Source organism: Myzus persicae, unplaced genomic scaffold (assembly GCF_001856785.1).
Source record: "Myzus persicae strain clone G006 unplaced genomic scaffold, MPER_G0061.0, whole genome shotgun sequence".
Classification (NCBI taxonomy): domain Eukaryota; kingdom Metazoa; phylum Arthropoda; class Insecta; order Hemiptera; family Aphididae; genus Myzus; species Myzus persicae.
Window position 1 is genome coordinate 1,170 of NW_019104220.1, and position 72,089 is coordinate 73,258.

At 29.8% G+C, this 72,089-nt stretch overlaps 2 protein-coding genes across 2 annotated transcripts; one reads left to right on the top strand and one right to left on the bottom strand.

Annotated features, from left to right (window-relative positions):
- Positions 1 to 4,793: 4,793 nt before the first annotated feature.
- LOC111040155 lies at positions 4,794 to 41,552 on the top strand. The gene is made up of 4 exons (XM_022323911.1): positions 4,794 to 5,953; positions 30,766 to 30,976; positions 32,898 to 33,062; positions 40,323 to 41,552. The coding sequence occupies exons 1-4, from the start codon at positions 4,820 to 4,822 to the stop codon at positions 41,519 to 41,521; spliced, it is 2,709 nt and encodes a 902-aa protein (XP_022179603.1). The 5' UTR covers positions 4,794 to 4,819; the 3' UTR covers positions 41,522 to 41,552.
- A 14,487-nt stretch (positions 41,553 to 56,039) lies between these two features.
- LOC111040156 lies at positions 56,040 to 59,487 on the bottom strand. The gene is made up of 4 exons (XM_022323912.1): positions 59,320 to 59,487; positions 56,888 to 57,046; positions 56,395 to 56,565; positions 56,040 to 56,320 (listed from the first exon to the last, which is right to left on the bottom strand). The coding sequence occupies exons 1-4, from the start codon at positions 59,407 to 59,409 to the stop codon at positions 56,144 to 56,146; spliced, it is 597 nt and encodes a 198-aa protein (XP_022179604.1). The 5' UTR covers positions 59,410 to 59,487; the 3' UTR covers positions 56,040 to 56,143.
- Between the last annotated feature and the right edge of the window lie 12,602 nt (positions 59,488 to 72,089).

Below are 72,089 nucleotides of genomic sequence, written 5' to 3' on the forward strand. Positions count from 1 at the left end.
AAAAATGCTTACTGTTACGGTTGTTATGTCAGTGCAGAACTCGCTTCGTATAATATGTTTTCTAATGAATTTCTTTAAACGCGTGCTTTATGCGTAATCCGCGTTGGAAAAAAAAAATAAACCATCGTGCTCACGGTTTAACGCGGCATTATAATACACACAGCGACGTGTGTAACAAATGTATGTGAAGGTATACTCGCATTTCTATCCCGAGAGCAAACACTTGCCAGGTACCGACTAATATATATGATTATACCACCCGTCGTACATGAATATATTTTCGTGGAGAACTGGTGAAAAGCGAACAGAGAGAAAGAGAGAGAAAATTACGTCGTCGACCCTCTGGTTTTTTTTATAATAAGCGCGAAAATACACGTACTTGGTGCACGTGGCACGTCTCGTCTCGAAGAGAAATTTATAGAGATGCCGGTTTTCATAAAAATAAAATAATATAATATGTAATTGTATATAATATACAGGGTGATTTTCATTACCTATTTGAGACAGCAGATTATTTCAGCCAATGTTTCGTCTTAATAGCGTGTTTATATGTAATTTACTTACACCTTAATATAATCATATTGTTTTTTTATTATCTATGATTTTTTAAATTTTATTTTATTTTTAATTGGCAACATCTATTTTTATTTCATAAACTTAGCTACTAAATATTTGAAAATGTGAGTGTATAAAATAGTATGTTGAACACTTTAAAAGTTTAACCTAGGAAATAGTTTTAGATCGAGGTCTAGGTAGTTTTTTTTACAAAAATAGGGAAATTAATTTTAAAATCCTCGAATATTAACTACCTATATGTATATAGGTAGTACTCTGCACTTGTAGACGTTAAATTTATAAACAATAAGCTATGTGCTGGTTCAATAATATTTAATATTCATGAAAAATGAAATGTATAGAAACATTTTTGATTTAAAATACAAAGTTAAAAATAGAGATTACAATAAAAATAAAATGAAAACAACATACAGCGGTAAAAGTAAAACATTTGAAGTTTTTTTTTTTTTGACAATTAAACACAAATGTAGTGTTGAAATAAATGTCACAGATTTCTTAAAATTAAATTTAAAAAAGTTCGAAAAAATAAGAGTTTACTGAGAACGACCGTCTTATATTATTAAACGAATCATCGTGTAAAATACAATGAATTAACGTAACCGCTGCAACCGTGGGTTTCGTTTAATTGATCGTGTTAAAGTTCTTTTGGCAGTGTTTGTAAAACAAAAACGAATGGTAATCGTTTGAGGTGTGTTTTATAATATTTTGTCGTCAACACCCATATTGCTGTTGCCATAAGTCCCCACGTGTACACAAGTCATATTTGAATATATTGCCTTTTTATAATACATATTATATTATATTATAGTCATAGTGAGCCTAACCCGACGGGCAACGTGTCTGTTTAGGAATTTTGAGGTCTACCTCTCCTTATAAACACCTACAATTTGTTCAACACAATATTGCTATAAACTTATAACATTATGAATATTAAAATTGCTTCCCGTACTTAATTAATTCGTATGTGTTTATTACTAAAATATCATATTATAATAGTACATGCAATAATAGTTGTTTAAATACAATTTGTGTTGACTATTTAATAATTATTGACAAAATATTAAATTTAACATTCATTACTTGTGTTCGTCATCCTTCTATAAATAAATAAATAAATAATAATAGGTATGTAATATTGTTTTTCATCATTCTTTACCCAGCAGTGAAATAAGTATACATACTATTGTATTTCTAATAAATACCTATTTGAAGTGAATCGGTAAATAATATTCAATCGAGAATAAAGATAAATTGTTATGTATTTCTGGTGTTCAAGGATTAAGTTGATATTAACTTACTTTCAAAGATTTTTAGAACGGAAAATGACATTTCACTTCCTACTATGATTTTATGCAGAGCGTCGGTCTCGTAAAAATGTCATAGAAATGATTTTTATTGTAGGTATAGGTATTGTTATGGTTTAATACTTAATGTGTGTTTATAGACTATAATGTTTCTAAAGCCCTCAGAATTTTGTTGGTTAGACGCTAGACTTTAATAAGAGTAATACGGAGTGTTTAATTATCATAGGCAGCTGGATTGAATATTATAATTGACATGCGTTTTCTAATAAATCATAATTTGCGTCTATAAAAAAAAGGTAGGTAGTAGTTACAAGTCTACATCGTACGTATCTTATATTATTAATATATATTTACCAGAAACGAAAAAGAGTTCACCACTCAGCACTCGCATAATATAGGCCCTCCTCATTTCGGATGCCATACCGTAACTAGAGGCATAGTATTACCATGGGAAATATGCCACTGACGACGGATATTTGTCGATCGATGATGTCGCCGTATAGTATTTTATACCTATACACTCGAGAAACCGTTCACGCGAACTCAACAATATTATATACACAAACACAATCGCTCGAGTAGTAAATAGTTCGTTTTCGTGGTAAACATCGTTGCAAGACCGCTGCCGTGACGTTTGCATTTCGAACACCTGCTGCAGCATGTCTACAACACTCGTTATTCAATATTATGCATATTTTGCGGAACGATATCGCAAGTCGTACAACCGTCGTCGTCGTGTCATTCATTATTCAGTTTGATCGTACAATGTTCTAGGTCTGAGTGTCCGAGGTTGTCTGAATGCCTGACGAATCCACGTGGCCACGAGTTTATGATCTATATTTGAGTTTGATTTTATTTATGGAAAATGTATATATGTAACTCCATGATATTAATATTATAATAACTGTAATATAGGGCCCAGCCCGTTAACAAATAAATAAATAAATAAATAAATAAATAAATATAAACTATATATTTTTCGACGAGTCCTATAAAGCTAGCTTGAGAGGGAGATGTAGATAAACAGCGTGTATATAGTTATAAGGTTAATTAGATTCTTAAACATATGATATGATATTACTGAAACTTTTCTTAACTAGATTATAAAAAAAGATACAGAAAGAAACGGAAAATACTAATTTAATATAAACGAATAATTAAGATTAATTAAGTTAAACTACTAAATTATAGCCATCTACATTTTATTTTTTTATTTTTTGATTCAAATAAAATATATTATACACTATACAGTATGAACCTATATATTATTTATCTGCACAGCATGACTGCATTGTAGGTACCAATAATTTTTATTTTTTAATACCCATTTTATGGCAAATTTTTTTCTGAGAACGGGTTTGCTAGTAATACAAAATCATAATAAGCTATGGCATAGAGAAACATCCATACTTAGTTTAGTTAAGCAAATTCACATTATTTAATTTTGTTAATGTTGTAACGGTACTTTATAAAAATATAATACGCTTCATACTGGGCAAACATATTGGAACACAGTTTCAAAAAAGGCAAAATATATAGTAAAAATTATACTAGTTGCCAATATTCATTTAATTTTATTTAATATGTGAAATGACGATCGCGTATAGCCGTTATATACATCAGTATATTGCTAGTCTGTTATTGTGTTTATGCATTTATTGCCGATTTATAATTATTTAAAGTTAAGACAGTAATAATTATTGATGTTATGTATTATTAGTTTTTACTATAATTTACAATTTATTTCTGCCTGAAATCCACACGAACAGAATAATACGTTGCACAATAATATTTCAAACTGTCTATTGTATGGGGTTTTCGTAAAATGTCAATTTGGTCGAAAACGACGTAGTCGTTTTACAAATTCTAAAACGTGTTTACATAAATCAAAGGCACTTTCGTTTTATGAATACATTTCGGATTTTGACCTTGCGTCAGTGCAATAAATTTAAAACAGAAAATAAACTTCTATGTAATACAAGCAACGCAATTTATTTCGATTATACAGTGCGGCACTGCGAGTGTAAAATATTATATTTGAATGTTCACAGGCTCCTCACAGCCCATTTTCATTTTTCACAGCAGTAATCACACTAAGTTTAGATGGGAATGTCCCACTAAACATATTTATTTTACCGTATACACAGTCTTCGGCCGTAAATTTATGAAAAAAAAATATTTACCGTATTGTTTATCTAGGTACACTAAAATTTCGTTTTTATTGTTTTCTTTTTGTTTTAAATTTGATACTAAATTATAAATTACCTATGGAAGACAAGTTATTTAATTTACTCTTTTAAGTAGAAAATCAAAACGTCTGCTGAGTTAGGAATGAACTGTTGCTTAACCACAGTAACGAAACCAAAATTTTTTCAAGGGGGGGGGGTCTATACTTGTCAGAAGTTAGAACATACACATTTTAATTAAAGAAAAAATTCTAGTACCCGTACAATCTATATAATATATTCAATACTTTTTTCATGAAAATATAAGACAATGTTTGTAATATTTTACAATTCATTAAAGATAAAACACATATATTTCTATTTTCTTAAGATGTTATTCTATAATGTCAAAATGAATATTTAAGCTTTGATTCTGATGTAGAGTTTCTTAAATAATTTTTTACCCTTTTCAGAGTGGAAAAATACCTCTCAGTTTAAACTGAGGTAACAGGATGCGTAACTTATAGTTGTAATAATTTTAAAAAACTGCACATAGAAATAAATCGGGAGAAGCTTATCTTATATAGCCTGTTATAGAAATGGCCCAAGGGGGGTCTGGTCCCTGCGATCCCCCTTCCCCAGTTGTGCAACTGTTTAACCAAGTTTTCAATTTAAGTCTTGAAGAGTGAAATGATGAACAAAACTGCTGTGAACATGATAATATGATTACATTTTATAATAATAAGATATTATTTGAAATTTTCAGAAAAATGAATGATGCATTCAGAAGCTTTGGTGTGGTTGACGACGGGAATCGGCGGTCCCCTGTCTGTGGTATGGCTGTGCTGGGCAATACTGGTGCTGTGGTTCGGCCGGGGCCAGTGGAGGCCGTCGGACCCGCTTCTTATAGCGCTGCTGGCTGAGGCCATCGCCAAACAGGCGGCCGGTACTGCAGGCTCGGCACTGTCGCTGTTCCGGCCGGACGAGCCGGCGCTGTGCAGTGCGGTGCAGTGGCTGTGGACGGCCGCGCACACGATGCAGGCCGGCACGCTAGCGTCACTGGCCTTGATGGCCGGGCTGAGGCGCAAAAAGCGGACTGTGGCTGCTGGTGGCCGGCCGCTGTTGCTCTACCATCTGGCCAGCCTGTCGGTGGTGAGTGCGTGCGTGGGCGCCGCGGCACTGATCGCCCAGACGGACCCGTGTTCTCCACCGTCCGACCGCCGGTACGCAGTGTTCTCGCTGGTGCTACACGCGTCCCTGGCCGCTGTGGCCGCAGCGTCCGCCGCTTTCGGTTGCGCCGGCCACCGGAAGGGTCCCAATCCACTGCTGGTCAACTCGTCGTCCGACCTGTCGTCGTGCATGTCTGAGATATCCACCGTGTCCAGCTGCAGCAGGGGAGGTATACGACACAGCGTCAGCGACTGCAGCGACCGTACGACGGTGACGTGCACCACATCGGCCACCGGCACCGGCGGCTACCACCGAACCGACTGCGCACTGGTCAACGACCTGCTCCGCTTGCCGTCGGCCGGTAACGCCCCGCCGGTCACGTTCCTCAATGGCGCGCCCAGGGCGTTGATGCACCACCAGAACGGCGCTGTTGCCGAGGACGACACGCTCCGCAGGATGGACGAGACCAAGCGACTCATCGACTCTGGCACGTTGCTGACGAGCAGCGATCGGGACAGCTACGCCGCGTCCACTATCAGACCGTACCGGTATGGTGGCGGCGGTGGCCTGGGTTCCCGGTATCAATTGCCGTCTACAGCTGCGTCCGTGTCCGTCACGTCCACCAACAGCCGTGCCCCGTGCCTGGCCAAACGCGTGTCACTGGTCCAGGACGTCCGCATTGGTTACGTGGTGGCCATTCTGCTCATGTGCTACTTTGTTGACCATTTGCCCGTACTGGTAAGCAAAAATAAAAAAAATTAATAAAATTAAATCGATTTAATGTTATAATATATTAAGTTATATAACATAATATTATATTACAATATGTACACATTGCTGTGCTAGTCATGTACATAATACTTGGTATGCATTCGCGCGATTTCGATAATTATTTTTTTAGAAATTATATATATATATTATAAATTATAATGCTTTTAACAAGTTCATTAAAACATTTTTTCTCATTACTGATACAAAAGCAAACTCACAAACATAATTAATGTTTCTTATATTTTTGCATAATTTAGTTATTTTCACATATTCTCTATTGCTTAATAATTTAATATCTTAAGATATTTAATACAAAATCAAAAATTATCAAAAGTTTTATTTATTTTTGATCTTGCAGTAATATAGTTGCTGCTAAAAACAAAGCATTGCTGTTTTTTTTTGGTAAATAATTATCATTCAAAGTAAAAATATTATTTTGTTATTCGTTCAACAGTGTTAAATTTCAAAATGACTCAAACGCTGAATTATTTCATTGTAATTATAATATAAATACAAATAATAGTTCACCTACATATTACTAGATCTGTATAGAGATAAACGTCCAGTATTCAGGACACACCGCTGAAACCACACACTACCCAATTAATTTGTTGCCGGCCAAAATAATTATCTACTTAAGCTGCAGATCTAGTATACGTGATCTATTTAGAACGGATCTATAGATTATTATACATATTATGAAGACATAATGAAAAATAGAAATTACAACAATTCTTAACAATCCAAATATTTATATATTATGCCACGTGAGTGGATTTCTAAGTCTGTTGTTAAAATAATATTACAATGCATATATTATTTACAACAAGTATAGAATATACATTATATTATAAGCAAATAAAATATATTGTCAACAAGTGCTGGAGATATAAATTAAATTTTCATAATTCCTACAAGGTGCTTTTGAATAATAAATGGTTAACCTCTCGTTACTACCCGCCTTCGTGGTAGACACTTAATCCTCGTGCAGTGACTTTCTTTCAGATGGAGGTGGTATGAAAACTTATTTCGTCATATAAAATATTTGGGAATTGAGTTCAATTTTTTTTATAATTCTCGCATGAAAAACTAACACGGGATAGTGTATGGATTTTTCAATTTTATTTTACCAGAAAACAGTAGTTGTATCACTCATAAATCAATAAAAAACTAAAAATAGTCAACAATTTAAAATACCTATAAATAAAACAAAAAGAGTGAATATGTTGGAAATGTTTTCATCTCTACTAAATGCTATAGTAATATGAATATTCAGAAAAAAAAGCCAAAACTCTATGTATATAAATTTATGAGTTGCAACAAAGTAAGAGAAGCAATTTTGTCGAAAACAGGTGTTCCTTAATAGCTCCCATTTTTTTAATCCCCTTCCAATCATTTAGAAAAGTTCTGAGAATTTTAACATTGATCCCCCAAAGTGCCAACCATATCCAAAGTTTAAGTTAACCTTAAAATTGATTGAAGGATTTTTAATGCTCCAAAAGGTATACAATATATTGTAGATGTTTTTGTTGATATTTAAGTTGGACTTTGGTTGGTCCATTCTCAATATCCCATTTTGAGAACGGCTCAATAAGTATACTCAAAAACACAAGTCCTCGGTACATAAAAAACGTTTACCTAATGCACCGTCTGTACTTCTACCTTCCCAGATATTATGACGACAACATATACCTTTATAATAATATTGTAATAGCCTGAACAGGAAGTTTATAAAATTAACAAAAAAAAATAACGTTTATAATATTCTCGTCACGTACTCCACGTGCACGTTTTTCGCGATCGATATGTATAGGTTAGCAACTTTCTTTCTATTTTTCTGATATAGGAATTGCGTGTCGTATTCTCATTTCGTCGTTAGTATAATATAATATGATAAACGCGTGAAAAAAATATAATTTCTAAACGTACACTATACAGTGGTATCTTCTACTATACAGCTCAAGGTACTTGTCACGTTGGGGCCTATTATTATAGCAGTATTGTAATTGGTATCATTTCAACCATTTGTGTTTTCTAAACGAAAGACATATTATAAAGAGTGTTGTGTAGACGTAAAGTGGACATTTCTGAAATAGTTTTTCTTTTTATAAAGGTAGAATTTTTAAAAAAAAATGCACATATTATAATATATAGTGGTACCTTGAGTTAAATCACGTTTACTAATCCCGTAAAAATTTAATTTTTATATATTTTTTTCATGGTGTAACTGGTTTAGGCCATTGGTTCACCCACGTTTTCGGTTTATTTTCCAAGTCATCAATAAAATATAGGAACACATTTTAAATCAATAAAAAATAACACATTTTTACGTGCTCCAATTGATCGTAAACCGCAGTCACCGTATTGCTCGTTCCAATGTGGTTCGCCACAAACGTTTAAAATCAATAAGAGAAAACCGGGTTTGTAGGATCACGTGAAACGCGGTTCTCCACTCCCAATGTACCTAACTTGTAATAGTTCTCCTATTCATTCTATTTACCACCAATGTCACGTACGGCTTAGATTTAAATTCGACTGCAAGCACGTTTATACTTTTTTTCGGATACACAAAATATTGATACCGATTGAATGCTCCGGTCACTTTCGCAATACTTTTTTTTAAAGTATTGGTATATATGATGACTTGTGACCATTATAGTTGAATAATACCTTCAATAAGTATTTTTTTTTTATCAATAACATTTATAACCTTCGTTTTCGTATAGATGAACTACAATATTAATAGACAAATAGATCTTACTTTAATTTTTAACATCTTTATATTATATCTGTAAGATAGAGTCTCATATTTTCGTCGTTCAGACATTATAATAATATCGGAAAGCAAATAGAGAAACCAGCCAGTTAGTAATTTTAGAACTGCGCAATTGAAGTTGATTTTATGTGTGGGGTGCTCTACTGGTTTCCGAGTTAAAATAATCAGTTGTCAGAATGCTATTAGTCTTTCATGACGTCAACCACGTACATATAGCTATATTATACTACATTTATATCATGAAGTTTCTTTCATAACTTGTATTAGAAAAAAACAAATTCGTCATAATATTTCATTTAGCGTGGTACATGCGCTGTAAAAGACTTGTATAAATTATATCGGTTCCCTTTTTAATCGATATACATGTATAGCCAAACTGTTTGTTTGTGTGGACTATGCCAAATGCCAATATACGTATATAAATAAATTAATATACATTTAATAACCTGCTGTGGCGCCATATTATGTATACATTGTTGTGACAGAAGCTAATACAGAACCTAAAACAGTGTTAACCGCCCACTGTCCTATACGTCAGCCTGACACACGAGGAGGACTGCTTAAAAAATATTAAACATATTATAAAATATATAAATCAATAAAATGTGAATCCGCTAAGCTGTGTTGTATGGGAAATGGTTACCAATATATTATTTTTAAACACGCACTAGCTCTACAGTAGTTGACTGCGGTGTGTTTATAGGTGTAGACAGGACGGAAGTATATAGTGTAGCAAGATTATGTGTTTGGCGCCACGGAATTAAGTATTTGAGGATTACCAGGTAATTTATATTCCATGCCAAAAAATGGAAAATATTTTCTATACAATACCTGCAAACCAAACATAACGACATTGGAAGCCGTAAGATACCTTATGGCTTATTTTATATAACTGTGTAATCGTGTAATGAACATTATTTATGTAACACGGAGAATTAAATTGCATTTTTCACGGGCCGCGCGAACAGACCTAATTTTTCCAGTTATCCTATCCGGTCTAGTGGTACTAAAGGTAGTATATAATCGCTAATACGGTTTATGATATTCGTGTGAAATAGAATATTATCTACATTATTTAACCGAATTTTCATTTCATACACACATAATAAATATCTAGTGGCGACAACTTTAAAAAGTAAAAGTAGCCGACGACATACATCCGATTGTGTTTGTAATTTGCATTATGTTATATAAACAGATCGAATAAATATCATTTTCAAGAAAATAGTGAGATAGTGAGTATATTATTATAATACGAATAATTTATAATCAGTGACTACAGTCACACACATATGTGTACAATGTTAACTAAATCCTATTAAATATTTATACTTTTATGATTGCTCGCAGATACTGGACAAACGTTAAACTTTCATCTTGGTTATTTATTTATTTTTTTAATTTCAAATGACTGCTTTTCAAGCAGGTACATACCTATCTAGTGTGGTATTTTTTTTTTATTCAGTCGCCTATAGTATGCAAATGATACGAGAATTTGATAGTTTAGTCTTTGTCGAAATTCCGGCGGACACAATACCTGCATACAAGTCCACTGGTCGCCACTCCGAGCCGATTTCACCGCCCACGTGTCTTCGTACACAATAATATAGGTACAATATTATGTTTTTCACCCACGCGTTGGACGTCACAATATTTGAAATATTGGAAGTAAAAAAGCTATCATTGTTCACTATCATCATCGGGGTTTGCGTCAGTATAATGGGCGTTCCATTATAAAAATAAATCCGTTTTTTTATCTCGTTAAGTCCCGCCAGAACCTATAGGTATTATGTGAGATCTCTTCAGGAATTTTGTACCGTGGTAATTGCAGGCTACTGACAGAATATATGCGATAGGTCCCACACCTAAATTGTTATCAAGAAGCGAGTCGTTGGCCACGGAAATACTCAAATCATAAATATATTTTGTTTCAAATTACAAGTTGTTTGATATGAATATTTCGTATAATATGTTGAATAATTAATAAAATAATAATTCCAGGTACTATTCAGTGTTAGAATATTTTAATAATTTTGGAAAAGTCTATTCTATAGATAGTGTTCCAATTTGAGCAATGTACAGTAATTAGCAATTACGTTTTTCTATGATGAAGTTCTTAAGTCCTGAACAAATGCGATACATTTTTATTTATTATAATTTATTCTTAAATTATTATAGAATAACTACCAGTCATCTAATAGAATCATATCTGATTCTGCTTTGTACTAAGTAGATCGACAGGTAGAGTAGGAAATTAAAATTCCATTATTGTCAGCACTCAGCGTAAGTGTACATTTTAGCCATTAACGATTGATAACCTAACACAGACACGAACATAATAATACAATAAAGAATTGGATATAGAATTGTACCCTGGGATTTCTGTCTTCAATATGCTTAACTATAATATTAGTATATGGTTTCTACTTCCGATTATGTTTTTCACCTCTAAAATAATGTATTATAAGGCCCATATTTAAATTTATCTTCCGAATATTTCTAAATACACTCTTAGTATATACCTACTATTATTCATTAATCATTATGCATAGTATTCACTATTCAGACAAACACATAAACTGCAAATGATTGAAAAAAAATAACCTTAAATTAAAACATTTTGATATGTATATTTGTTTAGGGGTCCCGTTAGGTTAGCGACTAACATATTCCATAAAATTTTTCTTTTAAATAATTGGTAGATAATACACTAGTATTATCTTTGTTTATGTATCTTTCTTGAGAATAAACTGTAGCCTGTGGAAATAAACGAATATTGCAGTCGAATGGTTTTTGGCAAATAATGTGATATTAGCACAGACATATATCCGCAGATTTTAACGTAATAATGGATTACGACTGCCCGGCATAAACCATACTATATAAGTGAATCGTATACAAATATTTATATACATATATATTATATATGTTACATTTTCTATTAGGCAATTATATATTATTATATGGTCGAGTCGGAGGAAACGCGCATACATTAAACTACCATTGCGTTTTACCCTGGCACGTAATATTTCACTTTCCGAAATGATAATAATGCAATTAGTAATTACACACTCGAAATCACATCGTACTGTATAGTGTCATCATCGTAATAATAACATATAATATAATAATGTACAGGGTAATACTTCTCTCGGTGAATCGGGCAGTATCTGATCAGGGGCATTTTATTTTTTTATTTTAGTTATAGGTACATATATTATACATTTATGCGTATTATAATATTATATTTCTACGCGTTTTTCACAATTTCATTAAAATATGTTTTCCCCTGAAAGTGAAAAAAAAAATATTAACAATAATAAAATCGCGTCGAGTAGGATTTATATTGCCGGGTTAACGATAAACTATCGACCCGGTACATTATATATAAAATATATGTTTAAATATATATATATGTAACGAGCGGGCTCTTTTGACCGAAACGATCACCCGCGGTGTTACGTACGTATATATTATTATTATTATTTATTATATTATTATGGTGCCCGCGTAAAGTTTTCAACCGTCGCGGTTGCGCAACGCAAATATTTTCCTCGTCGGAAAACGGGAAACTTCCTCGGCTGCGTCCGCCGCACAGACACAATAACAACATTATATTGCTGTACACTTATGTGCGATATCGCCCACCCGTACACACAAAAACGAGCGGTGTCTAATCACCGGATCCCGAGAACTCGCAACGGATCGCGAATTTTCGACGGCATTGTTCTCCGAGATTATTATATTGTTCGGACGGATTTTTTCTTTTTTTTCTTATATATCCTCTCCACGTCATCCGACCGAAATTTCTTTCCACCCCTCCCTTCGCCGCCAACGTATATACACACCTATATATATATTTATATATTTATTTATTATCGGCAATCCGTAACGCGATCCGAGAGCAGAGGTCGCGTGGACGAGATTTTCGCACAATCGAAATGCACCCAAATTACGTAATTGTTGTACGATAAAATATTTATATACATATAACGCAATGACTCCGCGGTGTATTCAATCTGTGTTCGTGGATACGTGACGGCGGTGGATTATCTTATTATTATATTTGACCGGATATCCTATTTTGCAGCAGGTGTTTATTACGTCGAAGGCACTGGTAGCATAATAATATGCAATATAATTATTATCGATCCCGTGGCGGCGACGTTTGAGTGTAATTGTTCGTCCTCATTTTTCGGACGCGTTTATGGTAATAACATGTATAGGACACGTCTCTAAAACGGCTGTGTCTATATATATATATATAGTACATCGTGTTTGTTTTTTTTGTACATTTTCTTTGTCAACGTTTCGGCGGTGTAACTTGTTTCGGAAATGAGTTCAACCGATGGAATACATACATACATAATATATATTAGTATACGCGTTTGCCATAAATATAATAATAATATAAGCGTCTTGGGGCGAACGTCTGCACACCCGCCACAGCGTTCTCTTCAACCGGAATCGCAGTAAACGTTTTACACGTGTCGAAACCGGATGGTCGCATAAAATGCAGAATATCCAAGTGCGCGAGCTCCTTATTCATTATACATATCATATTGTTGTAACATAATGTACAATGGAAAATTGAGAACGTTTCGAGTGAGTCGTATAGTATATAATAATATATTATTTATATAAGTTATGTATTTATAATACGTAAACTTCGACAGTTCTACCGTATTGCGCAATTCGTTTAAACGCACACGCACGTACTCTACTCATCTTTACATAATAAATTATATTATTTAAAAGAAAGTCCCTTGTGGACTGTGCTTGTTCGGGACAATCTTCGAAACTATACTTGCTCAATTCACATGATGTTTCTTATATTATTAATAATTTTAAAACAAGAAAATAACTGGTTGCACACATGGTTATAGTTGCATCGATTCATAATATATTTTGTTGATTACTATAATTGTCATTATGTTGCACGTCATATATATAAATCTGTATCAATAAAATGGTAAGCAGTTACGGGTTTCCCTCGAAATTATAGAAGAAATTGAGTTTTTTATGTTTCGGTTTCCGACAAGGCGTTTGTCTATATTTTTTAAGTAAAGGTGTTTATCTACTTCTTCCCCAGTTCCACGTCACTATTTTTTCAAATAGTATAGCCAATTTCTACGCAGGTATTAATTTAGTTTTGATATCAGACTGAATATTAGTAATCAGTATATTTATACATATATATTAGTAATCAGTATATTAATACATATATATTAGTAATCAGTATATTAATACATATATATATTAGTAATCACTAATCAGTATATTTATATATATTAGTATATTTTAATTTATCAGTTGAATAATTTAAGTTATTTCCGATCGGCGACTGGAGCACAGCAAAGTAATTATATGATATAAAACAAAACACAGTTTGGAGCGAAAACGACGTTGGATTGTGTGGATTTACAAGTGCAAGAATACATTTCAAATTTCGAAAGATGCGATGTGCCCTGCATCTCAACTATATGCGTTAATATATTCGACTACAAAACAGCACCTTAATGTTTTTCAGGGGGGATTTCTTTGTTCGAGCTTCAGGGGAGAAAACGTCGATTGCAAAGTTTTGATCCGATAAGTGCGATGACGTTCATATTATACTATATTGTTTTAAATGAAATAATGCATATAGGTACGAGTGGTACGACGTTGTTTTAGATTTATAATAATGACCGATCGTAAACACACACCGAGCGGGGTCAACGAATGATCCGTCTACCGCTAACTGTGTTTAATTTTACGATCACCGTCGTCGTCACGAATAATAATATGCAAATCGGCTATTGTGGCTTATTTTTCGAAATTCTTGCGAGTTAACAACAGTTGCTGGTACAATAGCAAAATAGCAGCAGAAGTTTTTTTTTCCATCATAATAATAACAATATTGACTGCAGGGTTACATTATTATGTAGAGTAGTAATAAAGTGAGTATTGGTACCTATATATATATATACTAGCTACGTCGTCGGCACGGCGATAACGTATGAATTTCGGAATGTCGATTCGTGGTTTTAGCGGTTGTGCCAAGGACGCCCTTGGGGAGAGTCCTCCGCGCCAGCGGAAACAGCTGCCGCCGCGCACTGACCCCGATTTACAACGGTCGCCGCCGTAACTTACCGTAAGTGTCCCAGTTTATCTCGCGGCCGGTTTATATATTATGTTAGGTATAGTATTATTTTGTTTCGTCCGTCCGTCGGTCAGTCTGCGTTTCGTTTCGCGTTTACCTATATATCATCGCTATATTATAATATTGTTTTTTCGTATCTCCTCCTCCTCCCCCCTCCTTCCGCGGTCGACGAGCCTATAAAAAAAGAATTCTCTTCAATTCCATCCATACTCACGTATATATACGACGGATATTGTTATGCACGCACATACTAAGTGCATAACTGTATACCACCATCTGCAACGGCAAAACTGTTGTCGGTGCATAAATACATATATATATATATATAAATATTATAACCCTCATCGTTTGTTATCGTAAATACTGAGCGAGTTACGTTACATATTATTATTATAATGACGTTTAACGCGTATAGCTACGATAATATCGTAAATATACGCGAGTATCGGTATAATGTTATAATAATATTGTCCGCCGATCGGCCTTTTACGGTTTGTTCGTTTGCCCGAAAATCGACCATTTCCGTTTCTCGTACATAACGTATCGTCCAGTTTTCGGTCCGACAATGACCCCCGAGCACGCGACATCATAACGTAGCGAGGAGTGAGTCTTATATACTATATAGGTGTATAAACGCGGTCTTCTCATACCGGAACTGCGGTTTTCCGCCACGACCTTGGTCTTCCGCGATGTTATAATATATCTATAGGTACTTATTATATTCCCAAGTACGCGAAATATATTCTAATTTACCTACAAACAGTGTTCAGTATTTTTTTTTTAAATAATAATTTTGAATATTTATTCGAAAGTATATTTTATAATTTAACTTTGTACAAGTAACTCTACGTTCAGGTATCATAATATATTATAATCGGGGCACTGAATTAAATGCACTCAAAAACCATAAAAATGAATTTAAAATCTCGAGACATACACTGCAAATTGAAAAATGTAAACATACATCAAGGTTTATTGCAGAGAAAAAGTATTTTTTAATTTATATTTTAATTAGCTTACAAAAATTTAAAATTATTTATCAAATGTAAGTTTAAAAAGATTCAATTGACAAAAATTATTAAAAGCATCAAAAAAGTAATGAAAATACATAAATATTCTTCATAATTAAGTATGTAATACATAGATACGCCGTTTTATATATGCCTATAGACAATATATATATTATGTCTTTGTATAGGTAGGTACCTAATTCAGTTTTCTAGCCTATCCGGATAATCAGACGATTTTGTCCTGAAATGATTAATATTGTTTTGTTAATGAAAATCTATTAATTTTCAAGGTCTACAACGATGTCTTAAATGGACAAACTAATCAATGTTCGGGTGCTTTTTCTTTCTACCAGTCTTGTAACTATTTGTTTTTCTTTTTGTTTTCATTCATGTTAATGTTGGCGTTCAAGTAACATAAATAATATATATTGTACAAGATATATGGTGCATGAAATGAAAAAGTAATTTTTTTCTAATGCGTATAGTTGGTAGAGTGGAAGATTTCATTCTCTACAAACATTTCAAATAGGTCGAATAACGTAGTATTAGGTACACAATATTTTATTGTATTTTTTCACATTTATTAACTACAACATTGTAGCACTCTCTTGCATTCAATAAGCACGGCATTAAAATCATATATAATATATAATATATAGTATAAATAAATCTAATACAAATATGAAATAATAAATGTATAATATCATAATTTAATATAATAAGTAGGTATATTTAAAAAAAAAGAAAAACCTCCAAAATTATATACAGAACGTAATAACATCGTGATTTCTAATAATTTATTATCATAATGTTATTTATTCAATAAATATGTTATACATAATAATATATATTAAATATAATTATCATCTGGAACACTCAATCTTTCGTTTGTAACCTGTAGAACTTGATTGAGTATCATTCGTGATAATTCTTCACGATTTTCAGAACCTAATATATATATATAATTATACAGCTTAACAGTTATTACGTAATTATGAAACTAAAGAGAACAATTTTAAAATTTTGGAAATTGGAACTTATTATATATAATATGTATTATGTATATTTCATATAAAAACAATATTTTATATTACACAAGCAATTAGTATTCGTTTGTTAATACATATATCTATTTAGTTATGTATAAATATTTTTATTTAATTTAAAAAATATAAGGTATTTAACTTCTATGTAAATGTGTAAAAAAAATGTAGACATTTTCAATATGTTAGTAATATGCTGTACGCCTGTACATCTATAAATGCATTGAGCAGTGTCATGCTTACTACAATACTACTTAATAGTTAACACTTTATGATAGATCTACCGCAAACTATAAAATCTTAAAATTATATGTTCTAATATTCTATGAAAATATGTTAATTTTTCTGAATTTAGAATAAACATACCTCCAATTATTTAATTTTAGGTTATAATCTAAATTTACCATTAGTTTATAACTATATTATTGTAATTAATAAACTACTTCATGATTACATTTAAGAATTTATACTTAATTCAGTTAGTTTGAACGATTTCAACTGAAATACAACTAAACATAAAATTGATAAAAAAACCTATTTGAAAAATATTTTAATAATTAAAGATTGTAGAAACGTTAACGTATTGCATTGTCAAATCATTGAATGGAATGGTATTGTTGTATTGTTAAATACATAATGATTATAGGTACTTAATGATACATCGAAAGTGTACACGTCATTAATTGTAATAGTTTATTTTATTATTATAGAAGATAGAACAATATGTATTAAATAATTATTGATTAAAAAATACATTAGATAATATTTATGTTTATTAGTTATGTGAGTTATGTAAACGTGCGCTATAATATAATTATTAATGTATTATAATAGGCATTAAACATGGGTGTGATAAAAAATTGTATAAAAAACAAATTCATATTTCCTTACTATACTATTCTGTTTATTTCAATGCAATAAAATAATTTGAATTTATAAAATATAATACTCGTTATAATAGTATTAAATATGTTCATTTAACATATTTTACAATATTATTAAATTTAGTCATCAAAGGGTTTTTGGTACATCAGTATAAAATGAATAAATATATAGAATGAATTAATACAATTGTCAATGTTAACATTTCAACGAATTGAGTAATATCAAAATGTATCATTTAACTATGTTGATCAACATTCGAGTGGTTTAGTTTTCGGTTGCGTAAAATTTAAGCATACCTAATAACATTTATATTTCATACTAAGTTATTATAATTAATATTATAATTAGTAGGTACGCTTATTAACTCACTTAACTATTGCACAGCTAGATTCATTATACACGTTTAAAGCTTATAAAAATAAGTAGAAAATAAAAATATATGCCTACTCTCAACGAGTGTCAAAGTAAAATAGAAACTCAATTTACAGTGTTAAGTGGATCGCTTGATGACATTGCATTATGCATAGATGTCTGACAGATGGTTTCTTTTTTTGTTTTTAAATGTATTTAATTGGGTGACACTAAAGCAAAAAACATAAGACTTACAATTAGATTACGAAATCCGCATCGCAACAAAATATTTCTTCGTTATATAGTCATCCGTATATAGAAATAATAATTTGATATTATTGTGACTTGCTATAGTTATTTTATGAGAAGTTTTTTGACTGCAATACAAAATTATTCACACACAGTGTTCAATATTCTATATTTCTACACGACACAGTATAACCTATCCATTGTGTAATGATTTACGACTATATATATTATATTTTAATAAATGATGATATATTGTATGTATATATATATAATATATATTATGAATATGTATCAAAACCCATATTCAGCTTAACTATTATAATTTATACTTTGTACTAAATTATTGTAACTTCAGACAAATTGTATACTATTCTTATTAACATGTATTTTTCTGCCTTTCTGGTATTATTAAAATATAGGTGTTGTATGTGTATAACATATAGATACTAATAAAAACAAATTAAAAATACAAATACAAATAGAACCTACCTACAGGCATGCCATTCGAGAATATATAGGAAATGTAATATTATAAGAGCTCCAAAATTATATCAACATTTTGGAAGATATTTTCTGAATTTACTGCATCATAGTTTTTATTGGTTTACCTAGGTGTTATTTAAAAAAAAAAAGGGTATTTATTAAGTGATTATCAGTTTAGTAACATAATAAACTAATCATATTTTTAACAGTGGCTATTATTATTGCATTAATGCCCCTTGTATACAGTTTTTTCTTTTTATTATTATCATCGTATGGACATACTTTAGTATTGTGTAAAGTTTACAAAGTGTTCAAACAATATAGTTGTTAACTAAGGTTATTATACAATATAAATACGAAATATTTGTTATATTATATACATTGCACAAAGTACTAATAATAATGGTCATAAAATATGATAGTTTAATTTATGATACTGGTTGATGTAAAATAGCAAATCTACATTTATATATTCGTACAAAATAGGTAAAAATCATAATTAAAAAAAATTGATGAATTTGTTTTCAAATAACTAGATATCTAAATAGTAGAATAACTTGCTCTAAAGTTATCGAATATATTCTCTTTGTACAACAGCATCTTTATTATTACATTTTTTTTTTGAGCAAATGTACCTACTTTTATTTTAAACGTTTTATAACAACCCGCATCTAGAGAACACTACTAAATAAATATTTTTTTCCGCTATTATTTTTGTTAATCGTTTTACATAAAATATGCACAGCATGACATAATGTAGGTACCTATATGTTTCTTTTTATTTTCGTGGAATCGCGATCATCATTATTTTATATCTTTATCTTCTTAAATTGTCATCTTATTTATGTCTTGAGAAAGTTGTATGATTAAAATATAAAACTATATATTATCTTTATAATGATGCGATGAAATTTGGAGAAAAAACATACATAATATAAATGTTATCATTTTTACCAAGTTGACAGACTTGCTTTTGTTATTTAAAGAACAAGTTGTAGTTTTAATTTTAATAACTGGTTGTTATTTTATTTTTTTTATTTTTATACTTTTTTTGTAGTGGTGAAAATGCAAAATTTCACTGAACTGGAAAAGCTAATGAATATAATAATTTGTTTCTTTAAAATGATTTTGTCTTAATTGACATATAACAAATACTTTATAATTTCATTTATATTACTGCATTTAGTGTTAAATTCTTCAAGTCACATAACTTTTAATTTTCGATAAAATGTTTAGATATAATTAATAACATTTTAATGTTGTAATATAAACTTTTAAAAATATTCAGATTTAAAAATAAATTGTTTGAAATTGAAAATATCAGTACTATAGTTTTCTGATTATTAGGAATAAATCTTTAAATCAAGCTATTAATTGTTATACAGTGTCATATTTAATACGAAATATTTAGACTGAATTAAAAATAATGTTATTTTAAACATTGATATTGTAGTCAGGAATCGTATTAAACTCCAGATAAATTCGTTATATTATATTGAACAATTCATTTTTTATTATATTCCTCGTAATCGTGAATGAAAAAAATATTTTAATTATTCAAGAATAGCCATTTTTATATATTTATAAAATTATGTATACTTATATAGTTATATCTAATACTTAAGCATGCATCAACTTGATACTATATCACTCATGCGTGTAATAATAATTTTTCTTATATAAGTAGTAAATATACTAATAATAATTATATTAACACAGCATCCTATCCTATTGTTGCATTTAATCCGTGCACTGAATTTATAATCGAACAACGATAATTAGTCTTAAGAAACATAATGTTTACAAGTCCATTTACGGATAATGCATTTTTACATTATGACCTCCGTTTTGTCACCTTATTGGCATATATATTCTGTAATACACTTATATCACGTCTATGCTTACCGTATTAATCGAAGTGAACATGTTTCAGTCCATTCACGATCCGACATTCCTATACGTCTACGGCACCTAATTGTTGTTACAATAGAAATAGTCTTTTTGCGTCCGAATGTTAACAAGCGACTGTGTGCCATATGAAACGGCATGTAGTTAAATTGTAAAATTGTATGTTCAAAATATATAATTCATATTATACCTATTTATACACCATACATCACTAATGTAATACGCCAGAAACTAGGACGAGAAATTGCTTTTGTATGCTATTGTAGTACCCGCGTTTTTATAAGCAGTGTGTGTGAAATCTTCATGGTATACCGGTAATAATAATTTTTTTTTTTGTTTACTGTAAATAGTTAAATGATAAGAATTTTAAAATCTTTATTTTAAATATCAATCATCAATACATATATAAGGCGTGTGAGTTATAATTAATCATTATTTATTTTCGATATTGGCGAAGAAAAAAAATGTGGTAAACTAACAAAATATTTTGCAGCTCAATTAACTTTAAAATTTGTATTATAATTACTATAATATCCTGCTGAATACTGTCATATACTATAGTTATCATGTACACGTATAAACGTATTTTGTCCAACGGTTAAATTATAAATTTAAACTGGTAGGGTAGTGCAATCTACATATTTTCTCCGTCTTCCAAAATTATTAAATTCTCATGGGGCACTCATCAGGAATATGCGGTATGATATGAAGGTTTAAAAATTAAAAGTAATTACACTTTTTAAATTTCAGCCAAGCTCTGAAACCCAATTTATATCTTATTAAAGCTATGCTTATAGTATATATTATATACGCATGTATATATATATATCCATTTTATGCAGTAAATATGTCATTGCATTTTCTGCGCGTACCTATATTGTGCTAATCACATTTTATCGCACGTTAGTTCTGACAAAGTTAAATGCACCGTGATCAAGTTTCCCGAGCATCTAACTAGTGATCATTGTTGCCTCAGGGGTCAAAATAAATCGACATAATATACATCATTATAAACTCGCCGTGTTTCCCAATTGAACAGTGCCTACTATGTATAATATTACAATTATATGGGTTGGTAACCACTAACCGATTGCATCATGGTCCACATGAATGGGAAATTTGTGAATAAAATGGATTACACTACGAGAGTAATTTCCATTTCAGAGTAGGTTCGTGTACTTATGGACTTTTACAAATTCTCCAGACAGGTCATGGTTGCATAAAATCACAGGACTTCTGTTGTATGCGGCTTACACGGGGAAAGGAAATTGTAGCACTCACAGAGTGACATTACTTCAGAGACAATTTAGTTATATTATTATCTATAGTAATAATTTTTATTGGTAATTAGTGAAATATTTTTTCAATGTGTTACAAATTCATGAATTTCTCTTCTGGATAATTATATCATACACTTTATTGTACACATAACTCTAGAAATTGTTTTTGGTTGATCGTTTAATGATCTTCTGAAAATTACACCTCGTCGACCAAATAATACTATCATTTCGTGCTTACGTTTTGTTTCACTCTGTTACAAATAGTATTTTTTATCTGATAAAATATAACATGGTGATTGTGTTTTAAACAAATTCTAATATAAATTTTACCTTTAGCTGGATTTAGAAAGGAACAAAGGCGGCTGAAGGCGAGTAATGAATAAAATATAAGTTATACGCCAAATTGAAAGAACATTATTGTATTATTGATCAAAATATAGTATTATATTCAATTGAATTCTAAAAAAACCTTAACTTAGTTATTTCTTTAATTTTCTACTGAATAATAAACGAATTTATTTTATGTCTATTATTTGATATAATTTCAAGTTATATTTTCATATTTAGCAATAATTCTCTACAGAAATAACAAAATTAAATATGTACAGCTGGTGTGAACAAAACAGTATAAGTTATTATTTGTGCATAATATGGTGTTTGTGAGAAATATTGATAAATGTGTGAATAATGTATACGTATAACTACATATTTTATTCAGTTATTGAGGCCAGTTACATAAGTTACATTTAATCACGTATAGCTCAAGGCGTCTAATTTTATCGACAATGGATCTTGATCTTGAAAAATAGGCCACACGTTATTGCAATTGTTGTGAGTACAGATATCAATTCAAATTTCACGAATCATATTGAAGATTTAAATGTCCAATATATACTACAGTGATCATAATTAATAATTATGAACTTTTATTTGTAGATTTGTTGTTTTTCGAAAACAACACGAAATTATACTTGTATCAATAGTCTAATTATTTGTATGTAGCGTGTTACTACTACCTGGTTTGGTTATGTCACAAAACTTAAAACTAATTAGATTATCAAACAGAAAACGATATTCAATAATAGATTTAAACTATCACAAAACTTTTGTGAAATTCTATATCCCGATTAATGTTATTAAAGACTTACATGTGCCAAGATTATTTTTTAAGTGGAAAGTGTTTTTACGACAACTTATTTAAGTTTGCTAAATAATCAGTACCTACCTACCTAATCATAATATTTTAGTATGCATATTGATAAATTAATAAAATAAAATAAATGATTACTTAATGTGTATGATGCATCCAAATGTGCTTTGATTGCTTCAGTTCTTTTTAAAGCATAAAATAAGTTTAAGTATTATGTTCAAATCTATATAGATTTATGTAAATTAATATTATTTTATAATTTATATTTATGAAATCATATTTTCAGATCCTTATATCATATATATTATACAGTTACTGATCAATCATAGAAGTTAAAAATATAAAATAATTTTGAATAAAATATAAAATGTAGGTACGTACGTGGAAAAAAATATATTTATACCACTTCGCCTAGATATATTAATATTTAATTAATACTGAAGTGTAGTTAATTATCATTCATAATATTAAGTTTTCAGTTAAAAATTAATCTATTATTTAAAATAAGTGTTAATGATTGTAAAATTACTCTAAAGTGTAAGGCATTAAATGGATAGTTCTTATGAACTAATTTTAGATGAGAAATATCTTAATATTGGGAATTAACTTAATTAAATCACAAATATAGTATAAAGCTATAGTTGTAATATAACTCATAAATGAATAGTAAATTAATTAAATGACGTAAGTTAGCTCGTCGGTACTAGTATTTCGCAGTTTTTATTTTTTGTTTATACCTACCAATAGAAATTGTGTTTGAACAATAATCATTCAGAATCATACTGTTAAAAATCAATATATCCCACGTCAAAATCGATATGGCTTTGTATTTTTCTTACTACATAATATATAGAATTTAAACAATTGCTCTCACGACAATAAGATATATTGTTTGATTCTTACGTCAACTCTCGTGACTGACAAACGGCAGGTGACTATATCATAATAAGCTTACGAACTCGATAATGTTGAAGTTATACGTGGACTTAATATAAAAACAAAAATCAATTTTGTTTGAGATTATATAATTACTTATACAGCTGATGTATTAGGTACTTCAGTTGTATAACATAAACAAATAACAATATAAGTATGGAGTATATCATTTGGACAGTTACCCACATAACACAACCGCAATAGAAAAAAAATGCACAGCGAATATGAGTTTATTATTTTATATTATTGAGTAACCTGCAAGTATCTAAGTATAATTTTAAGTTTCTATGATAATATATTATAAAATATTATACGCCTTATTTTATATATAAAAACATTTTTGTTTCTATAGTTATTCTTACTTTACTCAATATAATCGTAGACTTTACAAGAGTTTGGTTAGGTTATTATATATTTATTTTTTTTAGCCTTTATTATACACTTTCAAATCTAAGTATGATATCCAATGCAATTTGTTTTAATATACAAGGGATTCAACAAGCATGCTTACCTCAATTTTTCTTATAATAATAAATCTTTACATATTTGAATTTTTTTTTTAAGTACACCAACTTTGAGACCATATTATACTGTATTATTATTAAGTATTTGATTTCTTACCATTGAAGGAGTGTTTATGATGCAGAGCGGACGGGCGTTAAAAACTTCTTTTTTTTTCAGACGAGAAAAACACTTTTTTATTTTAAATTGTCAAAGAGATTATTTTTTTTAATTTTTTAAGTATTTAATTTAAAAACTAATGTTTTTTCGGAGTTAAGTACTAAACTTTAAGTATTAAGGATTATATATTACAATATACATGTAAACCAATTTTTAAGGACTTTTACATTTAGTAGGTACATAAAGTTTTATGACTCGGAGAGTAAGTACTCGTTCTGAAATTGATTTAGATGCATAAACATTTTTGAAAAATCCATAGATACCTAGTAAAAATGTAAAACAAAAAGAATTTTGTAACGCCACAGGACTACCTAATAGTAGTAAAAAAGCTATGTATTTGAAAATAAACCTTTTCCGTTAAAATTTCCAATAGTCGAAGTTTTAATAATTATATTAATAAAGCATAAAATGCAGAATTGGAATGAAAATGCTTAGTGAATCAAATGAACTAAACATTATATCTGCTTTATTTAATATGCCTTTACCGTTTTAGTTGGATTTAATTTTAAATTAAAACATTTAGAACACAGGTACCTATCGTATTTCGTTTTACAATATTTAGTTATACGTTTTCTTTTTCTGCTTTTTTCTGCTTTTTCCGCTTTAAATACTCACGACTCTCTATACTGAGATATCAAATGCTTTTTTTTTCACGAATTCGAAGAGATGGAATTTTTCGTCTGACTTGTCTAGATGTCTATGCAGTTATTATACGCATGAAGTGGTTAAAATGGAATTGATTTTCGTACACTCAAACGCGTGCGCGGGCGAATAAATTACCCGCCTAAATAGAGTCGTGGGATTCATATAATGTTTTGATCTTGAAGCCCGAAGGTGCAGGTTATTAACACTTGAGTAGGTACCGTAAACATTTATAATAGACATAGGTAGGTACCATATTTTAATAACATTTAAAACTAAAAAATCATATTATACAAGTCGAAAACCTCCACACACGGTTTTCGTGGAGGATCTTCTGTATTAAAAAAAAATGTATAGGTCTATTATAATATTATTATATTAGTATGACGATGTTATTATTATGTCTCAATGCGTTACTCGCGATATTTCGTTGCCATACCTTCCGAAATCAACTTTGTGAGACGAATAAAAACGTCTTCATTGTACACCTACGCATAAACATTATGTGCACATATATATATGTAGTATGTACATTCAGGTATACCCTCTCGTCGCCGTACGCGATTCTATGATATTTAAACGACGTTTGACGACGACCCCGTTGAATCGTGAATAGAGGAAATAAGTGCCGAGTTTTCCGCTAGCCGAGACGAATTATTATATATTATTATTATAACGACGTCGTTATTATTTAAAGGCGCGCACACACACGCACACACACCCGAGGCAGTATTAAGCATTGGCGACGTCAAGTGCCTATAAAATCGTTTGACACGAGTCCGTCTTTTGTGCGTCATTGTGATGGCGTTTGTGATTAATGTGCTTGGCGACCGACGGTGACGTTTCCACATTATATATTGCGAGGTACAATAATATAGTGCCGGCGATATATTATACCTTTGTGTGTGTGTGTGTGTGTGTGTGTGTGTGTGTATTGAACACGCCACGTCCTTAGCGAGCTCAGAGCCACAGATGTCTGAGAGCCGAAGCTTTTTATTGTCCCGACCGCGGTCACGCGCTGACCCGCAACCGCCGCAATATTATTATTATTATTATTTTCCTTACGCCTTTGAATTTCTTTCAGCGACACCCGCTCGACGACTCTGCACGTCGTGTAGATCTTATACAAACGAGAACCATCGACACGATCTCTGCGGGTTTACTGCCCATTCCCACCACAAACTCCTACTCGTCCCGTTTTAATTATTATAATTCTCCCAGACGAAACTATAATATTATACGACCGGGAAGACGGGTTTACGCACCGGTATAATACCTATTGACTTTAGATATGCACATGGATATAGATACATATAATGCACGCTTAATCAACATAATAATATTTTGTGTGCATACACGGCTGCTGAACGAGTTGCTAGTGCGTGTTGGTCGAGGCGAAATCCAATTTCACGCGTTTTTCGGTTAGCTTTTTCCGTTTTCTCTCTCTCTCTTTCTCTCTCTCTCACGCGTTTTTCGGTTAGCTTTTTCCGTTTTCTCTCTCTCTCTTTCTCTCTCTCTCCTCGCATGTCATCGCGTAGTATTCTATGTGTATTATGTGTACACGTCCTCGTCGTGTATTTCATTCCTCTCACCTCCGCACTAGTCCCGTTAAAACGGCCGTATAATATTGTTTTCCTTTATTTCTTGACGTCCGAAACAAATTTTTCCTCTGCATGTAGTTATATCATTATTATATTGTTTCTCGTCTCGATAAAAACACACGCAGGTATGTACACAGACGTCATATTATACACAGGTAACATATATATTTTATACACAAACACAGTATATAATGTAAACCGCTCTCAGTCCTCGCTATCGCGTGTGTTACGACATGCCATATAATATATATTATTATTGGTATGGTATAGGCACATACAGTGTACAATAGCGTATTATGTATATTATTGTATATTATATAGTATATACCTATGCCACAACTAAGGTACAAACAACCGTATGCCGGCGGTCGGCCACTGTCGCTAATTATTATCATCGAACGAGAGTGAAAATCCGAGAAAATCATGGCGAGATGATAGTTGCATGATGGAAAAATACCTCTTGCGGCTTCGTGTAATATGTACCTACATTATACACATATTATAAGCACACGAGCTACGTGATCGCCCTATTATAATTGTTATATGGTTATAACGTCCGTGATATTAAGGTAGTATACCTACCTCCGAGGCTTATAAAAAATATATATACATTTATGTATTATAATAATGTGTATAGCAGTGTGAGATATAAATATATAGATAGGAAGAAAGAGAGAGAGAGAGAGAATGAGAAAAATATGAATACATTTCAAAAATAATAAATGGTAATTCGGCGGCATATTTAGACGGACAGACGCGGCACACATACGTGGCCCGTGGAAAGAAAACGTTTAATATTTAATACGAGGCAATTTACTGTGTATACATACCTATTATAATATATAATAAATACGTGTTCGTGAGCGTATGTATAATAGTTGCGCCGTTGCAGCAGTAGCATCAAACGGGGTAGATATGAACGAGAGGAACAAATTCTCCGTGATATTATCGAAAACAATTTTTTTCATAATAATAATAGTTGAGTTCCTTATTGTGTATATTATACATGTATGATATACAGTATTCTGTACTTACGCGCTTAATGTAAAAGTACGCGAATAAATCATAAATCAAATCTCAACGGGTCGTCGCTGCTGCAGTGCAGACGACCGGAAAACTGTTTTCGAAATCACTTATATAACTATATAATATATAATATTACACATTTTATGGATGTCTAAAACTCCGAATATGTGTGTAGAAAACGGCTAACTATGTCTGTAATATTACTATAACAGTATAGTGTATACGTATATAAATATATTATTATGCACTAGGTATTACATTTATAGCATTTAAAGTATATTAAATTATATATTAATATATAGCGCACAACATTATAATATTTTGTTGATAAATGATATTAGTACCTACTTATCTCCTGTTGGCTATAACAGTATAACTAAATATTATACAATATGAGTAGTTGTCTTGAAATGTATATTAATACACATCATTTTTTTTACCTGCTTGTTGGACAAATTTTCAAAACTTTTTTTTTCTAATAATACGTTGAGAGGCGTAATATTTTGTAATATATTGTAATCAAATTATAGTCAATTATATCGTCTACGAAGTATAGTAGGTACCTACATTTTTTTATCTCATACATTGTCGGAATTTCATAATTATTTTTATCATTGTGGTTTATTTGAATTTCACGTGAAACGAAACGTAAACCACAATGTATTATACTTATATGTATTTAAAATTACGCAGTCATGAATATTTTTTATAACAATGTTTTTGTTGTTGTTATTTAATACTTACCATTTTATCGTGTCAAAAACAATAACAAAAATATATGATTTTTTTCATTGATATTCTGGGCATATTATTATGACTTTTCATAAAATGTTTTATAATATATAAGTAGCTAATAAGTAATAACCTTAAATGTTGAGGCTTTAAAGAAATAATATAAATATATTAGTATTATGCCTATAGTTCTTATTAATTAACAATTTCTAATTTATTAAAATAATTGTAAATTTTAATTTAGTTAAAATAAAACAAAAATTATTATTTTTTAAACTGGAATTAAAGTATTCAAATATTTTTATCAAACTATTATAGTTAGTAATGAGTAACTGTTTTTACGGGTTTTTAATTTTAATCATGAGATTATTATTATAACAATATTTCAGTTACCATAAAATTTAAAATAAAATCCAATTAACGACAATAGACTGATACTTTCGTAAAATTACGTTCTTCGGTTTAACAATGTCGTACACTGCCGCCATAATACTAATATAATACTAATAGTATTACTATTATATAATATTAAAAAACATTATAATAATTTGTCTAATTAATACAAAGACATTATATAGATGTATCAGTTGAATTTTATCAGTAAATACTAATCAGTGCTGTAAAAACTGGGCGTGTGCAGGGTGTGTTGTATACATATTGCACAAGGGCCTTGGATACAGCGAGGCGTATCAAATTGGACCCACTGCAGTCTTGAAAAGGCCTCGAATTGACATAGTAATTGACATCAATTATAACACGGACGAACTTATTTCGTGAATTACACAATTCTTCTTCTAAGGACTATATTTACAATAAAATAGAAACTAATATTTTGAATTTTTAAGTTAACAAATCACAGTTTAATACTATATGTACATAGTACGGTTTTAAAAAAAATGTCAACTTTGTAGAGAGTATTTTTTATCAATGAAATAGATTTTCCAATAAAATAATTAAATCTATTCTATTAAAAATATTTAAAAATTAATCATATTAATTTGCATAAGTAATATAAAGTTTTAAAATACATTTTATAAGCTACCTACTATAACTAGGAGTGTCTACGTATAAAAGAGGATAACAGCATGAATATATACATAAAATGGTTGTAGTCAGACAAATAATTTTGATTTTTTCATAAAATAAATATTATTTTTGTCTATTACTATTTATTATTACAACATTATTACACAGTATTGTTACATATAATGATATAATAATATGTACATCGTACAAAATATTTATTAGCTATCATTTTAGTTGTAGTAATTTACAAAAAAAAAGTTGACCTATGTAAATTTCCATTATATAAAATGCACAGGCGTTTCAGTACATTCCTTCTTGCAATCATAGCAGTTGGTACTTCAGTTAGCTCGAAATTAAAAACTGTTTCAACAATAATCAAGATAACATATTATTTACACTTGACAGTGCCATGTAGGTATGTTAACCCCTGATTAGAACTCAGCATCGCCAATGTCATCTATAGTTCTAAATATCTTTTTCTAAAGTTATTCGTTAGATTAGGTATTAAAGGAAATTGTTTTTTAGTACATATAGGTATAAACTATTATATTAAAAAAGTGTAATGTTTTGATGTAAAAAATGTAAAAATTTCTTATTCCGTGTAAGTGATATTATATATAAATATATATATATATGTATAATAATGTAATATTGTAATAATATCACATAATGTTCATATTATGCATCCTACTGTAACTGAAATACAATTATTGTGAGTTATAATATTGTATGTCATCCACTCATCCCAACCCACCCATAAATATAATATACCTATACCTATTATAATATCATGAGTACCATATTATATTATATTAACTGCAATCGATCATTCTAACGGAGAAATTCGATGCGTTACAGGTGCTGATGGCTTCCGAACAATTCATACCTTCAAAGTTTGTGTTTTCTACTGATTACGCGCCTGTGGTAAAAAATTTGCCAATGCTGGCGGCGCTGGCCGAGGCGTGTCTGTGGCCGGTGGTTTTGCTCCTGTTCGACGACCAGTTCGTACCCCGGCTGTCAAACTTGTACCGGAGACGAAGTGTTTCGGACCGGGCTAAGCCCCCTCAAGGTAAATAAAATGCATTTATTTGTTATCAACGTCATTACAGTATTCGTATACGCATTACTTATCTAAACGCCGTACATATTATATATTAAATTGTGTGCAATATCTTCTACGATGAGATATTATCATATTAGTATATTACCCATATTCAGTCTCGTATCAATTGGGTATAAGGTGGCTGATGTCAGATTCCCCTCAATCTTCTGGTTAACTTACTTTAGTTTGCATAAGTTCTTATGAAAAAATCCATAATATTAACATTTTGGAAACCTCCTATATCCCTATACAACCTGGGGATATTATGCACCTGAACGTGTAACGTAATAATATCAACACCTATGCAAATGCGACAAATGCAACTGAACAAATTGTTTACTCGAATATTTATTTGATTTTGACTCGTTTCTGAAATGGAAAACACGTTAATATTTGCAATATTACGGTAATTTTATATTTTATTTTATACATTTCTCATTTTGCCGACATTTCGACATGGACGCGGAGGGATCGGAAAAATATTATTAACAATAATGATATGCATATTTTAAATTAATATTTATACACATAAATAGTTTACGTGTTCTCTGCTCCGACTTCAGAATTGAATTTGATTTTTTCTGCATTTCTAACAACCATCCTCATACATATAAAATTGAATAAATTTGTATAGTAAAATCATCATAATAATTTAAACATCGTAAAAAGTGTAATTTATTTCATGATTTTAGTTAACTGTCGAGTTGTAATAGTTTAATGATAATAGCTGTATAAATAAAAAAATATGAAAAATTAATTCGTGATTTCTCGAATTTTTGATATATATTTTTTAAACAATTAGATTTTCTTAATAGAGTTTAAACTAAACAAAAGTAACGTGTTTAATTAAAATTATTTTCTCTTTATAATAACAATAATGAGAATAAAATCTACTGAGAAAATTATAAACTAAAACAAAAACAGAACCTTCTACAGCTGTGATATTGTTGACTATTGACACCGTAAGATATATTATTAAATGTAATTATAATATTATATATTTTGATTCGATATAATACGCCACGTTGACTATTTTATTTCTTACAAAAATTTAACTATTTTTTCTCTTCTCATTTATTCAATATTTTATCTCTTGGTAAAAAATTCGTGACTGTTACGCCATTGTATTTTTATGAAAAATACTGTGACACATAACTTTGAAGAACGAAAGTATTTAAGTTATAACGTTGAAAGTATTATATATATGAAATTATATACGATATATGATATATATATACTGTAATTGTTTCAAGCGTAACTTACTGTCTTGTCCCAAAAAATCGGAAATGGGAATGATATTATACATATATATTATATACACTTTTCCTACAGCGAAGCAAATATGTCACTTCTAGAATTCTAGAAAAGAATAAGCACTACTACATTCTTCACCGTATATAATAATATATATTCAGCGAATCGACCGAATACGGGTGGTAGTGGATTGCCTAATGCCCTACACATATACAGGGTGTTAGGGTGAGAGTAATGTAAACACCATTAGTCATTATCTACATTGGCGTGCTACTGAAAACATTTAAGCCTCTACTATAGAACTGTTCACGGAAAACCGATTCCTAAAATAAATCGAAAATTATGTGTTGTACACACTTGTACAGACTGATTAATCGATCAACCCTGCGACCAGACGATGTAGAATATATGCCTTCTTCGAATATTAAGAGTACATTCAAACATAATAATATGGAATCGTATCAAAGTCTGAGATTCTATATTATTTTAACGTAATTCGTTTACTCGACAAATACGATTATATAATATTATATTTTCCTGTATATTAATTTATTATTGTCATAGAACCAAATACACAGTGAAAACTAGAAATATATTGTTTTTTAAATAATTTTCGTTTAACACGCGTTCGCAGGCTTACACGGCAAGTTTCGCCCGTACAACGGTTCGTTGCAAGATGCCCGAAGGCCTCCACCGCCTTCCAGCGGTGGCGGCGAAGCGGTCAGATTTCCCATCACCAACGGATCTTTGTTCGCCAGCTTGGATGGCAGAGTTCCGGTTCTGCACAACTACAGACGAGGTTTGTACATATACTTACTCAATCTCTCTCTTTCACATACGCACGAACGTTTATTAGCATGTCTCTCGACAGATGGCTGACGAACAGAAAAATTAATTTAAAAATATCTAAATACAAATTAAATATCTTTGAAAAATATGATAAACCTGAAAATGCGCTGAAGTTTATCAGCATTTAAAAGGAAAATAAGTTTATTTTTTTTTTTAAATTAATACTTACAAGAATTTTAAATATAGTAAGACTATAAAATATTAGTTTTATCAAAAATATAATATTTTTATTTTTAAAATAAATTTTAATTTATACAATCTATTTTGTATTACAATTATATATATAAAGAAAAGAAAGTCTAGAATGAACAAATAAAAATTGTAATATTTGAATACAATTACAACTGGTATAAATACATTGTTATTTTATTTTCATATTGAATATTATAACATATTTTTATTTATTAAAATGTATAATATGATAATTTAAGATTGATGTAGATAAAAATAAATATCAGGAGACCACGGATTATTTATGCATAAATATTGCGAAATGTCTGTGCATAATATGTTGATAATTAAACGCCCTGCACATTAGTATAGTATATAGTTCACCCAGTGATGCAGTTAATTTTTTTCACTTGTTCTGATGATTAATATAAGCCACATCATATTATGTTATACTATGGTACTTTATACTGTATAGTAGGTACCATAATAATATAATACGCGTATTATTATATAGTAGGTACCTAAACAGTTCAAGATCTGTGTAGGTTGTCCTGATTCCCGACACAATATAATAATTATAATATGGTGACGGTATTTTTTTAATTTATAAAGGCATAAACACTGAACTGATGCAGTTTTTTTTTTCGAGAGTATACTGCAATAAATAATATTTTACGTCGAAACGAGTCGCGTGAATTGGCTCAACTCCATAACGATCGTCCATTTCTGTTTACGTCGTGCTATGTATCGATGTACGCGCACTATACGGAATTGGGATATTTGTCTGAATGATAAAATGTACAACGATATATTTTATTATTATATTATATTGCATTTTGTTTTGAACCCATAACGTTAAATTATTTTAGTGCCGCCAGACACAGACCAGTGCACATGCGACATGTGAATATCTGATCGTAAAATCTAGTATCCAAATCTTCATCATATATATATCACATCGCAACAACAAAAAATAATAATAATAACGATGATGTACACAGTACATAATATACAAGTACATGGTGATAATATTGATATTGTATGCGTGTCGGGTCTGTCGAATTGCGCATCAGATGTGACTTTCTCGAATAATATTATATTCACACACGGATAAGTCTGCGTGTAGGTAGGTACGCGTTATATTTTATACATATCCCGGAATTCGCCTCGTAATAATATACGCGTCGTGTTATTATTATTATTGTATTACCTACGACGACCGCCCAATGCCGTTCGTACATAATATATGTAACACCAAAAAACACAATATAACAATATATCGGCCGACATGTGTGTGCGTGTAATGAAATTTCTACAAAGCAAAATAAATAATAAAAATCCAACAGACTTTATAAATTGTACGTCGTCGTGACAATACTGCAGCTACACGGAAATGTCGAAAAAAATGTTATAAAATATTCAATGCGAACATTGTGAGCTCGTTGTCGCTCTCCATCCGGCGGCAACGTAGTCGATAGAATTTCTCGCAAAAAAACGAATAAAATATTTTCGAAACTCTTTTCGCGCGTCCTCCGTGTTGTGCCGCACCTCACTAGCTCGCAATATAGCTAATAATAATATTATACAGGTAACATTATATTGTTGCAGTGCACAACACAATACAAATATCACGTGTTACCTATAGGTACCTATACAAATAATATTAAACGTTCGATTTTCTTTTTCCGCGACAGACGCAAGACCCGACCGGTTTCTCCCGATGCTGCATAATTTCTCTACGACCGCCACCTCCCCGTCAGTTGTGGCGGTGGCCACATTGCCGTAGACCTAACTCGAATTATTACTTAGTAAGCGGTTGTTTCTGTAATATTTCGTTTGTACAAGCCACAGTTACAAAACCGTTTTACTCCAGACAGACACGCACACTCACCAGCAAGTACGTGAGTCGGTACGAACGATTATGTCCGCGATATAGTCGATTTGAACGACGCTAACGGTAATAATAATAATTAACCAGTCATAATATAACTATAGGTATCCGCGGTGCATTTAACAACTGGTTAGGTACACTAAATTTTCAAGTCAATTCTTGCAAAAGTCGTGGTCCACTTCTTCGGTTATCTGAACGTCAAGTGTTTAAGATAACAAAAAAAAAAAAAATATTTATCCAATGTCTTATTATGTAGGGCAAGAAAATAAAACAAAACATAAACTCAACTTTTCACAAAACAGGCGGGACAATCTAAATTGTTTTTATAAACAGAAACACAACGGAAACCAGACTCTGTGTGGACCCAGGATTATATTGACAAAATGTTTTAAACAAATGATTTATACAATGTAAAAATACAGATGTTTCAAAAAATAATTGCTCTTTGAGTTATAATTTAAATATTTTGCAATATTTAATTATGATTTATTTTTATTGTTTAACAGTTAATTAATTGAGAATTCAGTTGAATATATTATAAATCTTTAAGATGCACTATTACTCTATAAATAAATTATAGGAAGATTTTAATAGTTAATTTGATACTGTTAATTAATAATTTATGCTAATAAGTTCAATATATTGTGGTAACGACGAAACAACTATTAACAATTAGTTTACAACAAAAATTTTATAAATAAAGATAAAATAATACAAAACTAACATTTAGGAAAAGTAAAAAAATTACAATACATCTTACAATTATAGATAATCGAATAAACTATAGGTAGGTACTCTTTTAAGTTCATGTCAGTATCGTAATCAGATATCTACAAACATAGCACATACCTATTTTTTCAAAGTCAATTAAATCGTGCTATAAACATTATATTAGTAACAGTTAAATAAAACAATTGAAAATAATATATTTTAAACAAAAATGCATATTTTAAACGATTAAAACAATAGTTTTTCGTTTTATAAGACCATGCTTTTTATCAACTCTGAATTTATAGTAAGTATAAAATAATATATATAATATATATAATATCTATATTTAAGAAAATCAAAATTGACTTGAAATATTAGTGTAACTATTTAAATATTTTTGACCTCGTACTAGCTAGTGGTTTTTTGCGTCTTTGGGCCGCGTCCCCTATGTACGATCGTGTATTGTATACGAATATGTGATATTCGTCGTATAATAGTATGGTGTAGGTAACTGTAAATATTTTCTTTCACGTATTATCATTATTTTCATCATCGTCATCACAAACATCATCATCAATCGTCATCATCATCATCATCATCATCATCATCAACATCTTCGCCGTCGTGGCAAATATATAAACAACGCGGTCCACGATAATATATATACGAACGCAGCACGTGTTATGCATATATATATATATATGGTACCTACCATAATATACCACAAACCTACCTACCTACCTACCTCATCGTCGTACAATAATATTGTAATGCGGTCGTGTCGTCGGAACAAAAAAAAATGTGTCGCGCGGTCGTGTAAAACCGAAAATTCTACACGCGAAGCACAGATTGCGTATAACTGCGACATTGAATAGGCAGGACTATAGCAGTGGTGCGAGTACATCTGTAAGCCCACTCGTTATGAAAATATAATATATTAATATAATGCGTGCACATATAAATATTGTATTATAAAATGTGCAAGCGCATATATAATAATATACCGTTGCGCGTTATTCTGTTCAGGTCTCCGCGACGCGTTTCGAATTCCGCGTGTGTAAATATATTATTATGATAATATTATTTTGTACCTATATATCGCCTATATACATCAAAATATTATGTTTGTACATAAATGTGTATGCTGATTAACAAGACACCGTGTTCGCTATTATTACGGTTCGCGTGTTCGGGTCTTCGATTCGTTTGCCGACGTCCCTTCGGTCTTCGGTCGCCGCGTCGACGTGCCATCACTATACGCCAACCTCATCGGAGCACAAAAATAATAATATATTATAAATAATTCATAGTAATATTATTATGATTATCGGCGGAGTGATTTTACGACACGAGCCACGCATACTTATCCGACTATCTGAGTGTCCTGTTCGATCGTTATTTCTTCTTTTTTCTTTCGGAATTTTAACGTTTTGTTTTTCGGCTCATCCGATAATCGCAAACGAAATAAAAATAAAAAAACTCCTACGAGACTAAACCGTCGCTGCGTCGAAAATCCATAAGGTCGACTCGCATACACACATAGAAGTATATAATATTTGCATTATGAATTTTTTTTCTCTACCAGGAACGCTTAAATTTAAAAGTACTTAATATACAAAGGCGACGACAATACGAGTTTGTAACATGTTGTAGGTGTTTAATTTTTCACCAACGCCGCACCGCGTGTAGGTAATTACCACTGGTGTACAAATATAGGTATGAGGTATACTACATTCGCGTACGTAAGACCACTCAGAGTAAATTGGCGTGAAATTTGTTTTTAAATGCCGTCGATTATAAAATAATCTGGTTATGTATCTATATTTCTTTTTCCGAACAACTCTACGATTATAATATAATTCGAAAGCTGCACTACCCATGCTTTACGATATCATATAATACACAACAGTAATAACACGAATACTGTTGTGTTATCATTTTAGTGGTCACGGAAGACTTGTCGGCTAAACTTTGATTATTTCCGCCGACTAAATGTCTTCTCATCGCTGATTAAATAATATGATACGTGAATAATTAATAATGTGTTCTTGAGGTGGGGGGGGGGGACTAACTGCGAATCGTCTACGATAGTTTCGGTTGTTTTCGAAGACAATAAAAATCATCTCGTTTCCATACCGAGGTACATAACTGATAGTATAACATATATATTATATATATATATAAATATATATATTATTATTATATACTTACCTACACCTACATAAAATATACTGAACTATAAAAATATATATTTTATAGACTATAGTATGTAATAACGGACCTATTTTTTTTAAAAAATATGATATTATTATAGTTTATTTTTGATAGGTACCTACAAAATATATAGTGCACGCACAGAGAGCGCGTAATTATCACGTCCTTCGTGCCGAATACGTACCAATACAATAATATATATATATATACATAGTTATAATATTATTATATACCGTATTATAGTAATATACAAACAATAGGCTTCTCGCGGTTGTACAAAATAATATAAAATATAGGGGAAAAAAAAATATCTGAAGAACGAATGAATAGCGACGTGATTTGGGCACATCGAGGGCCGTTGGAATATTTATTAAATTTTGCTCGTGTCCAATGCAATTCCCGGGCCGGCGCCGAGCGTGTAACACGACGTCCAGCAAATATAATTATTATATTATATAGATATAATATACATATATATATATTACATCGCCACGTTTTTTTCTTCATCTATATAATATAAAATTATATTATTATTATTATTGTGATCACGGCGGCGTTGACGTTTGACCGTGCACCGTAACCCAACAATATAATAATAATGATATTATCTATGTATATACGCGTCCGAGTATTTATTTTATTGCCGATTATTAGAGGTTGGCATGTACCTATTAGTTATTACCTACTATGTACAAATTATACAATTATTACATTGTATAATACGGGTCACAGGGCTAAAAATCGTGTGCCGGCAATAAAAGGCAGCGGGTATAATATTCTATGACACACTTTGTAAAAAATAAAGTATTATATTTTAGATGGGAATGCACAGTACAAAACGAGAAAGCGCACGTAACGCAATATAATATTTTGATGTTCATATTGTTTAAAAAATGTAGTTTTGACTTTTAATTGTGTACTCTGATTTTCGAGAAAATTTGTATTGGCCTTACAATGATGTGAACGTTACTCTAATATTTTACTCAGTAAACAATTTTCCGACCGAAAATTCGCATAAGTCGATTGGAAATTCGAAAATTCAGTATACCTTACATTATACAGGTCTTTTTTCGAGTTTCTAATTAGTTTGAAAAATAATCACACGGGAGAAAGGTCGAGAAATGTCGACAGGCACAATAACCGACTTTAGGTTAAACCTTGGCCGTTCTTTATCCGAGGACTACACTGAGAATCATTTTTCAAAACAATACGTATAATTATCATGATAATTACAAATAATAATACATTACTGAATTACGCCGATGTGAACGAGAAGATCTAACGCTCAAGAGTAAACATCTATATTCTGTATAATATCTAATATGTATTATTATCTAGTATATGTATTTTTTTTATTTAGGCACTTATATTAAGTATAAAATGTGTAGCATGTGCACATATTTGACAAAAAAAAAAACACATTATTATTACTTGCTTAGAGCATAAAAATGCCAAATTCTCGTGACACACTTCGCAGGTAGAAAAAATATTATTATAATATCATACTTTTACAATAATTTTCCCTACATGGTCTAATACCGTTCGGGGTTTCGTTATTTGTTCCTCTCTTCTTGTTATAACCGTATAATCAACATCAGTATACCACAGTACTAACCACGAAATCGAACGTCTTCCGCGTTATTGTTAAGTACCTATCCCACACAATGACATTACATATCGTACGATATGATTGCCAATAAGTGTACAGTCTTTACAGCGGTAACATTCTTTTCCTTTTGACCTATTCATATGCATTAATCTGACAGTTATTTAATTGCTTTTCAATTATAGTTATTTAAGATTAAGCTTACACATAGGTAGTGAAACAAAAATATAAATACTTACCACAAACATTTTAAAAACAAACGAATAGATATCGGTTAGGTCATACCTACGCCTCGAAGATCGTTTAAGATGTAGATAGGTTATAGGTACCTACAGATGAAATGGAACTTGGATTAAATATTGACGAAAACAAATACAATTTCTAGAGGGCAGTGGTGTTTATAAGGACACAATCTAATACAAAAAATACATATAACTACAAATAAAATAATTTTAAAAAAATGTAACTCCAAAAATGTAGGTAAATTAGTAAATTAGAAAACTTTTCAAAAATAGATATTTTTCTTGTATATTTTGCGGAAATTTATATTTTAGGTATAAATTATGAATGTTTGCAACCTACGAAAATATTAATATTGTTGTCTTGTGGTTTTTCAGGCGTTAGGACGATGAGTGGTCTACTGTCTTCACCACCACCTCCACACTTTATAAACACGGCAACGGATTCGACGATCGGTCACTGTTGTGAAGACGAACATCACCACCAGCAGCAACAGCATCAACAACAACAACTACAACAGCAGCAGCTTCATCACCGGTCACTGCGATTCGCCAATATGGTGACCGCGTCGGCGGCCATGTCACCGACGACAGCGGACGACTGCAAAGCGGTGGCAGACGACTCGACGCCGGCCGACAGCCTGGACGACCAGTCTATCGTGGCTGGCGTCACGGCTACTGTCATTGGTATTCGATCAACGGACAGCCGATTGCCGCAAAACTTACAGCAGCTCCGTGAAAAGTTGTACGCCCAAGACGACGATGACGATGAAGACGAGGCAAGTTGTTGCGGCAGTGACAGTGGCCGGGACGTGGCCGTGGACGGCGAAGGACATCGGGCAGACAGGCCCGAGGAAACAGCCACCGTGGAAACGACGGCCGACGATGAGGACGATTCTTCGGACGACGGGTGTGACAGGCGGGACGACTACGACGACTGCGAAGACGAGGGTGGGTACGCCACGCTGTCCGCCCGAAGCGTGTGCTCGGCCACGACGGCGGCCAACGACGATTTCGAGTATTTCGCGGCGTCCGTTGACCGATCTGGCGGCGGCGGGGGCAGCGGCGAAGACGTCACTCCACCCGCAACCGACCGGTCACCCGTCGGCGGTAGAGTCCCGTACCAGCGGGCGCCCACCAGACGAGCCAGGCACCACCAGCCGCAGCCACAGCACCATCTGCACCATCGGCATCACCAGCACCCACAGCCGTCACAATATCACCAGCCACACCATAGGCTTCAAGTACGCGCCGCAGCACCGGCCCTGCCGCCAACTCCGCCAACGCCGCGCAGGCCCAAGTCTCGTCTCACGCCTGTCTTGTCGGTCGACTCACTGGTCGCGGCACAGGCGGCAGCAGATGCCGCCGCCAACGCCGCGGGTTATCCAAACGCCTCTCAATTGCACCACCATCAGCAGCACCACCACCAACACCACCAGATGCACCACCATCACGGGGGCAGACATCGCGGTGGTTTCGGTGGCATTGCCGGCAGACGGCTGGGTGGCGGTGGCCGCGGACACCACGGCGGAAGTGTGCCTGACCTGAAACGAGTGTTCATAACGGATTTCCTGTAAACTGTGTCGCATGGCCGCGATTTTTGCTAGCCACTATTGCTGCGGGACGTGCTCTCGGTGTCCCATAATTTTAGGGTCAGTTTTCCCGGCATTCGTTATCGGTGTATTCAACGAGATTTTTCCATAGAAAAATCGATTTTTCTGTCTTTTAAGTTTTTTGCCTTGTTGACGAAATCCATGTAAATAGTATTATAGTTGATATTTGATTATATCATACGCGTATACAAGACACGGTGACGCTACAGGTCTCCAGATTTAATATTATATGTATTGTGCATATCGTATAATATTATACATTATACATGCGCATGTCTGAGTCACGTATTTATGTATACTTAGGTATCTTTGATAATAATTTATTTAAACCAAAATCTGTTTTTGTGTATACAATTATAGAAACTGTTTGGTTAGTTCAGTTTCCTTTTTTATTTTTGTTATTAAAATAATATGTAGGTAACTCCTACTGCATGTGCGCCAAATCAATTCGCAGTAGGTTAATTGAATATGCGCATCTACACAAATAGCCACGAACGACACTGTTTTATTATATATTCGTTAGGAACTTTTGATCAAAGACGCAAATGTATATCATATATATTTATGAATATATGTGTGTTGTTTAGTAGGGTCCTCTCACCCCGCAGTATTGTACCGTATCTAAGTTTAAAAATTCGTTTTTGTCGTATTTATATTATTATTATTATATTATATTATATATAGAAACTTTATTATATTGTTAGACTAAGATGTTTTGTTTATTTTTTAACACTTGGTGCCAATTTTATTGTAAGATTAAAATGTATTTATACGTTTATTATCATTATTATTATTATTATTTGTAAATTGAACATTGTTTTTGTTTTTGCTTTTTTTTTAATAACTAAGAGTGTACATTATATTAAGTATTTAGCGTTTCACGTTATGTTGATATGTATGAGATATTTAACGATTTTAATTTTATTATTATTATATTCTAAAACATTAACCAGTTTTTGTTTGATAGTCGACTATAATAAAAATGTATGTCAAATAAAAACAATTTATATAGTCTAGAATTTTGAAATTTACACTAATTTATAATACAAACAATTTTTCATTTTGATATATATTTCATTAGCCTAATGATACCTGATTTAATAATTGTTTTATTTCGCTTTACAACTTACGTAAAACATAATATTTAAAGCAGTGACCAATACAACTTATACGTAAATGTAAAGTAGGTAAAAAGACTAAAAAATTGATTGAATCAAAAATGGAAAATATTGTTCAAATAATATTATTTTTCCAGAGTATAGGAATAACCATTATAAACATTATATTGAATTCAATTAAACTTATACATTTATATGACACAAAAAAGTTATAACTCAGTTTGAAATTTATATTAACAATTATTTAACCCTAAAACTTGAGAGTTTTTCACACAACAATGGAATTATAATATTTTAGGATTTAGAAGTTCATAAGCTAAAAAATAAATAGTTAATAATAATTGGTTTATTAAACTATAATGTATTCACCATCATTAAATCAAACTATCCACTTTAAAATTTTAAAAATTAATATATTACATGTTGTATAAATGGGTATTATTAAGTTGTTCAGTCAAGGGTTTCTGTCGTTACGTGCACTTTATTGTTTGCTGGTAGAACATTTGTCAGAAGTTAGAACTTATAAGAGCCAAAGAAAAAAGTATACGAATTAAATTTAGAACAAAGCTAGAAGAGAGAAACAAAAAACTCTAAAGTCAATGGGAATGCGAAAACTAAATATAAGTACCTACTGAAAGTTTACGGTGTAAGTTTGGAAAGACGACAAGTGTAAAAAGCTTAACGTTGGAAATATTGAAAAACCAAAGTTTTAGGATTTAGTTTATTTATAATGCACAATTGAGTGTTCTAAGATTTTATAGATAATAACATTACTAAAACAACAAAAATATCTGAATATAGAAACAATTTTGTTTAATAGGTACACACAATTAAAATATTATGCAAATATAATACACATACTATTAAGTATTAAGTTTTTTGGGTCAGTGTAAATTTTAAAACCGCTTTATCGTTAAGGCGTTACAGTTTGAGTAACGTTGTATACCTAGTTGCTTGAAAGGGGAATGACATCAAAATGATAAATGTGTAATATAATATAATATGATAACTTATAAGAACTTAGGGCTTCCCAGTAAATTCGGAAAAATCGATAGAGTTAATGGAAAAAAAAAAATTCTAATTTTCCCTACATATACCTTGCATCTTGGCAAAGAGTTGGTAAACTAAGTAGCACCCCCTAGATTTATTTTTATGATTTTTGTTCATAAATCGTTTAAAAAAATAAAATATTTTTTCCAAATCATAATATTCAACGGCTAATATACGAATAGAAAAATGATACATTTTCAACTAAACTCAAGGAAATTTAAGTAAATTGTATTTTATTTGTGAAAAAAGTTACAGCTACAAAAGTAAAAACACTCAAATACTTAATCCTAATAATCTTAATTAACACAAGTGGAATTGTTGGTTTTATAATGATAATAAAAAAAAAATTATGGTGAGACACTTTCGCAGTGTACGAGTGTACGGCGGTCGACGACGACGTGAATAACTTTCTATTATTTTTATAATATAATTCATAATTATTACAATACATAATATACATTACACAGAGTTTTACATATTATGCTGTGAGACAAAAATGTTGAGGAACTCGCCCGATAGCGACTAACGTAATACCCACAATTTTTGTCACATAAAATGAGTACATCTTGTGTATGTTGGTGTTTTCAGATGAAGTCCGTCCTAGGAGCAGTGGTATAAAATCACTTCACTAACTACTATTTTCATTCATATTTGGTGAAGGGGAGATAACTGTTGCGGAACTTATAATGATATGATGTTTGCGATAAATATCTATAACGATAAAGCAACAATAAAGATAAACGAGATTAAATCAAAATTTTTGAATATTACACTTTTATAGTATCAATAATTATATCTGATAAAAATAAGAGGCATCAAATTTACACTAGTCTAACCAAACTTGACCCAAGTCCAAAAGACGAAGCATGGTAAATACTTACCTTCCTAAATACATTCGGGAAGCAAGTATACAACTAGTAAATTATTTTCTAAATTGAGGACTGTTGGTGGTTCATTTATCTCCCCCCTCCACTCATAGAATCTAGACGGATTGACATGAGTACCCATTGACATAACTTCAGGTTCTTACTGAATTAATATTTGGTCCAATGACGATGGATTTATTATTAGGTAAGATAATAAGATGCTCTCCGAGCATTAAGGTTCAATCCAATGACAGGATGGGGTTACAATGAATATTATGTATTATTGTGAATTTTTTTTAATATAACACTATTAGGCTATAATGGAATAGTTTTTGGAATTTAATAGATTACTATGTCAAGCTACAAGTATTTGATAAGATGACAGGAGAAAACATATTGGTTGGAACTTGGAAGTACTGAAAACTACTAATGTTTGCGTTTGTTATTTAGTTTGTAGTTTTGAACCAAATGGGAGTAAGTGAAATCCGAAAATGTTAATTATTAATATACTCGTAGGAAAGATACGAAATGTGTTTTTGGTTATCTTGATGTAACTTTAATTTTAAGGGGGTAGGAGTTCCAAGTGAATTTCAAAACTTGGATTGCGAATTCATGCGTAAAGCATGCTAATTGTGATCGAACTGCGCATCTATAATATTAGCTTGAGTTTTTGCAACGTGTGGTAGACCGGCAAGGTGCATTTATTTTACAGTAATAATAATTTTGTGACGCTGCATAGTGCATAGAAGTTAAATACTACGTATATTATCTAAACATCTTTACGAGCTCTGGTTCACGATAATATATCTATATTATGCTAAATAGTTTGTAAAATACATCAAGAAGTTCGTCAGCCGGAGCTAAGGAAACGTCAGTAATAAGTATGTATTTAATACTATTTATAATATTGATATAATGGCGTGTGTTTGAACGATTTTATTGTCAAACGTTTTCCACCGTTTTATTAATAAGTACCAAGCGTTATCGAAGGCATTAACAGTTATATTTTATACTGTACAAATAGTATAAATATGTATTATTATAATAATATTTTAGGCCAGTTTTTGGTTAGGTTAGGTTAGGTTGGAAGATTAACGAGATAAATTTGCTTTATAACGTTGTTACATTGTGTGTGTCACGAAATTGAGTTGTAATACTATTATAATTATTGTAAATCTAGAAGTATCGTAGAAAATATTCTTTGTAGAAAATATCAATGTTTTAATCATGTACATACTATTATGATTCATGAATACAACGACGTAGCAAGTGTTGTACTACTTTCTTCTCCGAAGACTAAAGTTGTGAAAAAATTAAAAAATAGCAAAGAATATGATACAGTATTATTATCACCATGCATAATCGAAATTCGATATTTTACATATTTAATTGTTATTGTGTATTCAAATCACGATGTCTGTAGTGTGATTTAAGATGCAGATTTAAATAGGAATAAATAAAAAATATGTTTTCATTAGTTCTCGACAGTGCATTGTTTCCCCCGCTAAATCAATACGCTTCTTAATCGATAAGTATGAATGATTAAACTATGATTTAGAGGAATAGGGGCTGCTAGAAATTCACAACATTCTGGCCTATACGGGGAAGAATAAACAATGCAAAGCATCATCATATGTTCAACCTGTCCTTACACCAGCAACCTAAAAGCTACCAGAATAAATCTAAAAACAACATAGGTACATGCAAAAAATTTGACTTGACTCGCTTATACATGGGACAAAATTATAGAAAATCGCAATCAATAATGCTAATAAATTATTTAAATAAATATTATAATATTATATTTCATATTTATTTTATTTATTTGTTTAAAGTTTTAAACAGTATTATATTATATTTTATAAATAAGGATTATAGGTATTTTATCAATATTGTATGCGCCTGACAAGAATAATTATACAAAAGCAATACGTGTATGTGGTTCGTGTGATCAGCACCTTTAAATAATTGTAAGGTTTAATAATAATGTGTTATACTATACAGAGATTGCTCTGCTTAATTTAAACACATTGGTAAATTTGATTATCTTATATTTACTGGATGATAGATAATAATCCCTGATACGTATATTGTTTAATTGTTTTAAGATAGCCACCATATTAATTTTTTTACAGCCTATGTTTGGTTCATATAGTATTACATACATTTTTATTTCTATAAACCTTCAATATTATCACATTAGACGGAGCTCACTGCAATATAATTTAGTAGAATAAAATATTTTATTTTTTTTTTTTAATTAATAATACCCTCGGAAACATGGGTCATTGGGCTTGCAGTGCAAAAATTTATATATTTTTATTATGATAAAATGTATTTTTTTAAATTTAAATGTTTTCGTAAAATATAAATAATAAACGAAAATGAGTCAGTGGGCCAAAAAACGGGATCACGAGAATTCTAAACATTATTCAAATCGCGGACGTTGTGTTTCGACAGGACATAATGTGTAGGTATGGATGTATTTTATATTATGACGCATGTGGCATGTGATGTTTTATCTATTTATTGTTACGATTAATCAATTACTTTGATATAGTATCCAAAAAGTATTCCCAGTGACGAAAAACAAAACGATCGAAAAAATGATTAAGCCCAACATGGACCGTTGCAGTGTTTATTGCGGAACTTCCGAATTGAGAATTTAATAATAATCCGACATAACCAAATAAGAAGAACAGTTACATCGCCACCGATAGACAAAATAATTATACTCGGATATAGGTATTATTATTCTACGGAAGCCCATTTTTATAAAGTTACTCGTAATCGTTATAATCGCAATATTGATCCTTGTCTGGTGTTGATGGACGGCGATGATTATTCAATTTTCACACTTAATAATGAACGGTTTTTTGTTGTTAAAAACTCAAAATCAACCGAAACCGCGTCGAATTGCCTGCTGCATTGACCACGAATAAGTAGACGGGCAAAACCATACACAGATTTGTTCCAAGTTTAATGTCGACTTATTAATAATAATAATAAGCGTTGTTGGTTCTCAACGAGTAGCGAACGTATTCAATATAATGTATTACGATATTATTATTTGTATTGATGGTGGATTTCATTGAAACAATTAATTATTTTTCAACAGTTGATAACATAAATAACAATACTGTTGTCGACTAATAAACTAAACTTAAACTAATGATTGATGGAGATAATGTTACAATTTAAAAATTATTATAAAATTAAACTATTTTAATTAGTGATGAAATACATTCCTGAATAGAATTAAAACACGTTTTTACACTAATTAGTATTACAGCCCACTGTTTTTGTAGCAATTATTGTCGTCTGACAAAAATAAAAAAATTAACAATATAATTAGTGTGCGTGTTAACTAATACTATTAACTTATTTGTAATGGTATACATTGTATGTATGGCATAAACTCTAAATAAGTGATTAAATTGTACAATTTGTATAATAGATATTTATTTAATTTTATATATTATTATGTAGCATATCTATTAATCTTTAGCATGCTTACTTTGTAAATTGTAACGATAACAAAATGCAATAAAAAAATTAATTTAATGTGGGCAATAATTGATGCTTACACGTATACTTGGAAGTTAGCTAAAATTTTTCAAGAATTTGATAGTTGAAATCACTAAATAAACATACATTTAGAAATTAAAGGAAGACATTTTGAAACATTTTTTTGTGTGGACATTTTTTTATCATCGTTATTATGGTTATGATCATTATTTTATTAATAATCTACATTACTATACATAACTTTGGATTAAACTATAAATTTGTTTTTTTATTTATTTAAAAGTTTACAGGTTTCCACTACAAACGACAGTTTCTTTATTTAATAAAAACGGATTTTATATTTATATACATTATACACATACAATTGAAAGAAAAGAAAAAATGATTACATATATTGTTTAATTATTAATTGTAATTTCTAGTTAGATTGACTGAATCAGAATTTGTTGATGAGGTCGCATGAAATGATGAACTTGATAATATTTCAAGTTCATCCTTCGTCGAGGATTTTTTAGATGTGTTGCGGGAAATTGAGAAATGTGCGAACTGGTTCGTATGTGGGGCATTCTTGGAGTATGTGTTTTATAGTGATGCGAGTTTGACATAATGTTACATGTAGGTGGATAATCATTGTTGATTAGGAAGGAGTGTGTAATGATTAATGAAGGTATGGCCATATGAAGTATTCTTATACTAGTGATCGCGATATCTAGACGTCGGCTGAGGTTCGGGAGTTTATAATATCACTGTTTCACAGGACTTTTTATGGACTTGAGTTTGTTGGTATATGGAATGGAGTCCCAGTGGTGTTGCCATGACAAAAAGATTTTGTTTTTGACGGACATGAAAATATCATAGAATTATATCTTCTCAATGGTGCTGTTGAGTAAAACCTAAGAAACGAGAGAGAGCTTCGTCGGCCATTTCGTTACCTTTTATTCCTGTATGTGAAGGTAACCACATAAATTCGATGGTTTTCTGGGTGATGATTAGTTCGGTTTCTATAATTTGAGTAATCTCATTTCTGGGCCACGGGTTTTTTTTATAGCTTTTTTTCAACTATCTTTAATAATTATTTATAACGCGAACGCATTACAATGACTAACATCGATTAACTACTTCTTGTATGGTCATCAGAGATATTATACATTAATATTAACCTATTGCATACATATACAACATACCTACATATTTTAGATTAGAGCTGAAACACGTTTTTGATATTAAAAGTTTTAAACATATTATGCAATCGATAAATACACGTTATGAATTGCGGAGGAATATTTTTATAATTCTAATTTATAATGTTTACTGAATGTTTATCGAAAGGAATATTCCTCAAGATTTTCTTTAAAACCTACAAATAAGTAGGATGACCTATTCCAATGCTTTTTGAAGGCTGTAGTATGAGCAGTATATTATCGGAATTTTAATGTGCGTGAAATTGCCCCCTCCCCAATATGACCAATTTTTTTGAAATTTATGTTATCATTTTACAAATAATTTGGAAACTTTTGTAAATTGGTTTTCAGAATTTGCAAAAAAATGACCAACACGGTGTGAAAAATATAAGATGGGGGGCAACTTCACGCTACACCCCCTTTTGAGCTACGAATTGAAAAATGCTTCTAACATTTTGCAAATAGCCGCTAACTTATTTATAATTTTGAGTCCAAAAATCATACTAATCATTGGTGTTTATACGTAGGTATAGCTTATAGTATAATTTAAAATTATATTATGTAATACACAATTGAAATGTACTACTTACAGAAGTATTTCACATAAGATATCGGGCTAGTATTTAATATAAGTTTAATATAAAATAATTTTGTTTCTTACCCTTATAATCTTAATACATGGTAATATTACAATAAACATAAATTAATAATTAATTTTTTTAAATTTATTTATTAATTCTTTTTACTCTAGATTTGTAGTTATGTTCCTACAAGCTATGAGCCTATAAGCTCTTGGCCATCAAGTAAGAGCACACATTAACTAATAACAGTTTTTATTTTGTTTTGCTAATAAATAGATTATGTTTTTCAGATCTTCAAATTTTATTCATTTTAAATTCACTTTATTAAGTTTTAATTATTAAAGTTAGAAATAGTCAGACTGTTTCAATCCTTTGCGGGCTTTTTCTCATTTTGGTGCCGGATCCTGGAGTCATGTCACTATAATAGAATTATTGGTAAAAGGAAAATTGAAAAAAATTCTGTTTCGGAATCTGAAATAAAAAATATATCGTGTCATCCAAAGAATTCAAAAACTCGAAAACTGATAACAACATATTATATTATAATATCTATCATCTATGGCAAAAACCGATCGTCGTCACTCGTCGGAGGTTCTAATAATTTCATTGAACAAAAGAGAAATGTGTAACGCAACAATAAACATTTACTCACATATTTCATTCTACTCAAGTATTTTTTATAAAAGTCTCGATTTTTTCAGTTCGGATTTAGATGAAGAAAGAATTATTTTCTCGATATGGCGTCTGCACTCAAGATATGGAATTGCAGCTTTATATTACCGAAAAGTCGATGTATACATAAGTTTGATTACCTATTCTATTAGGGCTTACATATTTTAATTTTTAGTCTCAAAATTAAAATTTATTGCCACAAACAATTTGGTACCCGGGTGAAGTAAGGGCATATTTTTTGTTCTTCCCAAGCGCGCAACACAAAAAAATACGCTAGCACAAACGACGACGGCATATCCAGGTCGCAGAATAATAACATATTTATACAATTAAATAGATATAAATAGTGTTGTACATACTAGTCATACTACAGTAGTACAGTGCATGGAAGTTCTTATGTCTCGAAAAATTCAACAATTTGTATTTTTAGTTTATATAAATGTTTAGTAATGTATGAATATTACTATACCGTCTGCTTGTGGTCGAACCGCGAATCAAAGTGACGCAGTCGTAGATCTTCGTACATCAAACATCAAATTATTTAATAAAGCTGTGAAAGTCGCTCTGCTGATTATTGAATATCTATCGGAAATCAAATAAAGAAATTTTAAATTTAAAATATTCTGGAATAGCTTAAAATATACCTGACCAATGCACTCAAAATTAATACATAAAATATTAATTATTAATTTCGTGCTCGACAGTATTCAGAGAAAAGATTTAACTTGGAATTTTACAAACTATAGTTGGTTAGGTAAATGTGATGCATTATTCACCTTTATGTTAAATCTAAAAAGTAGTAATCACATTTATTTATAGTAAGATTTTTATTTAATAACTCATAAAATAATATGCTTGTGCTTCAAATATTTAAACAAAACCTTAATTAATTATTAAATTAAAAATTAAAATAATAGGTACTTTATATACTGTTGTAATTTAAATTTTAAAATTATAAATTATTTTGGTTATTGTTATACTTCATTTCGTTATCTTAATGATCAAATCTCAAACACGGAACTCCTTGATATACAATTTTGTAATGTACTATATATCTATGGTTTTATTATATTGACTTAGTATAAATTAAAATGAAATCCGTGGCGATTGTCGATGTAGTTGCAAAGACGCAATCGATTTAAAATTTCAGTTAGCAAAGATGCAGACATGAACAAGAAACATGAAGCGATCCATACGGTTTTTTTTTCATAATAAATCTCAATATTTTCAGACTTAAGACCAGTCGTATATCTGATTTATTCCGCAGTGCACACACAATATCAGGAATTCTGCAGGAGCAGAAATTATAATATTTTTCGCTTATTCTTAAATTATAATTTTTTTTTTATTCCTGGCAGGGAATTTATTTGCAAACTCTGAAAACCAATTTGCAAATATTTCCAAATTATTTGCAAAATGATAACATAACTTTGAAAAAGATTGATCATGGTGGGAGGCCAACTTCACGCACATGGAATTTTAAGAAAATTAAAAATATTTTAACTGATATTTTCGTTATTAGTTCTAAGTTAAAAGTAGTGTCACGTAAATAACATTGTCTGTTGCTGCATAAATATAAAACAGAATAGGAAAATGGTTTGGAATAGGTTAAAAACCGAGAAGGCAATATATTACTGTTATTGATGAGAAATACAAGTTCCCAGCTATAAGATGATACAATTTTGGCAGTGCATATCATTTGAGCGGGAAAAACGTATTAAAATTGATTTTAGGATAACAATTACTTTTTCGTATTAGTGATATTGCACCAATATTGCATATTCCAGGTTTTCTTCTGTAAATAATGAATGTGGTTTCTTTATTTTTATTATGTCACTGATGTGATGTGGTTCTATATTGCAGAAAAAGCTTTGGCGTCCTTTAATATTAATTTGATCTAACTAAAATATACCTACAATAGAAATATGACCCTAAATTGCCTACGCGAAGCGCCGCCTTATACTTTATGAGTTTTGTTTGATCAATAATTAATTAAACGCTATTATGTAGTTCTTCCGGATGACATTAAACATAAGCATTTGAACTTTAATCGAAAACGCAACAAAATATTAAACTGGATTGAAACGGGGCCCCGTAACGTCAATAAATTCCATTCTACTTTATAAAACATTATAATGAATGGTATAACAGCGTTGAAGTATAACAACTCAGAATATACATACGTACAAAGCAGTGCTGCATCACGAATTAAAAAGTTAAAGTAAAGTTAAAAGTTAAATTAATTATAACTTTTTTAACTTAAATTTTAGATTCTATGTGGATCGATAAATGTGTTTTATTTTTGTGTCTTTAAATTTTTGGGCTTTCGGTTTTCAACTTTGAGGGTGGTGTCTGGATTTAAAAAATAGAATCTAGTTTGTACTTTGTGAAGGGGGGAGGGGGAGTTAAAAATTCTTATTACTTTGAAAGTAACCAAACAAACATATATTGACGAAGAACTAGAATTTTTAAACAAAAGTAGTTTTTGACGAAGTCAATTTGTTTTTTTAATTTAACTCAAAACCAATTCAAACCCAAAGAACTATAAATGGTTAAGATAAGAATTTGGTATAAAATGATATTAACTCAAAAGTTAATAACAATAATATTATAGGACATAAATATACAAGAAATAAAATAAATAATATATTTAATTATATTATAATAATCAAATACTTACAATTTCATAAATTCATTATTTTCGCAAAGATTAATTAAAATTACAGGATTTTTAGCGGTAAAATTAATTACTTTATATAGCCAATATAAATATACTATATTATTAAATAAACGTAGTTATATCCGTCCTGGCAGTTCTCAGAAATATCAATGCTAATAATATAGGTATAGTTCATAATAGGAAAACTCATCAATAACTTTTTACAAATATCTTTATTTTTAACAGAGTAACTAAGTTACAATTATTTATACTAGTTAGGTACTAAGTCATTTCATTTTTTTTAAACTAGTTTAGTTAAAAGTTATCGCAAAAGTAATTTTTAACCTAACTTATAACTTTTTATCTAGTTACTGCCCAACTTTGCTTCCAGAAGATCGGTTATCTACTTTTCCTCTTTTTTGCATTTAATTTGTATTAAATAAATTGCTTTTCACTGCTATTGACTAAAAAACAACGGGTTATTTTCAATCAAATCAATGTTGGCGAAATAAAAAAAATGGTTATCAATACTACATGATATAAATTTTTTTTATGAATTTACTTCTTGCTGCCATTAGTCGACGTTAGACATTAGTTTCGTCAAAGTTTTTAAATAAAAAATGCATTTTTGATAAAACATGGGCATTTATGAAAGGTATCGGTTTGTTTATTGGATATTTATATTTTAAAACTATGAAATTCACCAGAGTTCGTAAGTGAATTGTTCGTTTCTTTATCATAACAATAACATAAACTCAAAATAAAAAGTAAACATTAAATTTCTAGTGTTTTTAATCAACTTAACTCTGTTAAAAATAGCATTAACTTGCCCAGATTTGCATACGTAATTATCTTGTATATAGTTTAGACAAATGTTAAACATGGTGATATAAATTTGTTATTTAGCAGCAGATAATTCATGCGTCACCTTAGAAATTACGAGTGATGACATTTGAGGAGGGACAAACGGCAGTAAAATGTACAATCTCAAGCCAATGTATTAAAATTTGTATTTCGAACTTCTTGTTTGTAGAGAATAAGATATTATTCACAATTATTTCCATAGGAAAAATATCACTGATTTCTGTAAGCAATAATTTAATATTATGAAAGCAATAAGCATACAAAGTGATAATGATAGTTTTTAACTTAATACACTTTATATAATATGACTTAGGAATTAATGCATTTCCATAGACAATTATAAGAACAAAATGGTGATCTTCTTATCGAAGTCTCTAAGTAGTACTAATATTCAACGTTTTCAAAATCAAATTCAATTTCATTTTTTTTTCTACGTGCTATTACATTTTATAACCTTTTTTGATTCATCGTAATGCTTTAAACAAAGTTAATTTAAACAACTATTTTCATGACTAATAACATGTTGCATTTTGTATTGTCATCTCTTTGTTATAAATCTATTATTTCATTTCTTTGTTGGTGATTTTACGACCAATCTTAGATTCTATTTTTATGATAACAATACATACTTATATTTAATGTATAGAAATACTATTTAAAAATTATAATTGTATAAATAATTCAACATTAACATGGTGCAAATAGTGGTGAGTAGTGACAACTTACATAGTTACATGGTATAATAATATATTGTTATTATACATTCCAATAAGATATATTTTAAACCACACAAGTACACAACACACATTACATAAAATATATTTTATTTTATAACCATTGAGTATAACAATATATTGTACAATATACAAATAAAATATTAAATATTTACTCAATGATATAAATTGTCTTAGTATGTTGTTTTAGGTAGGTATACATTTCAAGGTTTCTGTTACTGCAATGCTATCTATTGGGGTTAGTATGATACTTGAAGTTCATTTTCATATTCTTAAACCGCGAGATAGCGCTACGTTGTCCAATATTTTAAGAGATTTGAATAAAAATTATTAAATAATATTTTACTAAATGGATTTTAGCAAAATTCCAAATTTTTTTTTTGATTTAATATTTTATTTAGTGTTTATTATACTTTTTACTATATTTATGCAGACTAGCTAACAAACGTACGTATTTGCCATTCTCTTCCAAACCAGTTATCATGGACTTATTATTTTTAATACACAAAGTTAAATAACTCAAACACTATATAAATGTATAATATTTCTATTTTGAGTCTACAGTGTACTCTACACGTAACATTTTCAGAAAAATTATCTGGTAAATAAATTACATTCAAAATAAGAGCTCTCATTTGAAAAACAGAAGCTCGCAACTCCATTGGAAACATCTAAAATACTAAAAAAAAAATTAAGAATTAAAAAACCTGTCTTTGAGTACATTCAAGATTCAAGTACACAGAATTTGAATAATTGTTTTATTTAAGGAAAAAATAGGGGTGAGCATGCTTGGTGAATCACCATGTATATAAATGTATATAGAGTACACGTAATATTATTAAATTTGTTTGTTACTATTCGATAATTATAATTATATATAAATGAGGTCAATTTGGACTAGTTATATCCATAAACTCATTGTGACTAAATCGCCTGTACTCGGTTACATGTAAGAAACCCAATACGTTTTAATTCTAAATAACGATAAATGTTAATTAAATTAAATATAACAATTCAATTCTAAATAAATTATACCAAATTTTTTTTTCAAATCAAATCCCCGTCTATTATTCTTTTGATATGTGTGGAAAAATGGAAAGCCTGTTTGATTTATTGAGAAAAAAGAACAATGGAAGAACATTATTGGATGAAAATGGTATCCCCATAGTAAAGTACACATAGGTAATATTATTACATTTATTAGTAAAATGATATGTAACTATAAAATAAAATAAATATAAATATATCAAACCTTTAATAAAATTCTTTTCTTTTTTCTTTTTAAAACTTATGCATATAGTTGTAATAAACTACACCTCATTAAATAACAAACTCATTCAATTTCCCATGGACGTTTTATTTCAATGACAAATATATAACATCCAACAAGACTGCCACTTTTTTCAGTATAGTTAATATTCATTTTGTACGTTCCATAGAAAATTTGTTTTGGTAAATTTGTATTTGATGGATAGTTCGAAATATCATAACCTTTGGTGGTATATATTCCCTAAAATAATATATTTTATTATGTTCGTATAATATTGAATTTAGGTGCAAATTATTTTCTAAAAAATAACATACTGGTGGAATCGAATTCTGTTTTGTGTCATTTACTCCAAAGCTATTTAAAAATACTGCAAATTCAGCTCCAAACAATTTTTTGAGACCGGAGTATGCCATTGGTGATTGATATACGTACGCGTTATTCTGCCAACCACCAATTTTGTCTTTTATTGCCATAGAACCACGTAACTATATCAAAAATGTACTTACTTATATAATTTATTGAAAACAGTTAATAAATAAGTTAGTAAATAGTAAATACATGTTAACAACTATTAAAATGTTGTACATCTTTAAGATGACTCACAATTCTTAAGCAGTTAATACATTCAAAAGTTATATTAGTGAAGTCTATTTAATATAAACTAATTTAGGTACTTTATAAGTTTGTAAATTATAAATAATTTTACAGTTGCGTATGAGAATATATTTTTCTAAAGCAACGGCAATTTGATAAAATGATAACTATACATTTTTCAAGTTATATGTCAATTTCATTTTACAAACTTACCAATAAAGAATCATCAAATGCCCTATTAATACATGAAATATTTCCTCTTAGTTGAACTGTAGTTCTAGATGTCTTGAATAAAAAAAAATTATACTGAAAATTGTATTTCTGAGTTGTAGAACAGTGATGAATAGCGATGACATTTACTCGATATTCTCCCTGAAATCAGATGAAAATTCGCAATTCTACGACAATAATATTTCTTTTTAAATTGATATTATTATATATTATTTCTAATATTTTGCCAATATATATCTTTAATAATTTATGATTCTTATTTGCTAAAAGCTGCCAAATGTTTTCATAAATTAGTCGAAAAACAATATAAATAATTACAAACATTTTTAAGCTCAAATATGAACCAAGAAAGATATTTTGTATCGTCTATAAGACTATAACTAGGTACTCCATTTTTTGAATATAATGTGTCCGAGGCTGTGCAAGATACATACCTCCAAAAAGTATCTAAATACAAGATACAAGATACAAGATACAAGATGCTATAATATTTTTAAAGATACTAGATACAAGGTACATATATCTGAGATACCTGTAAAATACAAGATACTTAATATATATATATTTATTTTTATTAATTTCTTAATTAACCTTGGATACAATTTTACTATATATAATTTATGTTATATTATAGCTTATAAATGTATAATAATACGGTATGATTTGATCTCATACAATTGTATCTAAGATATTGCCCAGCCCTGAATGTGTCCATCACGATTTTTTTTTACAATAAGAATAAAATACATTAAACGCTTGTAAAGAAATTTTTTATAGGTGCACAAAGAATAAAAAACAAATTTACCGAAAATTTAGATTAACTACTAGAACCAGCAAGACTAGCATATAATAATAAAAAGAAATAGAGCAATTTAAACACCTTATCGAAAATATCCATGGCCATCCATCCCCTACTAGAAGTCACAACACCATATGGTATTGACAACATGCAAACGATTTAAACTCTAGAATTAGTGGGAGCCGAGTTCAACTCGGCCGGCGCTAAAAATAAATAGCACATGGTTAACAAACAAAATGTTCAAGGAAATTAAAAAATGAGAAAAATTGTAACTGAATCTGACACTTACTTAAACAACAAAAGATATACTTAAGTTTGTAAATGAGAAGATGATTTTCTCAACTTAAGCATATCTTTTTTGTCTATTTGCATAATTCTACTCTCAATTAAGTAAAATTTAAATGTATATAATATAAATGTTATAGTTATGCCCTCAGTTGTCGAATCAGACATTTATATAATTCCAAGGTCCAATATAAAAAAATCTGTGTTTTAATTCTTGTTTGACTTATATTTTTTTTATACAAACTATTATTTGTTTATTTAACGTTAGTCTTCCTATAGATTTAAGAGATAACTATAAGAAATTACAACATAAGACATTGGAACGAATGAAGTCAAGCTATGTTTGTGCATTTTTTTTTCAAAATGTGTATTTTTGCATGCTCAATAAAATGATACTTAACAATAAAAGTTGGTCAAATTTTCTTTGGAATTTATGATTAAAAAACTTCAACATTTCAAAATTCCGTATTTTAGCTTAAAATACCTAAAAATAGCCTTTTTTTTGTGTGAATTTGAGATTTGTCATCATTTAAATTTTGGTTGAATCATAATTAGGTAAGTACTTAACGTATTTTTTTATTGTCAAAAAAGTAGTTTATTAGAAACAAACTTTCATGACGGGTGGGAAGATACAAACTCACAGACTTCAAAATTGTATAACTTTGAAATTAATTTCGACCGAAAACTTCTGATTGCATTATTGTTTTTAACTCACTGAAATACTTATAGGTTCCCTAAAAATGTTAAAAATCGTTTTTGAACCAAACTGCATTTATACCAAAAAAATAGTAGTTATAAATACCTCACTTTTTTTTAAGGCATGACTTTCTTTGGGGGGGAGAAAGCAAATATGTTGTCCTGGGGTGCAAAATGTTCAAATAGGGTCCTGCCCAGACTCCTTATGGTAAAATAATGGCCGTGACCTGAGACTTCAATAGATATTGTACTTTTTATTATCATACAACTTGTCTATGAATATAATATGCATTTTTTTCATCTATGTAAATATTTTAATTCGTTCAAGGCCAAGAACTTAAGTTTCTTCAAAATAAGTAAGCAGGGGATTAGCTTACAATCTTCACATTTTGAGTTCACACAAAATTACGATTGTGAAAGTGAATATAAAGCAAAATATTAATTTATAAACAATACACACCATTTGCTTAAGATACATATTAACACTTAATAGATATATAGAACGATAAAACATCTAATTATAAAATTATGCCTATAATTAATACCTTTTTGTTTTTACGGGGGTTAAATTTTGATTTGGTATAACACCTACTCGTTTAAAATATATTTTATTTAATAATCAAGTTATACTTACAAGGGGTAAATTTGGGAGAATCTTGAAGTCTTTTACTCCAGAATCGACAAGGATCATAAATTCTGTTAAAATAATAAAAAAATATTTCATTGTTCATCAGTTTGAAGTATAACATGCAAATATAATAAATGTTCACAAACAAATGATAATATTATGAAAGAGTCAAAAGTATATTTATCTGCTTCTGATAAATATTATATTCAACAGGCTTATTTATAGTTTATTTTTTATAAGCATTGTGTGTTGTAATATATTTTTAAGCTTGTTTAATTAATTGTGTCCAAAAAAACAATCATCATTGTTATTATTTTACGTACCTATAGTATACTATCATGATAATTGTAAAAAATAATTATTATTATTGTTATCAAGATTGTTCTCTGTACATTCGGTCAAATATAATTGAAGTTCATGTTGTTGGTTTTTAGATGATTAAAAAATATAAACAAAATCTGATTGATCATTTTCAAATTAGAACTTGTCTTCTCTGTAAATTGTTGAGTAGAGTATTTTTAAAAAACAAAATATATATATTAATTAACAAATTAAATAGTCGTATTAATTAGTATTTTTATGTTGTAACAAATTAATTTCAAAAATAAATTGAGACTTTTTAATTGTTATTCTATTCTTGTGATTTTTGTTATTAAAATGTTATATCATACAAAACAACAAATAACTTATAACTATACTTTAGTACCCATTTGTTTAATGAACAATTTATGTAAAATAAAAGTAGGTAATGTTTGGTACAATTTGGGTAAAACTGTACACTTGTTGTGAGACTCCCTCCCCCCATACATGACATTTTCAAAACTTGGAGCCTCTGTTAGATATGGTTTAATCTATTTTCTTTATGACCTTATACTTTATGAAATTCGATTACAATGCGTCGACGTTTCATAAAAGTTTGGACTCAGATATCAGATAAGTCATACATAGGCACGTCACTTATTGCACGACACTACAATATATCCTGCTTAATACATATTGATATTATTTTGACACTCATTCAGTCACACATTCAATATATTGGAAAAAAGATTTTTATTTAATTATAAGTAGTGAATAGTGAAGAATAAAACACCAATTTTTTAAGGAGTAAAAATGTTTTTTCTAAGCAAAAAAAGTACCCAATTACGTATGTGTATGTGGCTCACACATGTGGGAGTACATGTATTTTTACATACGCAAAGAAAGGAGAGTTTTAAATTGAAAACGAAGTCAAAAAATTTAAAAAACTTTTATTTTTTAAGTTTATATTTTTCTTTGCCGGTAGACCGTATTCTAGCTATATGTCAGACATATTTCTTTTAATTTCCATTTTTATATTTTTTTTAAATATTTTTTCTGTATATTTCTCAATTTTTAAATAATTTTTCATTTTCATATTTTTTATATTTTAACGTTAAAATGGAACTTCTCATCATGCTTAAAAAGTAAAAGTGCAAAAAGTAGAAATGTCCTCACTTATATGCATGTTCTAATCATAACCAGCAAGATGGATTGAGAGCAGTAAAGTATGGACTAACTACTAATACTATAGCATAAGACCTGCTACTACTTCTTAATTGTTGGCATAATATTACTTCACACATATAGGTAGTAGTGTAGTATAGACTGTGTCGATTTTTTTGGATAAAGGAAAAATTCAATTAATTTATAACATTATTTAAAAGTTTAAACACTCAATATTTAATCTAAAATTCAAAAAAGTCAAAACTATTTTTGGATACTTTTAATTATTCATGCTCATTATGCCAATGAGACTGATTCAAAAAATATTTTTGAAGAGGTACTTAAAAATACTCATATAAATCTATACTTTATAATGAGAAATGTGTGTTGTCCATGTGGAAAATAATATTCTGTTGTGTCAAAGGTTACTCTTTTAAAAGTATACGATTACTTATGTATTTAATTATATAAATTTGTACCTTATATTAAGTAAAAATGTAAACAAAAAATTGGAATTTGAATAAGTGAATTCATCCCGTATAATACAGTTACATTTGATTTAATACTAGAATGATTGTTATATAAATAGCTAATGCACCTAGATATATATAACAAGAAAACTGAAATATGAAAAGGAGTCTTGGATTGTCTGGGAAATTTAGTCCTGACCGTGCAAATAACATCACTATTATTAGCAAATTATATATTTTGTTACACAGTATTTTGTATCAAATGTATCATTACTAATAACTCTTCTATAATATTGATAGAAAAAAAAAATAAGTGGACAAGTGGATACCACTCTGCTGTACAGTACTTGTCGAGCATAGCATTGTAATGGATGTGTTATAAATTATAATCGAATTCAATGATAAACCATCGCACACAAAAAGCGATTCTAAGCGGAGGCTCAGTGTCATTTCACCATACTTGTATAAATAATTAAATTTAATAATCTAAAAAATAAATAATTATAATCTAAAATATCTCCTGGCTATAAAGAGCACTAGAGCTAGCACTAAGAGTTTTAAAATGTTATCATATATGGAAAATACTATTATAAATATAGGTGATAATTTCAAGTATCTACGAGTATTAGTTTTTAAACAACAACAATATATCAAAAATCAATTTATTGGAATTTGTTAATTTACAGCTCGATATCAAATACCATAAACATAATTAAATGTTAGTTCCGGTAAACTTTTTTTTTGTTTAAGGTACAAATATTTGAGGGGATTTTAAAATGCCTAATATAAGCTATGAAAATAAAAACTTTTATGAACTTCTAACTAAGAAATAATTTGAAAATTTACTAGATTTTTATGAAGTTTGTCAAAATTTGAAATTTTAATGCATATAAAAATAATTATGATTATGTATCTTTAATATTTTTTTGATTAGCTAGTAAAACATCTTAAGAGGAAACTTACGTTACATTTTTAAGCTTTTTTAGTAGATAAAAACGTTTTTGTCGACAGTAGTTTTAAAAATATTTATAAAATTTTAATTTTTCTCAAGATTATAAATAACTAAAAAAAACAAACATCAAAACATTTTTAAATGTTAGCATATGTGGAAAAAATTAATACAAATAATATTTGGTGAACAATTCAAGTGTCTATGGTTATTCATTTTTAAGTTACACTAAAAAAATAAAATCGATTTTTTCAAACATTTATAACGATAATTAGTTTTGTTTTTACCTTCAAGTTCATTTTTTCAGGAAGATTTAAGAAGTGCTTTTATAAACCTATATTATTTTATAATAAGTAAATTTGATCAGATAGAATACTCATCGATATTCCTCTACTATATATTATATAATATGCAATATATATTAGTATTAATATAATTACTATAGTAAGTTAACTAGATAGCTCTAGACTTCAATAGTATCTATAGTTAATTTTTAATATTAATAATAATTAGGTTAAAAGGTCTCTGGACCTTTTTATATGCGTTAGATGGGTTGTATCGGCTAGGGCTCTTGATATCTTAAAATTTAAATGGCTGCTTAATGTTTATATTTATACTTTGTTTTGGCATATTATATATTATGTACCTGTTAACATTTTGTTCATGTATGAAAATCAAACATAATATAACTTATAAGTATATTCATTACTTTAAAAAATGATTTGGAACCGTTTAATATAAGTTTTAACTATAACCCTTTATTTACATTTTTAAGGACCGGAAACGGAACTAGAAATATTTAATGATATAGCTGAGTACCGGAACTAGAATTGGAACCGCAATATCAAAATGTACCAGTCAATGGCATTGAGATTATGCTATCAATTGAGTTATGTGAACTAAACTTCTAACAATGTTTTGAAAATGTAAAATTTGTCAGATTCTATATTTTTTGTAGTTACTAATGTTACTATTAATACTTTTTAACTAGTTATAAATTATAACTAACAATAACTATGGTCTATATATTGACTCGGTACCATTCAAACTTTTATGTTTAATAATTTAATAAATAGCAATATCTAATAAGTATGTTCAAATTAGTGTATCCGTAGATATGTTTGAATCCTAGTGTAAGTATTTATATTTTATAATATAGTAATATTTTTACTATAACTTTTCAAATTTTTCTTTTACATCATTATATTTTGTTTTAAGCATTTTACAAATAATGCCGTGTGTGTCAGTATAATATTGAGTAACCTTCGTTCTTAAAATGCATTATTGCAGTAATTTCTTTGTGCTTAAAATTATACATTTTTAAATTACTAAAGCCGTAACCGTTTGAATAAAGTGATATACTCGGATATTATTAGAATTATGTGCCTGAAGTTGCCCCCCCCCCTCCTGTCTTATTTTTTTTATACCTGGCAGGGAATTTTTTTGCAAATATTTGCAAATTATTTGCTAAATGATAACATAACTTTCAACAAAATTGTTTATGGTGGGAGGGGGGGGGGGCAACTTCACGCACATATTAGAATTTAATCAAATCAATTAATTAATCGATAATCGTATAATAACGATATAGGTATTACACAGTACATAATAAGACGTACAATGAAATACGAAATTCAATAATATGTTTAACTTGAGTAACCATTAGGTTTTTCTTTTCGCCTTATTATTTGCATCACAAGTTACTAATTAGGATCAAATACTACACGATAGAGCATAAATGAAAACAAATTGTGATCGTTGATGCATATACGTATATACTGTATCATTATTATTATTATAGTTAACGCGGGGAATTTTAAATCTATTGAAAAACCAGACGGAATTGGCCGGTTCATTGAACACAACACAGAGAACGGAAAACTATATAGACAATCGTGAACATCAAACACGCCGCCGCCGTGTCTAACGAAAATTATTTTTCTGGTAAATATTACGATGGTGCTGTACGGGCTTCGTCGAGTATGCTAATATTGTAACTACGTAACAATTATTTAAGATTATCGTGTTTTTGTGGCGAACCGCTGCAGTGGAAGATCGGCAGTTTTGTGCGCGATTATTGCGATATATAGGTGCGCAAAAAATATGATGAATAATATTGGCACTGATTTTGTGTTTTTTGTGTTCATACATTTTAAAATTGTATGACAATAAAATTTTATTCATAAGTCATAACCAATCACAGCGCTTGAATCGATTTTAAGCGGAAGACAAAAGTAAGATGAGATTTCGAGAATTTCGAGAATTTCGAGAATTGCGGGCTTCCGGTCGTCATAAAGACATATAGGTACCTACTCTAAAGTATGTAAGTACCGGACCTTGTTTACAAAGTTTACGATTATATATTACGCATTGAAGTAATATAATAAGCATATGTTGTACATTATCAATTAAAATAAATTACAAGAAAAGTAAAGTTAGTCTAATTAATAATGTTAATACCTATAGTCTATACGATTGAATGGAATTGTTGGTAATTCAGAAAAAAAGCAATTGTTGCTATATTTCTTCAAGGAAACCTATTCATGTACCTACTTAATGTTATAGGTTACTAAATGCAAACAATTGTATTATTGTCGTACTAAATTTTATCATAACACTGTGCTAGTTTTGGTTTAGTAAACCTGACCTAATTTTATATTCTGAAAAAAAAAACAACACGTACCTACTTGGCTACAGCTATAATAGTTATTAGTATAATCGAATTAAAATTTTAATATTCAATAACACGATTTAAAGTTAAACAAAATGTGTTCTTTATCTGTTTAATGAACATTATATTATCATAAAGTCAGGTTGTCCGATAAACAATATCCATATCATATTGATACTATATATACATACAATAATTTTGTAAATAATACAATGATGAATTATCAACAACAACATTTATTACACGTATGGAAATGAAATACAATATTATAATATGGAAGCAAGCTACCACCTTGTCACCTTATATGGAGGTTTCTGTTTCCCGCCAAAGTGACCTTCCGTGATCATACTGTGTCCGTTTTCCGACAAAGGTTATATTCCAATTTCCGCAAGTATGAATTTGTATAATATATTATATAGATACTTTTTGAGAAACCTTGAACCCTAAATCAAAATCTACCAAATCATAATAATTACGACGCATACGCTTCTCATTGTACTTCACCACTTATAAATTATAATAACTATGACATATCATTATATCAATTAATATAATTTTACGAGTGTATTTCACAATAGGCAAATCATGTGATAGTGTCCATCTGATAAATGAATATCCACACTAAGGTTTGTTCACAATATTTATTTAAAAAAAATACCTTTAAAATTAAAGTACGTTCATTTCCAATGTATAGGTTGAAATAATTACTTGATTAACAAGAACCAATAAAAGTACACAAGAACATTTTTTTGGATTTTAATCAACCGTTTTGTAAAAACCCACTCTATTAATATTTGACCAATACAATATATTGTGAAGTGTCAAGTTTGGATAAACCAAAAACTCCAAGAAATATAATTAAATTAAGATGAATGAAAAATTATGAATACCTCTATGCGAACTTAACTACATTCAAGTTAGCAAAAAAAAATCTCCGTTTCATTTAGTAAAACTTAATATGTAAATATTATGTTTAAATGTTTGTACTTTTTTGTAATTTTATTTTATAATTTAATGTATTTTGAAGCTAAACTAGTAATGTTTACAATAATTTATAGATTGAAGCCATATTCACATAATAGGTATGAAGGGGCTACCATTGGTTTTATTATTGATAAAGTGCCACCAGAAAATATATTACAAATATATTCTTTCCGGGTCACTTAGTATTTAATATTAACATTTTATTAAACAATAATACATTTAAACAATCATTTTATAACTTCGATTATATTAACTGTTTATTTATGTTANAGAGTTACTATACCATAGTCATGTATACCTTTAGTAACTTTCTAGCGAGTAACTTTTGTGGGATTATACGTTCTATTAATTATTTTAGTTTTTAGCACTACCTCTTGTAACTTTATTATTGGCGATTTTAGAACACAGTGATTAAAAACATAAATCCTATTTGGGCCTTTATTTGATAATTATAATACATTTAAACAATCATTTTATAACTTCGATTATATTAACTGTTTATTTATGTTATATTTATACTTGTATACACTGTGTACCGAATATCAATTTATTTAAAAGCGTATATGTAGTGAAATACACTAGTAAAATTATGGAACTTGATAATATTATACTATAAACTATAGCGACCAAACGAAGTGAGGTGAGGCTCGTTGTAATTCTTTATCATTACGATTTGATGGATTTAAGTGGTTATCAATTTAATTATTAATTTATTTTTGCAGAAAATGGACCCAGTGATAACGTTGAGTGTCACTATTTTGGATAACGGTGACCCCATTATTCTTGTGTATGGGCCCAGCTAAACAAATGGAAAAAAATACAATTAGGTCAAAACCTTTGACCTAATTTCTAGGGGTTAGTTATTATTTCCGTTATTTGTTTTTGTTATTATTATTATTATTATTTTTTTATGAAAGCCTTTTTCTACTACTGAAGCGTCGTCGTCGGTGCGTCACACAGGATTTCGTTTAAAAACATAATTGCTGATCGTAATCGTACGGGACGGGGCCGGAATGATCAACAAGGAAACGACTAAATTTATTTTTAAATGGGTCACACGGGCGCGATGTTGGCTCACATTAAAGTTGCATTTCATGTAATATTAGCGTACCTATATATAATATACCTATAGCGGCTGCAGCTCTGCACAGATGCCGATGGCTATATGCACAGTTTAAATATATATAAATATATATGAATGTGGTGAGCGGTGCACTTTGCACTTATGGAAATATCATTACTATTATTATTATAGAGGATCGAAGTTCTGGGTACTGATGATGGCGGCGATGCGGAGTTTCTTTAAGACGTTAGAAGTGCAGTGTATACTTACACAAGAGCACATATTATTATTATTATTATTATGTAGGTGTATACAAATGTTTTTATGTATATAAGAAAACATTGTGCAAACAAAATCGCCACAGCAGTACTCGCAGTAGCCATCCGATGTATATTATATATTATACGTGCGTAGACGGTATATTATTATAATGAATTCGGAGATGAAGCAGTTCATTTTATAATGTAATTATTGTAATACATACTTTCTCTAATATTCCTTTTTTGAGAAACCTTGAACCCTAAATCAAAATCTACCAAATCATAATAATTACGACGCATACGCTTCTCATTGTACTTCACCACTTATAAATTATANTGCGTAGACGGTATATTATTATAATGAATTCGGAGATGAAGCAGTTCATTTTATAATGTAATTATTGTAATACATACTTTCTCTAATATTCCTTTGATGTACATATTACCCTTATGCATATTGTTACAATTAATCTAAGATTTCGACACAAATCAGTCACCGTCATTTAAAATTTCAACATCTCAATCTCGAATATGCATTTCTATCGTGTCTTTATAGTCGCTTTCTCACATTCACCGACATATAGAAGACATACTCTGACAACGATTGATGTTAGAATACATCCCAACATAGTACTGAATTTATTAGTTTACAGCAAACTCAGTTATCTCAAATGACCTAACGTTATTTTAGCCTGTTTATAATTTGTATTGCCCAAAATATGTACAATATCAATATAAAACCATAACCGCACATTAAACTAATTTTGAACCCAATCAATTGTACTGTGAACTGCGTAGGTAACAATACTGGTCGATATAATCGAAAACATTTGAACTAGAGAGAGGTTCTTAAAAAAATATTTTCAAATCCTATTTATTTATTCATATTTTTAATACAGGTAGTAGAGTATGTGATAAAATAAAAATATTATAATATATAAATAATATGAAAAATTAACTTTTCAACATCTGATAATTATTACCTACTAGTTTTTTTATTGATAAAGTGAAAGCATAATAAATTAAATTAATTACTCTCTGGTGGCAAATTTAACAACTCGAGGCACTGTTTGTTATAGGTAATAGCCGTATATTGTATAGACATACATCCGTCACTCACCACATAAACGAAATTTTATTGTACAAAATATAATGTTATAAATATACCTACCTAGTACGCCTATACCTAACGAACGTTGAAAAAGGATTCGATATTTGATATCCCTAATATACCTAATACGATATTTCAGTATTGAATGTATACGTATGCGCACTCACAATAATTATCCTGTTAGAAAGGTCTTGGCATGATTAAGTTTCAAATTAAACATTTCTTAAAACAGTAAGCACCTATACATAATATTGCAAAACCATTAATTGAATATACAAACCCAGCTCTACAAAGCACATGGTTAATTGGATGTTTTGTTCTAGTATTGGTATATCAACACAAATTATAATTATTTATTATGTTTAGTGGTGACTAGCTCATTCATAATGTTGTACATAATTTTTGATTGAGTTATTATTAAAACATATTTTTGTTTAAACTAGGTTGCACTTGGAAAGAGGAGAGGGACTGTGATAGACTGAGAAAAGTTTAGAATGACAATTCATGTGCACGGCGTGCACAGATATATGTGTTTGATACGATTTAACTCGACAGTGCAGTTGAACTGAAACTACTAGTAGACCCTTCCACGACTCGTCGACCCTTATAAAATGTTCGAAACAAGTTTTAAGTAAATGTCGATCACGTACACGAACACATAGTGTAAAGTTATCCGGGCAAAATTGAATAAAAAAAATAAAGAAAAAACATTGGACCGAATCGTTATTTTCGAGAAATAATCAACCATGTACTGTATGTATGTAGTATATATACCTATACGCCTTTTACCATACAGCTAACGCGAAAACACGTTTTGGTTGGTCAAAGTAGTTTTTGGTAAAGTGAAAAGGTGTAATATATATATATTTCGATTGTTGATAGTAGAAAATAATAATCAAACAGTGTATTTTATTTTTCAGTATGAGAGTTACTCACACGAATGACAAATCGCAAAAGACTAAATAAATTTTAAATTTAGAATATTACTCGTTTAACGAACAAGAAAAACAGTGTTTAATATTTAATCGGTTCAACACTGATTTTTAATTTATATTTCAAATAAATAAAAATAAAATCGTAGGTAGGTAATTAAGATTCATATATCTGTTGTACAAAAAATAAATTTGCTATTTCATGAATATATACAGTTAAAAATACTTAAATATATATACTTTCTGAATGACTCAATGGATCAGGCAAACTTTTTTTAGCATTTATGCAACCTTCTGATATTATTAAAACATAGTGTTTAATATATATTATATTATATAAAAAATTATAAAACTTTAAGTTATAATAATTATTGATACAATGATGTGCATTAAATAGAGTTACTATACCATAGTCATGTATACCTTTAGTAACTTTCTAGCGAGTAACTTTTGTGGGATTATACGTTCTATTAATTATTTTAGTTTTTAGTACTACCTCTTGTAACTTTATTATTGGCGATTTTAGAACACAGTGATTAAAAACATAAATCCTATTTGGGCCTTTATTTGATAATTAATTACCAAATCTTCACTCACCCTCTCTGTAAGTCAGTCTCTCTTAAATATTTATTAATTAATTTAACCATACATTTTGCTTAATATTTAGTATACTAGTTATGTTGGTATTTATATTTTATTAAAACAGTACTTTTTTAGCCATTTATAATATTACATGTTTTTTCATGAAAAATGTCCATGCTATTATATTTATTTTATGATATTCTTTTAGTACATTTTTCATTTTTCATTTCATAATCGTTTACTCATAACAGTAGCGGAACATAATATAATTTGTTGGGAACTGATATCTAATGAGTACCTTTGATATTTTAGATTTTAATCGGAGCTAGGAATACTTATTGGTTTTTATTTCGTTATTTGTTATTTTTTAAAATGTGCACCGATCTTCAAGATTAATTGTTTCAGGTATCAAAATCCAAATTATTATTATAACATAAAATATTATTATCGTCTTGAATTTATTTAATATATTTATTATTACTTACAGGCTCAATCAAAATTACCACTATGGATTTATTCATCACGGTCCCTAGGAGCTAGTCTAGTCATTGTCCTCTTCAGGCTGGTGAGTACCGAAACGTAGATCTTATCCATCTTCAAAGATTACAACGGAAACGGTAGTGTAGAATATAGATATTTGAATAATGTAATATACCAATGAGAAACAAAAACGTACATACAATTCCCGTATATATCTATAATGTATTCCGTGATGTGAATCCGTGGAGACACAACTCGGACGGAGCTAATCGCAGGACGAAGGACGTAGTCGCCTCGTACTGTGGCCACGTGGTCCCCCGATACCATGGCCAAGGACGGTGGACTATGGCCGTGACTACTCCCTGCTCTCCTGGGACATCCGGGAAGTTCCGGCAATCCTGGTGCGACGTGGGTCAAGTTTAAATTTGATGTGTAAATCCACCCAACCCGGAGATCTATCCGTGCCCCTACATTGACAATACATCCATTTTCCATGAAACCAACAACCGTAGCTGTGGTTTCGCTTGATAATAAATCGAAAAGACTCGTATTGAAATGCTGACATGATGTACCGACAAGGAGGCTAAGTTCGTAACGAGTCCAACGGTTAACGAATAATCTAAATTTTCACAGTATTCATTAGGTATAATATAAATCAATAATTAATAATGTTGTGGTATATCTCTGGGTTATTTATCGCAAGTTTTTTACGTAATAACTAAGAATTATATACTTACTTTATTTCAAATGAAATAAAACATGTTTATATATTATTTTATTAATATATCTCTATGTATATAGGTATTTATGTTTATCTAGATATATTTAATAAATGTATTTTTTGCTGTATACCTATCCTAACCTAACCTATCGAGTATCAAGATATTTATTGTGTTTTATCAATCTATTCTAATATTATGAGCTGTGATAAACACAACTTATTCTCCGGTATTTCCTTTATATAATATAACATATTATGAAATTATATGAATACGAATATTATTATGCCCATATTGTTATTTGTTAGACGCAGAAAAGGTATATTACATTACATAATATGTCTAATACCAATATAATATATTTAATATTTGTATTATATTTTAAATATTAGTATTGTGATTGTTAAGTGCCACTAATGGGTTTCTTCTTACTCGAGAAATCCATGTTATGTAACCTTTATCTTATCTACTTATTGTAAAAATTGTACAGATTGTGTAGGTATGTACTTTTGAAAAATAAAAAGAAAAAAAGTACTATGATAAAAATTATTAAATGTATCAATGAAACAATAATATTATAATATTTAAATAACTGTTGACTCTAGTTCTAAATTAATACATATATTTTAGTGTACTATTACTAGAAATTAAAAAGTACATAATATAAATATATAAACAATATTATTCTATTTTAAAAATTAATTTAATACAAATATTTTGACAACACGGCGACTTGTATAGTCAATTTAGCTACACTATAGTTGTGCACCCATTTTCTTATACATTTTATGATAATAATATTATATTGTAATATTATTTACTAATATAAAAATTCAGATAAGTAAATACATATATATTATTATTTGAATAATACTTTATTTAAACAGTGTGATTATTTTTTTCAAGTATAAATAGTTTTATAGAATTTTTTTTTTAATATTCCGTGTACCACAGTCACATTAGTGGCCCGTGGTTTCTTCAATTCTTATAATTTATACATATTTTTTTGCGTGATTTAAAATATTTACCAAATACTTGTATTAACATTTTAAAGACATGCTTACATTTTCAAAATATTTCGGATGTTTTCG

Coding starts and splice junctions, on each gene's coding strand:
- LOC111040155 (XM_022323911.1), top strand. CDS start 4,820: ATGATGCATTCAGAAGCTTTGGTGTGGTTGACGACGGGAATCGGCGGT. Junction 5,954..30,765: donor TTGACCATTTGCCCGTACTG/GTAAGCAAAAAT, acceptor GATGCGTTACAG/GTGCTGATGGCTTCCGAACA. Junction 33,063..40,322: donor TCTGCACAACTACAGACGAG/GTTTGTACATAT, acceptor GTGGTTTTTCAG/GCGTTAGGACGATGAGTGGT.
- LOC111040156 (XM_022323912.1), bottom strand. CDS start 59,409: ATGAAATATTTTTTTATTATTTTAACAGAATTTATGATCCTTGTCGAT. Junction 56,566..56,887: donor CATTTGATGATTCTTTATTG/GTAAGTTTGTAA, acceptor TTTTTGATATAG/TTACGTGGTTCTATGGCAAT. Junction 56,321..56,394: donor AACAGAATTCGATTCCACCA/GTATGTTATTTT, acceptor ATATTATTTTAG/GGAATATATACCACCAAAGG.